Source organism: Panthera uncia, assembly GCF_023721935.1.
Source record: "Panthera uncia isolate 11264 chromosome B2 unlocalized genomic scaffold, Puncia_PCG_1.0 HiC_scaffold_24, whole genome shotgun sequence".
In the NCBI taxonomy this organism is placed as follows: Eukaryota; Metazoa; Chordata; class Mammalia; order Carnivora; family Felidae; genus Panthera; species Panthera uncia.
The window spans coordinates 56,071,060-56,143,148 of record NW_026057580.1 but is presented as its reverse complement, the minus strand read 5'-3'; the positions used below and the strand labels follow the sequence as shown (position 1 = coordinate 56,143,148).

The window sequence follows — 72,089 nt, the reverse complement described above, 5'->3', positions numbered from 1 at the left end:
TGAACTTGAGGTTCGTGGGTTCGAGCCCTGCGTTGGGCTCTGTGCTGACACTTCAGAGCCTGGAGCCTGCTTTGGATTCGGTGTGTCCCTCTCTCTCTGCCCCTCCCCCACTCACTCTCTATCTCTCTCAAAAATAAGTAAACATCAAAAAATTTAAAAAAAAATCCGTGGAAATAATTCCATCATCCCTGGCATCCCTGTTTACCACAGTCACTACTAGAAATTCCGTTCTCCCTGGAGTTTAATACCTCTGTACATAAGATTGGACACTCCTTTGTGTCAGTCTGACACATCCATCTATTAACAAAATATCATAAGCATCTGTCATTTAAGCTGCGCTATTACCTTACTTTGCTTTACTTACAGTGTCTTCGTGGTGTTTCCCATGCACCATGCTAAAAATTCTCATCTCAAGTGCTTTATACCTGCTATTTTGTTGATTTGAAATACTCTTTTTCCACATTGCACAGTCTCAATACCATACTGTATTCACGTGTCTACTCAATTATTACCTCAGATAGAACTTGCTTAGCCATCCTGACTAAAAAAGCTCCCATATCCATTGTTCTGCTTATGATACGATATGACTTGGTAGGTATAAATAAAAGAAATTAAAAGATAATGATTACATATAACAATATATAACATAACTGGAACGAATGGCTACCTTGAAAAATGCATAGAGCCAACGTCTATGTTAAAATACCTTAAAGAAAAATCATAGGCTTAAAGAAGACCATAGAGGTCAGTCTGGAGAGCAGAGAAGGTTGGAGGGTAAGCCTGAGGAGGCAGTGAATATCTATAACATGAAAAATTTTCAATGTCAAGTCCCAGGGAATTCCATTAGACCTTAAGTGACTGTATTGATGTTCTATAAATAGATTAGACTCAATAAAATGAGTCAGCAGAGTCCCTAATAACATAAACCATGAGAATTTGCACATTGCAATTCATTCCTCCTCAGTGCAAATATATAAAACTCTTACGGAAAAAGAAAGAAAAAAGAATAATGGCTGTGCCAAATTTACCTACAACAATGAAGTAAGATAAAATACTCTTCTCATAAGGAAAAAATATTATATGGTGGTGGGAAATTATACAAAAGAGGTTTCAGAACCTAAAGGGAGATTTTCTGATAACCTTATTATAATAATACATTTATCCATCATCCTACCATTGAAAGTTTGCTTATTTTCTGTTTATATTAAAATAATTCTGCAATAAATATAATTTTATAAGTACTTTTTTATACATATGAAGGTAGTTCTGGAAAAGCGATTCCTAAAAGTGAAATTATTGAATCAAAGCATATACAAATTACCCTGTGAAAAGGTTTATATCAATTTAAATCAATATCGGAAAGTATATAATAGTGTATTTCTAATAGATTCTCCTTTAACAACACTGGAATTGTAATTTAATATTTCCCCCAATAATATTTGGGAAAAATGGCATCTTACTGCTATTTTAATTTGCATTTCTTTGATTACTACTAAGGGCAGTTATCTATTCATATATTTGTCATTTGCTCTGTGACTTGTCTGCTCACATTTTTTGCCCATTTTTTCTTTTTGTGTATTTCTTCTTTGGGATTCCTAAGGTCGTTATATATTATGGGCAATGATCTTTTGTCTGTTTTATAAGCTACAATTTTCTTCCATATATTTCTTATCTTTTAACCTTTTTTATACAGTCATTTATCATTGGAATTTTAAATAAACTGTCACCTAATATTTCCCATCTCAGTAACATAAACTTCCACTGTTAACTGAAGCCAAATACCTCAATGCCATTGTTGATTCCTCTTTTAATATTCCATCTCTCACCAGAAACTCTTGTTGGCTTGACCTTTATATCTTTCCCCAAATTAATCTTTTCTTGCTGCCATCACCTCTTCCATCCTTTCTGTAGACATCATCCTTTTCTGTCTAGACTACTGGTATCTCTGCTTATGCTCTTTCCCTCATGCAGTCCATTTTCCACAGCTCAGCCAAGGTGAGACATTTATTTTTGTTACTTTTAACTATAAAACACTAAATAAAATATTATAGAATTCATATTTTCATGTGTACTGTATGTACATTTTATAGAGCAATAATAAATTAAACACACATATATCCACCAACTAGCCTAAGAAATAAAATATTAGCAACATATTTGAAGGCTTCTGTGTGTCCCTCTTGACTACATCACCTTTTGTCCTCCAGAAACAACCGCTATTCTGAATTTTGTGTCAATAATTCTCTCACTTTCTTAAAGGTTTTGCCACATATATATGCACTGCTAAACAATATGTTTCTTATTTGTCTGATATTATACTTGTTTATTTGAAATGATACTGTGAGGTTCTTTAATATTGGTATGTATAGCTGTAAATTATTCTTTAAATTTTTTTAATGTTTATTTATTCTTGAGAGAGAGAGAGAGAGAGCACTTGCAGGGGAGAGGTAGAGAGAGATGGAAACAGTCTGACACTGTGCTCGAACTCAGAAACATGAGATCATGACCCGAGCAGAAGTCGGACGCTTTAACAGACTGAGCCACCCAGGTGTCCCTACAAATTATTCTTTAACTGCTATTTATTATTCCCCTGTAAGAACATGCCACAATCCATCTATACATTGTGTCAATGGACACTTTGCTTTTTTTATTCATTCATTTATCCATCCATCCATCCATCCATCCATTTGTATCTTTTGTTAGAAACAATTATTCCATAAGTATACTTTTACATACCTCTTGATATACATAATAAGAGTTTCTCTAAGGTAGATGACTATGGGGGGAAATATTCAGTCAGTAGACATGTAATCATCAGCTTATATAATTTCTTGAGTATGTCATATTTTCCCTCCTAATTTTCAATGCCATCTCCATTATTTGGCAAACATGTCTGGGTTCTCTACTTGGTTTTTTTGTTTCAGTTGTCTTTTCCTGTGCCAGAAACAATGTATCTTAATTATTATAGCTTCCTAATAGTTTTGAAAACTTGGATATGTGATAAGTATGTCTCCTATTCTGGTTGTTCTTTCTAGGGTCTTGGCTAATCTTGGCTCTTCATTCTTCCACATAAACTTTAGAGTCAGCTTGTCATGTACCATGAAAAAACCCATTTGGTTTTTTTTGTTGTTGTTTAAATGACATTGAATGTTGACTTACTATCCATAAAATGTTATATTTCTCCCTTTAGGCCTTTTAAAATAAGTTTTGTATTATTCTTCACAAAATTTTGTAATCTTTTGGTAGACTTATTCCTAGAACATTGTATTTTCTAATCTTCTTCCTGGTTCATAAAATTTAACTGTCCTTTTACATAATCTTATACTCAGCAAATATTACTGTCTTATTAAATCCAATAATTTGCCTTTTAATATTTTGAGGGTTTTCTACACAGAAAATCATATTACTTACAAATAATGATAGATCTTTATCTCCAAAGTTTGTATCTTTTTTCATAGTTGCACTATGAAACTCTGATAGGGGACCATAGTTTGTAATGATGGGAGACCTAGTTTTAAAGGCAATGTTTTCAATTTTTAATTTTGGAATATGGTAAATATGCTTTTTTTCTAGATAACATCAGAAAAAGGAAGTTTCTTATTTTCCTATTCTCTAAAACTTTATTTTCATCTTACATTATAAACATATTTGAATTTTAATGATGTTTTCCTACATTTATCGAGATGATCATTTATTTTCACCCTTTATTAATATGGCAAAAAATTGACTTCTTACTGTTTTATTGTTGGGATGAAACAAACATGTTAATTATTTTGTAAATATATCTTTGATTTTAAGATTTATTTCTATTTTTTACATCTGGAGTCATGAGAAATTTTGATCTGTAGTAGCTCTTTCTCATACTGTCCTTATTTGCTTTTGGAATTAAGATGATACCTTCTCCTTCTCTTCTCCTCCTCCTTCTCCTCCTCCTTCTCCTCCTTCTCTTCTCCTCCTCCTCCTCCTCTTCCTCCTCCCCCTTCCCCTTCCCCTCACCCCTCCTCCCCCTCCTTCCCCTCCACATTTTTCCCCTCCCCTTCTCCTCCTCCTTCTTTTTGTGCCAATTTCTTGAAATGAGTCCAGGAGTATTCCCTCTAATGAATCAGAGTATTCCCTCTTCTAACTTCATTAGATTTTATGTAAATTAGAATAATCTACTTCTCAAAAAATTGGTAGAACTTGACTATAAAATTAGTCTGATGTTTTCCTTGTGGAGAGATTTTTAATTGATTCAGTTTCTTACTAAGACAATTCTATTTTTGTTTTAAGGCAATATTGTAAATTATATTTAAGGTGAATTTCTTCTTTTCACCTAAATTTTCAAATGTATTGACTTAAAATTTTTCATGGTACTCTTGTTATGTTTTAATGTCTCTTAAATTTGGAATTATGTTTCCTTTTTCAATCTTATTGAATGATTAATTGGTGCTTTTCCTCTTTATGTTTTGGTCAAATTGCAAAAGCTTGGCAAAATTATTAGTTTTACCAAAAGGCAAATTTGGCGTAATTATCCCCCCTAATATAATTAAAACTTTTTCTATATTTGATTTTTTCTAATATGTATTAATTCCACATTTTTTTAAATCTTCAAATATGTTTTGTGCCTCGTTGATCTTCAGCTTTATTTATTTTCCAAAATTAATTGAAAAATAAAATTTTCTTAAGTACTTATTTGGCTATATCCTAATAGGTTAAAAGAAATATTTTCACTATTATATATACAGTTGTAATTTTTTTCTAGCTTCTGTTGCTATTTCTTCTTTCACCCATGAATTATTGAGGACTTTATTTAAAAAAATTTAAATATATCCTTTTTTAACATATTGTTACTGATTTCTAACTTAGTTGCATTTTAGTCCATAACATATATTCTTTATGATACAGATTCTATTAAATGTGCTGAGATTTATTGTTTTGGTCTAATAAATTGTCAGTTTTTGAAAATGTTCCATGTGCTCAGAAAAAAGAATATTCTCCATTTGTTAGTTGTAGTGGTTTTAAATGCCAATTAATTCAAGAGAGGTGATTATGATTTTTAAAAATCTTCTCCAATCTTCTCAATTTCATTTGCCTACTTAATCTGTATATTTGGTATATTTATTGATTTATTCTTCAGGTCTGCAAATTTTTGCTTTATGCACTTTTAGTTTTTATTATTAAGTTCACAAAGATTTTAGAATTTTATCTTCATGTGAATTGAAACTTTATATTATAACTCTATTGTTAATAAAACATTTGCCCTGAAGTGAATTTTTTCTGATACTAATATGGCTCTCCTGGTTTCTGAGGTCAGTATTTTATATATATATATATAAACTTTTTTTATATATATATATAAAATACTGATATAAAAATATCAGTATTTTAAAATATATATTTAAAATATATTTATATTTAAAAAAATATAAAATTTTTTATATATATATATAAAATTTTTTTATATATATATATAAAATACTGACCTCAGAAACCAGGAGAGCCATATTAGTATCAGAAAAAATGTATGTATATGTATATATATGTGTGTATATATATGTGTGTATATATATATATATATATATATATATGTTCTTGCTCCTACATTTTATTTGTCCTTGTTGTTTATATTTATACAATAATACCAATGGCATTATAATTTTTATAATACAGTCAATGCTTGATAACTTTATTGCCTGAGTTGCCATTTTCCTTTGTTCATCATTTTTTTTTAATCCTGGACATTTTTTCTTGATCATTTTCTTTCTTCCTTAAGTAGATGCCTTAGAACCCCTTTTTGTGAACCTGTTATAATAAACTATCTTTTTGGGGGTTTTGAAAATATCTATATTTCAATTTTACTGTTGAAAGATTGTTTACCAAATACAAAATTCTAGTTTGACAATTAGTTTCTCTCATATCTTGAAATAACATTTTTCTAAATTTTGTTGTAGCTATTTGTAACTGGGGGCACCTGAGTGCCTCAGTTGGTTGAGCGTCTGACTTTGGCTCAGGTCATGATCTCAGGGTTCCTGAGTTTGAGCCCCACATCAGGCTCATTGTTGTCAGCCTGTCAGCACAGAGCCCACTTCGGATCCTCTGTCCCTGGCTCTCTGCCTCTCCCCTGCTTGTGCTCTCCCCAAAATAAAGAAATATTTTTAAAAATTGGTAGCTGTTTTTGATACCTTCTCTTTGTCTTTTGTTTTGCATTTTCATTATGACTTAACTTGGTGTGGATTTCTTTGAGATTTCCCTTGCTTAGGTTTCATTCAAGTTTCTGAATTTGCAAATTACACTCTTCCTTCAGTTTTGGAAAATTCTCAATTACTATTTCTTTCTATTATCTCCTTCTGGCATTCCAATAAGTCTTACATTAGACCTCCTCATTCTTCTTTCACATTTTCTATTTGTTTATCTTTTTGTTGCCTGCATTGTAATTTTGTTGGATCTATTTTGCAATTTATTTCCAGTTCTTTGTATTCTGTGTTAACCCATAACATTACTTTTGTTTGTATATTTGTGTCTCATAGTTGTATTTGTTTTGTTTTGTTTTCAAATCTACCTGTCAATTTTGATAGATTTTTGTTCCTTCATCATGCATTTAATCCTCTCCTGTATTTGTTGGTACACATAATTTTTTTTTTTTATATTTAGTACTGGATAATTCTAATGTTTTCTTTCTATTTGGGGCAGATTCTGTAGTATGTGTGCTTTTGTTGTTGATGATGATGATTTTAATATCAGCCTATCTCCTTATATCACTACTAAATTTTTCTTCCGAGTCCACACTTCTCCAATCTTTGTGGCAATTCTTTGGCTACTTCTCCATCTCACTTCCTACAATTTTTACCCTTTGTTGCTACTTCAGCCCCATGGACACTGATTTTCCTCTAACATACTAATCTCATACCAGCCTTGTGGCATTTTTATCTACTCTCTTTTGAATTTGAATGCTTTCCATCCAAATCATGACTTGGTTCCTAAATTAATTCAGACATCTATTCAGCATGCAAATATCACCTCATAGAAGGTTTTCTTATTTATCCAATATAGTATAGCATTCTCTACCATTGTTCTCTTATTCTGCTTTAATTTTCTTTATTGTATTTATCTCCACCTGATGTGTATACATAGATATATAGAGAGTGTAAGTTTTGTTGAGGCAACACTGAATTCCTAGTATGGATTCCTAGCACAAAGTGATCATTCAGTAAGTATTTGTTGAATTAATTAGTTGATACTTTCAACTCTGTTAGTTTTATCTTTTGTGGATTCTTTGTGTCTTACGTGAAGTTTATATAAATAACGTTCTGTATTTTCTCTTATTTATTTTCTAGTTTTATTTAGCTTCCATTTACTGAGTTGTTACTATGAGTTAAACAGGTACATGCACTATGTGTATCTGAAAATTAACCCTGAGATGTGGATTACTATCAATTCTTCACAGATGAGAAATGTAAAGCTCAAGGGAATGAATAAAGTCTCTGAGGTCATGCATAGCCAGTATGAGCTAAAATAAGAATCAGTACCAGTCCAAATTATATTTTTCTCACCCCAAAGCTACACTCTTTACCAAACCAGTGCAGTTTATGTATCATACCCTTGAATTTACTGTAGTGATCAATTCATACAAATGAAAAATTTGGGGGTGCCCGGGTGGCTCAGTTGGTTAAGCATCCAACTCTTGATTTTGGCTCAGGTCATGATCTCAGGGTTTATGGATTTGAGCCCTGTGTTGGGCTCCATGCTGACAGCACAGAACCTGCTTGAGATTCTCTCTCTCCCTCTGTCTCTGCACCTACTCTGCTCTTTCTCTCTCTCTCAAAATAAATAAATAAACTTAAAAATAAGAGAAAAAATGCAAAATCTGGTGAATTCCAAAGGAAGCCTGGAATTGTGTTAATTTAACAAAAAATCAGCTACTGATAGAAGCAACAACATTGATGAATCTAAAATTATGCTAAGTTAAAAAAGACAGACAAAAAAGACTGCATAACAAATGTTTCCATTTGCATGGAATTCTAAAACAAGCAGAACTGTTCTAACAACAGCAGAAAGCACATGGGTGGTTGCCTGAGCCCAGCAGGTGGAGTGGAGATGGGCTGAAAATAGGCCTGAGGAAATGCTCAGGTGAGAGGGAAATGCTCTATATCTTCTTGTGATGGTCACAGAGCTGCCCACATTTTCAAAACTCATAGAAATATACAATTAAAACAGAGATGAGATATGGCACATAAATTATACCTCAACAAAGTTGCTTTAAAAATAAAAATTTAGACCAAATATTCCAGAATTGTGGAACCCTCTTCTTATTAAAGGCAACATTTTATATTATATAAATATCAGACCTTGGAGATCAGCAGGGTGGGAATCAGAAATGCTGATTTCATCGTTGAATGCATATTCAGCAGTTCTCCTAGTTCCTCTGGCTTCTATTGTATTATCCACAAAACAAAAGGGCTGTCTCACAATTTCCAGAGTTCCTGTTGGCTCTGCTATATTTAGAGAGAATTCTGTTAGAAATTACATTGTTTTGTACTCCAAGTGCTTCTGGAGAGTTGTTTGATTCCTGATCTCGATTCCATAATTAATCAAGCAACATTAGTCAGTTCACTGTCCAGAGGCAGGAGCAGATGTAAGAACATGTGGAGGTGCCCATAATCTAGAGTAGGCCACTTGGATTTTACTAGTGTTTTGCATGCTTTTTGTATATAGATATTCAGAGCGTAGAGTGAACTAAATGCATTATGCATTGCACTTATGAAGGCAATAAAAAAATTAGCTATCCTGAGTATAGTTTTAATTATAGTACATATCTCCAAAAGTCATGCAGATATGGTAAATAATTATAAAATGAAAGCAGGTATGTGTCTATAGAATTAGATCCTTAAGGTAAGGAGAGTCTACAAGTCAAGTAATACAGCCTTTGTACACCATCTTGTGCTTGGCAGGGATGAGGGGAGAAGAAATTTATCATCCATGACTTTCAGGAACTTACCATATAGTAAGGAGAGGAGAGAGGTCATGTTTCTAATATGTCATGCTGGAATAGGTATAATAGTAGAGGTAGAAAAAGGCCCTAAGGGAGTATAAGGAGGACAAATGATTCTGAGTAGGACATCTGGGAAACTCTAAAATATCCATTATTTACACTGGACCTGGAAGAATGAGGAAGGCTTTCAAAAGAGACTGTAGGAAGGAGGGAAGGTTGTTTCAGCATAGCACTGATCTTGAGGCTCAGCGGCCTACTGGAGAGGAAACTGATGAGTTTGAAGCAGCTTGGGTCATGATCTCCACACTCCTCTGCTGGGCTGTAAAAGAGCATTGCAAAAACAAGCACAGGATTCCTGACCAGGAATCTTATGTGCGTTTAGGATATGGGTCTTGTGTAAGCATTTTTATTTTAGTTTTAGAATATATTACCCATCTCCTAATTGTAATTTCCTAATTCAATTGTAAGGAGAAATGAATGTATTTCAGCAGCTACACAACTGCCCTACCACACTGGGAGACATTTGCAGCTACATTCATGCTTATTGACACAATTAGTTTGTATGTGTTTAGGTTTTAGTCTGCAGCAATCTGGGAGAAACACCATGCGACTGTCAGTATTCCCTGAGACTGAGGTGATTAGAATGAATCCTTGCCAAGGTGTGCATTGAATTGGAGGTTAGCATGGAGAAAGGGGAACGGGCAAGGATTGATGTTTTTTGTTGTAATTCACATACAAGCATTATTTCAGGTCACTGATAATTTAAATTTCTTAAAAAATGTTTATATTTATTTTTGAGACAGACATAGAGCATGAGAGGGGAGGAGCAGAGAGGAAGGGAGTCACAGAATCTGAAGCAGGCTCCAGGCTCCGAGCTGTCAGCACAGAGTCTGATGCAGGGCTTGAACTCGTCAATTGTGAGATCATGACCTGAACAGAAGTCGGGCGCTCAACTAACTGAACCACCCAGGTGCCCCTGTCACTGATAATTTTAAAAATGATTTTTACTTTTGAGAGATTCCTCTCTCATCCTTTGGCTTCTAAGAGGTGTGTCAGTGGAACTCTGTCACGAAGCAGTTCTTAATCAGCCTTGTAGTTTTAGCTGATGGTCACTGTGTGTGTTTTTCTGAAGCAGCCCACCTCGTTGGCAATCACCAGGCAGCGTAATGTGAAAATATGCTTGCTTTCAGGGGTGGCATGCTCACATGCAACCCTTTGCCCTTTTGCTTCCTGCCTGTGTTCCTGGGTAGTCATATAATTTCCATTTACACATGGGTAAAAGGAGGCTAATCATTCATCCTTCTACACACGGTTGTGAGAGTTAATTGTGCACGTTAATGTGAGCAATCTAACAAACACTTCCTGATTCCTAGCAGGATGTCATTTACTCCCCACAGCAGTGTCCTTCTGGTACCTGTTCCCATAGGTGCTTTGGCTCAGCCATACCTTGCCCCAGTGAAGCCTTGGTCACTGAGCCTTTTTCTCTTCCTTGAAAATGCCCTTTCCCCCCTCCCCCCACCCCAAACTCCTGCAGGTGTTGCAAATACCTATCTTCCTGAAACTCTCCTCTTTCCTCATAGCACTTGTCTCTGTTGGAGACTTCTATTTATTGGTGTGATTATGGGTTCGCAAACTATGAGGATGGGAATCAAGTCTGTCTTCCTCTTCATCGTGTTCCAAGTCTCTACATCTTGCCTGGCATTCAGGCGTATCGGAAAATAGTCGTTGAATTTATAATTGAGTAAAGTGGAAAAACAGCGCCCTCAAATCCTAATATAAGACACTTCCAAACCAGTGTGGAGAATATCAGTACTGCTGCATAGATGGGGTATTGGAATCAGATAAAGCTGAGTTCTGCTCTAACAGTGAATTAACCAGGTTATCTTTAAGCAACTCAACCTTTTAAGCTCAGTTTCTACATCTGGAAAATGAAGGCTAAAATAGTAACCATAGGATTTTTTTTTCTAGTATTAAGTAGGATAATGTAAACGAAACGCCGGCATGGTGTGCCATATAGTATGCATACTATTAAGTGATAGTTTTAGATACAGACAAGAGTAATAGTAATGGTAATAATAATACCATAATTTAAATAATATTCTAGATTGAATATAAAAGACTCATTCTATATTGAAGTTAATGAAACCTGATAATAATCACTAAAATTCAGTACAGGACAATGATACTTTTATCTGACTAATTCAAGAAAATGCAGCCCAAGATACACTTTGAAGAAACCAACAATCAAAATGCTTTAGTAGCTGACACAGTATGATGTCTTAAACATTTTGGGGTAAAGAGTATTTGAAGAACAGAACTAAGTTATTAGCTTATGATGAAAGACACAAGCAAAAACTCCATTTCCCTAAAGATGCCTTTGAGAGGAATGGAAAGGCAAATTGCACATGTATTTGAGAGTTGAAGACAGACCTGCTCATTCCCTATATGACCCTGCTTTTTGAAGGTTTATGAAGCCTCATGTGCTTAGAGAGGATTAATCTACTGGGTGCTTTTGTCTCTCTATTGGAGTCTCTTGGACAAGGAGCCATTGATCAATTTTCTCTTTCTGCCAACTTCTATCATCATTTCTGTCAGGTGGGCTAGACAAAGAAGCCCTTTGAGATAGCTCATGAATAAGCCCATGAGGATTTTTAATAACAGAAAAGCTGTGGACTAGGCAAGATATTACTAGCAGAAGTCACAACTCAAGGTCTACATGGGAAATCCTGGGTCATACTGTGGCTTTGAGTTACTCATACAATAAGGAGAACATGCATGTAACTCGAGTTAGTGACTAACTCCCTAAGGAGAAAGAAAAATACTCATTGCAGAAAATCTGCACTTTGATCCTGCTTGGTATGCATTGTATCTAGAGTCTTCCAATGGTAGATGAGACACTTTAGAATTTGTTGTATACGTTAATTTGATTGCACAGTGATACATTTGTTAGACAAATTACCACAGGTCTAATTAAAAGGCAGTCTTAAAGCCACCTGAATACTGATTATACTACATTTATTCTATTCCAATGTATTTGTGGAGATAAATTAGATGTAATCTCTAAGTAATAAAACTTAAGTGGTGTAAAATTTCAAGGTTGCTAGATCAAATATGATTGGAGAAACAACCACATACGCAATAATGTGAGTCATTGAATGAGGTATTGTGTATTAGTACATAAGCAATGTAGGATAGTTAAGAGACTGTTTAATCTTTGGTTGTTGTGGCTGACTTGTGGGGTCCACACACATCTTCTAGTTCAAGTCCTCAGTTTCTTCATCTGAAAAGGAGTTGTTTGGATTTACTATCCTGGGCTGTTTCCAAAAGCAAATAAGATTAGGAAGTGCTTTGCATTTTCAGTGATACATAATGACAGGATATGAAAGCATTTTTTCTTCTTTCTTTGTTATTATTTTAATGTTTGTTTTTGAAAGAGAGAGAGAGAGAGAGAGTGAGTGAGAGAGCTGGGGAGGGGCAGAGAGAAAGGGACACACAGAATCCAAAGCAGTCTCCAGGCTCTGAGCTGTCAGCACAGAGCCTGACGTGGGCCTGAACCCACGAACCACGTGATCATGACCTGAGCGGAAGTTGGACTCTTAACTGACTGAGTCACCCCGGCACCCCATGAAGGCATTTCTTCTGATGAAACTCTGTCCCCTGGGCCATCCTGAGCCAAGAAAATGTAGTTTTCATATCCTAGAGCAGTTCACGACCCCAGGATGTGTATACATCTGGGTTGTTTATCCAGTCGCCTGCATGTGAAGATAGCTCATAAGTACATGCATTATAATTTGTTACACTATGAATGAACATCTGGCCAAAAAAACATATTTATTAATTCTAGGCTAATGATGTAATTAAACTTAGGTGTTTTTTTATTTGTTTTTATTTTTATTTCATTTTTTTAGAGAGAGAACATCAGTGGAGGAGAGGGGTAGAGGGAGACAGAGAGAGACAATTTTTTTTAAAGTTTATTTATTTTCAGAGAGAGAGAATGCAGGTGAGGGAGGGGCAGAGAGAGAGAGAGAATCCCAAGCAAGCTCTGTATGACCAATGCAGAGCCCGATACAGGGCTTGAACTCACAAATTGCGAACTCTTGACCTGAGCCAAAGTTGGATGCTTAACTAACTGAGCTACTCAGGCATCCCAAAATTAAACTTTTAAAATAAGGGTGCCTGAGTGACTCAGTCGGTTGAGCATCTGACTCTTGGTTTTGGCTTAGGTCACGATCTCACAGTTCCCGTGTTCGAACCCTGTGTGGAGCTCCACCAGTGCAGTGCACTGCAGAGCCTGCTTGGGATTCTCTGTCTCCCTCTTTCTCTGCCTCTCCCCTGTTTGCTCTCTCTCTCTCTCTCTCTCTTAAAACAAACAAGCAAACAAACACATAAACATACAAACAATAAAATAACTCACTATTGGGGCACCTGTTGGCTCAGTCGGGTAAGTGGCTGGCTCTTGGTTTTGGCCTAGGTCATAGTCTAACAGTTTCTGACTTCAAGCCCCACATCAGGCTCTGCACTGTGAGTGCAGTGCTTGGGATTCTCTCTCCCTCTCTCTCTGCCCTTCCACCACTTCTCAAAATAAATCAACTTTAAAAAATAACCCCCTATTTATATATGGGAAAACATAATTTTTTCCAGTTATTCCCAGTCCAGTGATCTTTGAATTATGATATTAACTTTTGTTGTTTTTTGAAGTTAAAAAAACATGATGGACAGAGAAATACCTGTCAGCATTGATAACTATTCCTTCATTCTGATTCATTAATGATATTTATTGCCTTTTTTTTTAATGTTGTGATATCTATAGGTTTTCACTAGGCTCTGAGCACATAGACAAATTTTTAGAATCTTGTACTAGTTTATGAGAGGTGAAATGGAATAAAGGAAACTGGATTAGAAGGTGGGTGGGGAATCTGTTAGGAGTTCTAGTAACAAGATTATTCTAGGGAACTGCCTTCTGTCCTTTGGGAAGTGAGTGTATGCATGTCTGTCTTTCCATCCATGTCCCCCCTACTCCTGTGTGTGTGTGTGTGTGTGTGTGTGTGTGTGTATAACCTAAGGTATTTATAGAAGATTTTCTCATCTTGTCCTACCTATGGTGCCGGGAACCCCGGGTGTATGGAAAACCCCATGCTTACTGATTTTGCCATCTGGTGTTTGTGTAAAAAGTAACTTTCCTTATCTTTTATTAAAGATGTCTTTTTATCCTCATTTCTCTTTCCCACCAGAACCTCCAGGCTAAGTATATGCATGAAAGAAAATTCTCCTTCTGTCTGTGATTAATTTTTTTGTCTCTAGTAAATTCTGCTCCTTGAGTTTCTCTGTAATCCATGGTAAACACCTGCCTCACAATATAATGCTCTTTCTAAAAAATGGGCACTTCTACCTTTTACACATTAAACTTCTCCTTAAAAGAATTATTTCCACTTATCCTCACATTTTTATTATCATCCCTTGTTTGGTTTCAGTAGTCAGGTTTGTTCTTCTAGGATGGACCTGCCTTGGGACACCTATCAGCAAATTCAGTAAATGTGGTTTAATGTAGAGGCCGAGATAAGCTGGCTCTGTGAGTATCTAAGATCCTATTTTATTTATTAAGCTTTCTCAAGTAAGATTAAAATATTTCCTTTTGAAAATATTATCAGTAAAATTATTCAGGGTGCAGGGTTATGCAGTTAGTAACTTGAGAACCCAGTCCTGGGGCTCTAAATTTTCAGTTGCATATGTTAAAATATATTGAACCATCTCCGGAAGGAAGAAGCAAGTCATAAGAACTCTATTTCTGTGCTTGCCATAATAGCCCTACAGCTGTGAATAATCTCTGGGTCATAGTTTCTTCATTAGTAAATTAAATACTGGAACTCAATAATCTCTATATCTCTTCTAGCTCTAAAAGAGGAGATAATTGGATTAATGTTTTGAGTTTATTACTTATTTTTCAGGTTCTATGGAAGATTATTTTAGTTAAGAATTAAATGAATATTTCCTAATTAAATAAGATTATAGCTTTACCCATACTTTTCATATATAATACAAAGATAAGACCTAATGCTAATTAATGACCAGGACATGGAAAATGAATGGATAAATTAATTAGTAGTTTTCATTGAAAAGGCAAATTTATTTTAAAAAATAATTTATGGGGCGCTTGGGTGGCTCAGTCAGTTAAGTGTCTGACTTCGGCTTAGGTCATGATCTTACAGTTTGTGAGTTCGAGCCCTGTGTCAGGCTCTGTGCTGACAGTTCAGAGCCTGGAGCCTGCTTCAGATTCTGTGTCTCCCTCTCTCTCTGCTCCTTCCCCACAATACTCTGTCTCTCTCTCTCTCTCTCAAAAATAAACATTAAAATTAAAAAAAAAAATCATTTAAGGTGTTATTCTTCTCATCACAGTTATATGGAAATTTCAGTTAAACTTGGCTTGAAAGTCAAGAAGGATACAGCAGTCAACATGTAATATGATATTTTAATTTGTTATTTGTTATTGGCTACCATGAATATAACTGATTTTTTTAAGTTTATTTATTTTGAGAGAGAGAGAGAGAGAGGTGAGAGAACAAGCATGAGCAGGAGCAGGGGAGGGACAAAGAGAGGGAGAAAGAGAGAACTCCCAGCAGGCTTCACGCTCAGCATGGAACCTGACTTGGGGCTCCAGTTCATGACGGTGAGATCATGGCCTGAACTGATATCAAGAATTTGACACTTCACTGACTGAGCCACCCAGGCGCCCCAACTGATTTTTTAACTAATGGAAAAAAAAAAAGTCCTTTTTGAAATAGCTTCTGTGCTTTGGCTTATAGCTAACATTTGGCCTTGACAATGGTGTCTATGTCTATAGCATGTTCCATTTTGTGCCTCATATTTGGCCTGATATAAAAGCATGATATAGAAGATGAATAAACACAATAGTAGAAATTAAGAGACAAGTTAGTACTGATTATGCCAACCAGGGCCTATGTAACCTTGAGAAAGTCTCTTCTCTGAACTCTTCAGACTTCTTTGAACTCTTATTTGTAAAATGAAGGAACTGAACCAGGTGGTTGAGAATATTTCTTGGCATTATGAAACAGTGAATATCTATTTCTGTTTTAATCTGACCATTTGGTATTTTATGTTATGTGTTAATTTTCTTCTTTACTTGAATGTTCCATGATAACTTTTGATGCTTACTTTGTGAAATATATTTGGCATCAAAGTATTCTAATAATGAATCAAGATTCTCGTTAGATTTTATGTGTAGAAAAGATTCTATTCTTGACTCTAAATTGAATTAATAGATGCTTTTTAAGTTATTTCTATTCTCAGATTAGGTCTTCAGTTCATTAATAATGATTTGTGAACGGTAGCTTTGTGTCACAGACTAGTAGATGAACACTAATGTTAACGTAAGTTTAGAGTCTATTCATTCCCCTCAGAGGTCAACTTTTTCAAGTACTGGAAACAACTATTTTTATTTAACATTATATTTCTAACAAATGCAAATTTAATAATGTTGATAATCAAAACTTAAACTTCATGACGCAATGAAAACACAATCATATCCGATTTGTTAATCTTAAAAACAGCCCAGTTAGCTCGGATAGGTTTGTTTACCTGGAAATCCACTTTTTTGTCTACAGAAGTGAATGATAGCAATAATAAATATGTTATTATGCCAAACACTATAAACACATAGCCTCATAGCAATTCTGTTAGGTACTAAACATTTCTAAATTTACAAATGGGGAGATTTAAGCAACTTGTCTGAAGTCTGCAAAAACTTCCATAGACTTCTTTCTAATGCATTGTGGAGCAGCACGTTGAGATGAATAACCTAATAGGAAGCTAAAGTGATATGGATATGTGTTTCTGTAATGCAAATTTGGTTACAGGTGATTGGCAAGTATAAAAATGGGCAAGTGGAAATTGTTTCTGAGTGCTTTCTAGTGTGCAAATGTGTTTGAAGCATGCAGAACAAGCATTCATGCAGTTAAAGGGAAAATTTTAGTAATATGCAGAAGTAATGGTTTTCAGAAAACAACTGTTTTCTCCAAAGTTAAGGTATTTAGTGCTGCTGCTGTGAGTGCAGATGAAGAAGCTGGGAAAACATTTCCTTCATTTTGAGATTGAGAGAGAGAGAGAGATGAGAGAGAAATGAAAAAATAAAAAGCTGCATCTTAAGGCTCTTTTTTTTGTCAAACAATATTCTGTTGGAAACATCTACATACAAAGATCTATGGTTCCAAGAAAGATCAATTGACCAAGATGCTGGATGCAAATGTGCAAATTTCTAGGATTTTTAACTGTGCAAGGAATTTCATTGTTATTGCTTTTATTACTTTTTCATAAATCTTAGTATTTTTTGTGCACAGAACAGAAAGCAGCCATCATGGCAGAAACTTCCTCTGTCACAATCTCTTTGTTACATTCATATTCATGGCCACTTAGCTCAGCTGATAAATGTCATGGTAATGAGATTACCCTCTATTTCAGGGCTTCCCACTGTGCTATGGCTGTAGTCTGTACTTCAGATCCCTGATGAAATTAAGAGGAAAAAAATATATAGATGAATTAGTGCAAATTAGTCATCCTCAAAAGAAAACTTTTTCAAAGAATTACTAATTTTACCAAAAGAGAACCTACATTTAGATCAAGTGTGTTGTTTTTCTATTAAAACAAATGTTACAAAATACTAAAAATAAAAAAAAAATGTTTACTTATTTTTGAGAGCGAGACAGAGAGACAGAGAGAGAGAGAGACAGGGCATGAGATGGGAAGGTGCTGAGAGAGAGGGAGACACAGAATTTGAAGCAGGCTCCAGGCTCTGAGCTGTCAGTACAGAGCCCAATGTGGGGCTCGAACTCACGAACTGTAAGATCATGACCTGAGCTGAAGTTGGATGCTTAACCAGCTGAGCCACCCAGGCGCCCTGATATTAAAAATTTTTTAATCACCAATATTGTTCCCATCATAAGAATACTATTTTTATTTTGATGTATTACATCCAGACTTTGTTGTCTTGCTCATTAGTAGATAGACCTTTAAAAATAGTTGCAACAATAACATATAAATAATTTTGACATCTGTGTTTTCACTTGTTGTCATTTACTTTTTTTTTCCAATCACAGCGAATTTCATAACATATCAACATCATGATTTATGAAACCTCTCCTACTCTTTGGTATTTGAATTATTATTTTTTCTTATTATATGTCTTGAAGAAAACATCTTGGTCAAGACAGCTCTTTCTCTATGTGAAATCATTTTCTAAGAACACACAATGATGGTGAAGATTATTGGATAAATATTTCTTTAAAAAGAAAAAGCAAGCACACAAGAAAGAAAGCTATGACAGTTAATATATATATCCATAGTACTTTTCATAATGGGTGAAAAGTTTCAAATTTCACCAGCAGTATGTAAACAGACTTGTCTCATCACAAGCTTTTATTCAATCTTTTTATTTTCAAGATTGGTGAAAGGTACAAAACAATATTTCAATATTGCTTTTGTTTGCATTTCTTTCTAAATGCTGCGCATTTTCTTATGGAGATGGTCTGTTGCTTATTTACTGGGACATGGTTTTTTAAACCTTTTGAAAATAGGCTTTTGAGATATAATGGACATACAACAAACTGCTTAGATTTACAGCCTAAAATTTTGTAAGTTTGACTTATAGCCATCACCACAATCAAGAAAAAGAACATAGATACCCTCTTCAACTTTTTTTTAATGTTTATTTATTTATATTGAGAGAGATAGAGTGAGCTAGTGGGGAGGCAGGGTGAGGTAAAGAGAGAGAGAGAGAGAGAGAGAGAGAGAGAGAGTCCCAAGCAGGCTCTGCTCTGTCAGCACAGGCCCAAAATGGGGCTTGAACTCATGAACTGTGAGATCATGACCTGAGCCAAAACCAAGAGATGCTTAATCGCCTGAGCCATCGAGGGACCCCATACCCTCTTCAACTTCTGAAAGAATTTGTGTAAAATCAGCATTTTTTTCCCTTACATATTTGGCAGAATTTACTAATAAGCCATCGAAGTCTAGAGATTTATTTGTGGAAAGGTATTTATTTATTTATTTATTTTAAATGTTTATTTATTTTTGAGAGAGAGAGACCGAACACAAGCAGGGGAGGGGTAGAGAGAGACAGAAACACAGAAGTGAAACCAGGCTCCAGGCTCTGAGCTGTCCACACAGAGCCCGACGAGGGGCTCAAACTCACCGACCGTGAGATCATGACCTGAGCTGGAGTCGGATGCTTAACCAACTGAGCCACCCAGGTGCCCCAAAGGCTTTTAACTACAAATTCAATTTTTGAAAACAGTTATTAGGTTATTCAGGTTCTTTATTTTTGAAGGAGTTGTGTTTGTTCGTGCCTTTTAAAAACCTGTGCATTTCACACAAGTTGTCAAATTTCCTGGCATATGGTTGTTCATAGTATTCTCTCATTAACCTGTTAGTGCCTGCAGATTCTGTAGTCAGGTTACTTTTCTTATTTATGATGTTGGTAATTTATGTGTTTTTTCCACACTCAATCTAGCCAGAAATTTTTCTATTTTATTAGTCATCTCCAACAACCCAGTTTTGATTTCATTGATTTTTATCTAAATTTTCTTTATAAAATTATCTAAAGTTTTCTATTTTTTATTCCTTTATTTTCTGCTCTTAGTGTTATTATCTACTTTCTTCTGTTTAATTTAGATTTAACTTTTGGTTGGATGTCAGATATTGTATACTTTATCCTGTTGGATAATAGATATTTTTTATTCTTACAAATATTCTTGAGCTTTCTTTTGGATACAGTTACTTAGAAACAGTTATTCTGTCAAGGCTTGCTTTTGAGCTGTGTTAGAATCAGAGCAGCCTTGAATCAAGGGCTAACTTCCCCTACTGAGGCACTACATTGTGAGTACTCTAAATCCTGTGAATTTCTTGCAGGTGCAGGAAAGTTAACTAGTCCCAGCCTCATATTATTTCTAAGGATTGTTCCCTCTAATCCTTCTAGGTTGTTTTTCTCTGGTCTCAGGGTAATTTCCTTACATGAATATTTTGACCCACACTCAGCTGAATATTTATAGGGGTCCCTCTGCAGATCCTTGGATCTCTTGGTCTGTTTGTCTCTGTCTCCCTATCTCTCTGTCTCTCCCTCCACAGTTCTCTCCTATTTGGTACTCTGCTCTCAGACTATCAATTGTCTCTCTGTGTCCTCAACTCAGGGGTCTTTTGTATCCATTCTTGTTGACTTTTTAGAAGTGGTTTTGCTTGCTTTTCATCTATGATTAATCTCCCCATTTGTCTATTTATTTTTGTGTAACAGGTATCATATCAGGAAAATTACTTATAGAAATAATTGACAGCTCAGGATGACTATCTTCCTTTAAAGAAGATTTTAGTGCTTCTGCTGGTCTCTGGGTTTGCTATTTGTCTGCATAACTTGACACTGAGATTTGTGTTTGAAGTTTTCTTGTCTACACAGAAGACCTGGGCTGTAGTCTGGGTTCCTTCTTTTATCTTAATCCTGTGGCTCTTTGGATCCTAACTCAAAGCAGACAGTGGAGTTTAGCCAGATTGCATACTTCACAGGTCCTGGAGGCAGACAGATCTGTCACCCAAGACTTGTAATGAGGCTAAAAATGCACAAAACAAAAAGCAGCTCAGCTTTTGGTGATGACCAGCTTATGATTGGATAATGACCCTGACAAAATGTTCCAAATTGCCATGTTAAAATCTCTGGGTCCCATCCTTTCCAGTGGCATTTTAATTCCTTACCACCTACCTATTTGGTAAATTTAGGAAAATGATTTTTATATTTCATCCATCAGTTTAAAAAAAATTCTTTTAATGTTTATTTAGTTTTGAGAGAGAGAGAACATAAGTGACAGAAGGGCAGAGAGAGAGGGAGACAGAATCTGAAGCAAGCTCCAGGCTCTGAGTTGTCAGCACAGACCCCAATGCCGGGCTCAAACTCAAGAACTGTGAGATCGTGACTGAGTTGAAGTCGGACGTTTATGCGACTGATCCACCCAGGCACCCCATCATCTATCTTTCTGGTTATGTTTATCAGAAGAGTTTTTCTGAAATATTTAGTCCACTGACAATATATTTCCCTTTAAATGTCAATAAGCAGTGTTGCCGCTGTAAAGTCACTGTCTGAAATATTAAATGCAGTATTACTTTAAATCTTTTAAATTCTTATAATACCAAATACAATGGTCAAATAATTATGACGATTAAAAATGTCTCCAGTTATTACCAAACGTCCCCTGGGGAGCAAAACTGCTGCTGGTGAAGAGCCACTGCTGACCGAAATCTGGAGGTGGGGTCGCAGGCTCCACCGGACATGCGTAGAACCATCACGTTGCACTCTCCGCTCCAAGGACTCTGCCCCAGCGTAGGGCTCTAGCCTGGTTTCTGCAAACCCTGAATGTCTCGTTGCTTATTTCTCCCTCACAGACACAAGGCTACAATTAAACAGAATTTTTTTTTTTTCTTCTCTGTACTTCTCCTTCTCATGGGGAGGGCATTCTATTCCCTTTTCTCAGCACGTAGTCCTTTCTAACTTCCTAACACCTGTCGTGTCCAGTTTAAATGCCATTCCTTTTCTGGGGCCTTTCTTCACCTTCTCATGTGCATTTCCCCCCTCACTTTAAATGTGGTTCCTCCCCTGCATGTATGAGTGATCAGATAAATCATGAAAAATATGAGGGAAGAATTTGTGTCTTATCCATCTATTGTCTTCTAGAAACAAAGGACAGGTCCCTGCATCTGGTAGGCACTAAGTAAATGTTTGTTGAATGAATAAATCACTGTTTTGTAAGACGGGATAGTAATTGTCTTCCAGATACTACTTCTAGAAAGGAACTACTTCCTTAGCTTCTGTTTTGGAATCATCATATATTTATCACCAAAGGATTTAACTAAATTATACCCTTCCTAAGTTCCTATTTCTTTGCACATATTAATTCTTGGAACATTATGTCCCATACATGGACTATGTACTAGGTACCATTTTACTTCCATTTATTTGTCTGATAATAAGCTGCTCTCTATCTTTACTGTTGATTATTTTTAAAAATAATTTAAGGACATTGATTGTATGCACACAATTCGATCTTGTCTATCCATGTTGACACCTTAATTTTAGAATTTATAAGAAGAGAATCCTATAACCAATTGAAATTAAACTGAAAATAAATAAACTTAATTTTTGTTCAATTTTCCTTGTGGTTCAATTGTTTCTTGTGTAATGTTTTACTGACCCAGAGTAAAATCAAGTTATAGCAACATTTCCCAAAGAATGTTGTGCCAATGTTTTTAGGTAACCCACGAAAATAAAAAGTTGATAGTTAAATAAACTGTTGAAACTTTATGGTATATCTTGCTCTGGGGAATTCATAATTCACAGCAACATATTAAAAGTAGTAAGAAATCCTATAACAAAAATCAATCAATTATTGTTCCAATCTCATTGAACCTATTGTTTCTAAACCGTAGACTTTAGTGGTTAAACATTGAGGTCCTGGCAGTAGATGGCCTGGCCTCCGATTCCCACTCTACCATTTTCTAACTTTGTGAACTTGGGTGAGTGTCCCAATTTTTTGGCTGGGAAAAAAGGAGGTAATGGTTGAACTGTAGAGTGTTGTAAGGATTAAAGAATACATGTGAAGTGAGTCACTTCATTGTAAAGAATACAATACAGTGAGTCTTGAATAACAAGGACTTGAACTACAGGGGTCCACTTACACATAACATGGGTTTTTAACAATACAATACTGTAAATGTAATTTCTCTTCCTTATGATTTTCTTTTTCTTTTTTTTTTTTAATATTCATTTAGTTTTGAGAGAGAAAAGACAGAGCAAACAGGGAGGGGCAGTGAGAGAGAGAGAGAGAGACAGAGAGACAGAGAATCCCAAGCAGGTTCCACACTGTCAGTGCAGAGCCTGAAGCAGGGCTCAAACTCAGAAACCATGAGAACATGAGTAAGCTGAAACCAAGAGTCAGACACTTACTGAGCCACCCAGGTGCCCCTTCCTTATCATTTTCTTAATGACATTTTTTTTTCTCTAGCTTACTTTATTGTAAGAATATATAGTGTATATATATTGCTTTATCAGTAAGGCTTCTGGTCAACAGTAGTTAAGGTTTAGGGGAGTCAAAAGTTATATTGCATGGATGAAGGGGTCAGTGTTTCTAACCTCCACTTGTTCAAGAATCAACTGTACTTAATATTGCCTGGATTATTTAAAACCCTCAATATACATGTGTTATTATTATTTCATTGATTATTAATCATCATAATTTATTAATAATTATAATCAATAATCACATTATTAAAATTATTGGAAATTCTATATCAGTATAATTAATAGGATTAATATATTTAATACTAATTTATCAACAATTATTTGTTATTGGCATTATTATCAGATAAATCCTGACCACAGGATTTACTTTGGAGTAAGACCTATGAGGGTCACTATGGGATTTGTTAAGAGATTTGGAGGGACTGTTACGGAGTTGTTTTTAATATAGTTGCCTTTCTAGGGAACTACGCTCAGATGGATTAGTTTTTATCTCTGGGCACGCACCTGCCAGTAGGCTGTAGGAAACAGCCAGTAAATTAAGTTTTTTCCCTCCAGGTGCACTGAAGTGCCCTACAATCCTCTCTGCCCAGAGAGAAGAATGAAGCATGAAGCCAAGAGAAAGAAAAGGACCTCCCTGCCTCCTCACATACAACACAGATACGTACACGTACAGATGAGCATACGGCAACACAGATCCCTGCATCATGACATATATGCAGGCGTCCGTTCTCAAAGAAGACACACTCACATCGGAGGAGCATTGCTGAAGTTCCCACGGGCTTTCCCGTTCCTGGTCCTATTCTCAAGAGGTTTGGCCCTGAGTTCGCAGAACCACACTTCAGAATGTTTGCAGTTTTTCTTTTTGGCTTACTTTAGCTCCTCTTGATTTATCTCATTAGCATTTTTTTCCCAGAAATATCTCAATTTCAATTAAAATATCTCACATTTTATTGCAAAAAAAAAAAAAAAACCTTGATAACATCCCCAAATCTCCTATTTCAAAGGTATAAATCAATACATCAATACAAACTTGGGATTTATTTTAACTATATTTGACGAATGGTAGCTTAAAAAGAACTTAGCTTTTATTTAGAGCCTTAGAGACATGATACACATATGCATCGTGTTTAGAAGTTGGAAGTCAAAAAATAGCTTCAATAACAAAACTAAAGATAGTGTGAACAGAGATTATTAATGTGCTTCCTAAATATATTTTAATGAAATGGTGCATTTTGTATTTTGCATTTAAATTTAATTAATAAATACATAATGATATGGCTCATAAGGATCTGGTTAGAGAATTTTAACTGAAACAAATGAAATATTTAGACTGTAAGGCAAATTTTGTGCATTAAGTCACATGAATTGAGGCCAAACTGGAAATAATTTTGCCACCAATTTATAGTGGCTATAAGGAGAGTATCCTTTATAAAACCATCTAGTATTTAGGAATCTACAGCTGATTAATTGCAAAAAGCTATATGAAGTTTTCTGAATAATCTAGCTGAAATACATACTGTCACATAAAATACTATAATCATAAAATACTGTAACATAACAAAATGTGCTGCTAGATTTAATTAATTTATTTTCAATTATTTTTAATATTTATTTATCTCTGAGACAGAGAGACAAAGAGACAGAGAGTGAGTAGGGGAGGAGCAGAAAGAGAGAGACACAGAGTCCAAAGCAAGCTCCAGGCTCTGAGCTGTCAGCAAAGAGCCCAATGCGGGGCTCGAACCCATGAACCATGAGATCATGACTTTAGCTGAAGTTGGAAGCTTAATCGACTGAGCCACTTGTACTGTTACATTTTAGAAGAATAAAGATTTCCACTTTCATAGTTCCTGTTATTAAATTACTATTGAAGGTTTAGGGTGCCAAAACTGGGGGATTTTAAATTTCAGACTTATTGAAAATTATATTGTTGTAGTTTCATTCACTGAAGAATCTAAATATTGATTCTACAGTTTTCAAAACACTGGGTAAGAGGTATCTTAGCATTTTTATTTCTAGATCTAACTGAAGATATAATCTGAAGATTGACCATATTAGAAAACAGATTTGGATAGCCACCTTATAAACTATAAAGATTTTTAGAATTTAAAAATAGAAACACAGTTCTTAAAGGCTGAATTAAGAAGTCAACACTAACCTGTATCTGTATACTTGTAGTCATACACATGGAAAAGACAGTTTTTACATTAAAATAATCATTGTTATATGGATGCTGTTTAGTTTTTTCTACTCCTGAAGTGAGGAAAACAGTTACTTTTATATTATCTCTTTGCTTAATTTGAAGGTAAATATTAAAAACAAATGGATCTCTTAAATTATGTTTAATGAGGAGAATAAAAATTATGTCAATTTTATAATGGAAAAATTTGGTAAATATTGTAGATTATTTTGCTTTTTAAAAAAGTGTTTATATTTGAGAGAGAGTGCAAGCAGGAGAGGGGTAGAGAGAATGGGAGACAGAGAATCTGAAGTAGGCTCTGTGCTGACAGCAGAGAGCCCTATACAGGGCTCCAACCCATGAATTGTGAGACCACAGCATGACCTGAAGTCGGATGCTTAACCGACTAGGCCACTCAGGCACCCCGATTATTTTGCTTTTGATAAACACTTTTCTGCATATCTCTTACATGGCTATTTGAGTAAAAAGTTATCTCCAGCAGGAATGCCTGGGTGGCTCAGTTTGTTAAGAGTCCAACTTCGGCTCAGGTGGTGATCTCATGGTTCGAGGGTTTGAGCCCCGCATCAGGTTCTGTGCTGTCAGCTCAGAGCCTGGAGCTTGCTTCGGATTCTGTGTCTCCTCTCTCTGCTCCTTCCCCCATCTCTCTCTCTCTTAAAAATAAATAAACATTAAAAAAATAAAAAAAAATTATCTCCAGAAGAGTTAATTCTTCTCCAGGAGTAAACAGTTAAAAACATTTCATTTCTTTGAGAAAGAGCTCATCTGAAGAGACTAGGTGACAATGTAGTTCTCCAAATCACATCAATATTTGTCTATAGCTTTACTGGAATAAATGTTTGCCCTATAAATGAATTTACAAGTCAAAAAATAAATTACTTGACTAGATTGCTAAACTAGGAGATTTTAGGAAATATAGAGTTTCTGCCTTTCTTTTCTTGTATAGGATCATCTAGAGCATCATCTCTGTAACCTCAGAGACTTATCAAAATTGAAGCAGGTCTCTTAAGGTGCTGCCAAAGACTCTATGGTGGTCTCACCTTTGGTGGTCTCACCTTTGGTGGTGTCACCTTTGGTGGATCCATTCTGACCACTGAGTTTCTGAGTTCTTCCTTTGGTCCAGTCTTCCTTCTCCCAGGTCCCTGATGCCATGCAGCTCCAGACTCCATATAGTACAAGTCTGGTCTTTCACAAGACTTCTCTCAGGTTAAGGGAACCCCAACCATCTGTCCTTCACTCTCTTCTTCCAGACATCTGCTCCGGACTTCTGTGCTTTCCTATTTGAGTACTCTCTTTCACATATAGAGAAGTATTCACGCCTTCCTCTGCCCTCTTCTAATTATTTGTCTGTTCCTGGACTATCATTTCTTGTCTGTTGCCCCAACCTGTGGAAATCACATAGTGCTTTAGTTACTGGAATGAACTTTCTTCTATCATCTAAAACTTGGGTCTGCTAATTACCTGCCCTGCTTCAGTTGGTGGAACTATTTCTACATCTCAGTTTCTCTCAGTTTTCCCTGTCTCACTACAGTGAATAAGATCATATCTGAAAGACATTTGAGGCTGGAGATTATTGGGGTGACTGGAAGAAAAGGGCTTAAAGGATCAAGAATTTTGCTTAATCGAACTTGTTGTCAATGTGCTTTGTACTGAATGCAGGATTAAGTGTATTTTTTTCTTTCAAAGTTCACAAATCTGAAGATGGAAGATGAGCTTTCAATTTTTTTCATCATTGCATATAACTTGCTAGGGAAATAGTTTTACTAGGTAATTTAATAAGGGAATCGGATGGATTGAGGTGTTTTGTCAAGTAACTAATGGAACTATTAAGATTTTAGTTAGTCGTAATTAGATCATCCAGACTAGAAATCCTGAAGCAGATCAAATGTTCTGACTATACAACTTACTAAATATCCTCTACAGAGAACTTCTGATTTCCAAGATGGGCATGGAATGTGAATCTGGAGCCACTTGTTTTCTTGGATGAAGGCTAGACAAAGGTGCATCACAATCCCATAGCAAAGGTATGTATCGAGAAGGGCTCATCAGACTCAAATATCTTATGATTTTGAACCCAGGTTGCACTACAGCAAAATGTAGCTGGCCTTAAAGCAACGTTTTTCAGAGTATTACTTCAACCACTGCTTTTAGTGATGTAAATTAGCATTATAGAAAAACAGAGTTTCTATGATGAAATATATTTTAGAACTGCTGAGTTAAATAAAAGTAAGCAAACTTCTTTATTGAAGGGCATCCCGAGCACTTTAATATATGAAAGTGCTCTGTGAATCTTCAAAAAAGGAATATTTTGTGAAGTATTCTGCAAATGTTTTAGATCATGTACCCAAATTTTATTCAACGAAAACTACAAAAAACAAATGTTTGACGCTAGTCTAATTTGGGACATAGATTTAGGGAACCCATTTGATGCAGTGTTCAGATGCAGAGTGATCATTAGCAAACATCATCATTTACTAAAATAAATAACATATGTTGAAAAATGTAACGAATAGCCAAATGGTCACGCAAATATTTCCTTGTGCTCCTAAGCTCTTAAACCCTAAAAATAGTATTTTGTACTTGAAGTAATTATAATTTGCATAATTAAAATCCTGAGTTTTAGGTCTGGCTACTGATTTGGGGCTTAATATTTTTTATTATGGCAGAATCTGGCAATCCCAGAGGGAGGCTTAACCTTGAAAAATAATCTTTTTGCTCTTTTTTATGAAACTGTGTGTTGTAGGAACTGATGGCCCTGCCAGTTTCTGGGACTTGGATTTGTTTTCTTGTTGACTGATGGCTACATACCCATTGTTAAAGGTGTTCCAAAAATTTTTTAAAGTCCTCTTTAGGTGTGATGAAGGGTAAAAAGACTAGAAAGGCAAAATTGAATTTTCTAGCCAGAAAGAATTTTTCAGTTTCCCCCAAGTCAGTTCTATCCTCAAGGAAGCTTGTCAGACTGCTTAAAATATAATACGGTCTGAGTTACCACTACGACCAGCTTGTTTTAGACATGGAGTTCCCAAAGCAGTGTCTGCTCTACAAGGATTTTTGTTTCTTTGTTTCAGAGTACCTGGCTACTGAGAGTAAGTTACCAAATACTCAATATTCTTCCTATCTCTAGGATGCCTCCAGTCATGTTCTCTGACTTTTCTCCGTGATGAAAACCACTTTCTCTGCCTACCCCACAACAGAGGAGTAATTTGGAGATACTCATGTAATCATCACATGATCTTATAAGTAAGATGTTGTTATTATTCCTGTCTTCCATGAGAGGAAACGGAGGTGAAGAGAAAGAACTGACCTTCCAAGGCCACACAGTTGGTAGTGAGAAAGCTGTGTTGAACGTGAGCAGTCCTTGTCCAGAGCCCAGACACTTCAAGCCACTACATCACACCCCTCTTGTCAGCTAAAGGGAGATCCTAATCATTCCAATGCATTGCAGTGGACCATGACGGTGCATAAGATACTATGACACTTGCTTGCTTCCATTTTTTCATGATCTAGAGTTTGAGAAAGGTGCATTGTGGCTTTACTCACACTGTACATCTCCTTATAAATTTTCACTGACTTTATGTCACACTGCAGTATGAATCATTTGAAACCAACCAGCCTAGTCTATATTTGTCAGTGTAACTGTCAAGCACTCTATATTCTGGGCTTTTATTTCAACACTCGAATGTTTTATCTAATGTTATTCTTCATGGACATACCACTATAATCAGTCATGTTTGTTTATTTATTTATTTATTTATTTATTTAAATATATGAAATTTATTGTCAAATTGGTTTCCATACAACACCCAGTGTTCATCCCAACAGGTGCCCTCCTCAATACCCATCACCCACCCTCCCTCCCTCCCATCCCCCATCAGCCCTCAGTCAGGCATGTTTATTTAACTTATCCTGCTTCCAAGGCTTTGTTCATATTTCCATTATAAGGAATATCCACACATCTTTTCAGATTGTCTAAATTATTTCTTCAAGGACTGTTTCACAACTCACTTCTTCCATAAAAATGCTGACCACTTTGCCTGCTCTCTCGAAACTTGTCTTTGAAACTTCTGAAATATATTTTAAATACGAAATATATTTTGCATCACAGTGGATGTGACCTTTGAGTGTAATCTTAAGGATGCTAAGAGTTCATTGGCCAGAAAAACAGCCTGGTCTCTGGATGGTGTGGGAAGAAGAGCAAACATGACAGAGCATTCCAAGGGAAAAGCTTAGAAAAATTGGTAAAAGCCAAATATTAAAAAAAGTATGAAACTTCCTACCAATTGAGGAATATGTCCTGAAAACAATGAGAAATCAAGGAAAGATCCTAAAAAGTGCATAACTTTTTGAAAAAATGACTGGCTAATCAACACTATAGCTGAATTCTGTCTTCCTATCGCCTTTTATTTGTTTTTCTCATAGTGGCAGTGTGGAGAGATGATTTTCAAGCCTTCAAGAAATTATTGCTTTAAGCCAGGTAGGAAATGTTGAAGACCACAGTGCAATGAATGGGGCAAGAGCAGTGGACTAGAAGAAAGAAGACGTATGTAAGAGATAGTTCATGATCAAGTAAATGTGGGGAAAAGGAAGAGAAAGAATCAAGAATCACTTCTAAATTTTTGATTTGGACAACATAATTTGTAATAGTACCATTAAGTGAGTGAAAGATTAAGAGGGGAAGTGGGTGTTAAAATCCTTTCATTGAGGGCTATCGAAGGCCATGGGTCTGTAGGAAGGGAGATGACAACAGACAACTGGAAGTCAGAGGCATATGGCTGAAGAGAGAAGTTCAAAATGGATACATAACTTGTGATGATAGGCTGTTCGTAATTGTTGATTCCATATACTTGAATAAAAACAACCAGGGGATATGCAAGGTGAGGCCTTCCAAGCTTGGATCAAGGCAGAACAAAGTGTTGGATAGATTCTCCTGTTTCCCACACAGAAACCCAAATCAATGGATCCAAGTTCAGCCCCAAATCCACTGAAACAATGCAAAATTAAGGAAACAAGCCAGTGTACAATAGTTTATGTGTGTACACTGACTGTCATTTTTTGATTTAGTATTTGTAATAAATGTATAATCTGTCAAATATATTGTTTTTAAGTTTTAATTCAATATATACAGGGGATCCAGATTTGCATGTGAGTCAAAATGAATCTTCTCGAGTGAATGATTTTGAATGGAAGCATCATAAATAACCAGCACTAACTATGCACATTTAAATTGAATTCTTTTATTTTAAATATTCACAGTACAGGAATTCATTAAGCCTGAATAGAACATCATTATTTACACATCCAAGGAATAACTCCAGTGGTAAATCAGTGAAGTACTTACGTTGAATATAGGAAATATGATTGAAGAAAGAGAATTCTTCTTACACATACAGGCTCAAACCCTTTATACATTTATTTCTGCCTTGGGATCTTAGCATGGATCATTGAAGTCACTATTAATTGCTGAACATAATTTCAAAAAATTATAACAATAGCAATCATACCATATATTTATATAAACCCAGAAAGATATCAATGGGCCAGAATCCACATTACGATGGCATTTTTAAGGGAAGGAAATTTCAAATGACATCTCCAGTTTAATTTGTGGAAAACACAAGTTCTTCAACTAGCTGAATATACAGATTTCCTATGGCATTTTGCTTTGCATGGCTTATTAAAATATTTGCTTAGCTGCCATAACATGTTATGTTATTTACAAGTTGAATCAATGAAGGGAACAATGTGTAGCAAACTAAGAGCCCAGAGCAATGTTCGTTGAATGCCATACACATATGACATCGTGGTCAGTGAAGTTGGCCTCCACACTGCCAGCACTGACTACTCAACATTTGGATTAATGATTTTCTCCAGGCTATAGCAAGGATCAGTTGCCTGAGTTTCAGCTTTTCTTACTGTTATAGTAACTTCACTGAAGCTGTTCAAATTGAACTTGAACGAACCAAACTTGTGTAAATAAATAAATAAATAAACGTATAAATAGGATCCCCACTGTTTTAATCACATGGCAACAAAATTACCTTCCAATAGTATAAATGCTTATATTGGTGTTTTAAGTCACCTAGTGCTATGTTCTAGTCTTACTATATTATGATGAATAACTAATTTCATTTGGGAAGTGGTCATTGGTCCACATATATTATCTGTTTGGAATTAAGCCCTTTCAAAAGCACAAGTATATTTTCTGAAAAAGAACACAAAACAGAAACAAAAACATAAACAAAACTTCACTGAATGGAGTAATTTTTGTTCCCAAAGACTACTGCAAATGATCAGCATGTGGAGGCTTGGTGTTATTCAGCAAAATTCGTATTTTCTATAGAATCTCTATTTTTTTTTCTTAAAACCCAAGTTACTGAGAAAAAGATTTTTTCCCCTCTTCTGCCAAGCACACTGATTGGCTGTTCACACTGCCTGGATGTTCTACATCATTGCCCAACTTGATGTTGTACAGACCTGGCCTCAAGTGTTTAGCATTCCCACACCTCCCACCATACCCCCCGACCACCCCTGGCAGTAGTACTGATTTTGGCAGTGTAAAAAAACAAACGACACACTATTCTTGATTGTAGAAAAAGCTGCCAGAATATTGTGTTCATAGTATGGAACTGATTGAGATATTTTTCACATCTTCATGCTTTTATAATAGTAAATTGCTATGCAGTAAATTGTGTCATTTGCCAACAAATGATTTTATTTGTTGTATTTTATTGCCAACGAGAGACTCCAAGAAGAAAATTGGGGAGGGGGGGATTTTACCCCATTATGCTGCCAAGTTAGAAAAAAAGCAAAGCAGCATTGTCTATTGGCTCATTAGCACTAACATTTTCACTTTACTCAAGTTTAAAAAGAATTTTTGAAAGGATGTGAATCATGCACACAGATTGAGATGAAGCCAATGTATGAGCTGGCAGTGTAAATGCCTCTCTAAAGTTGCATGATTCCCTAATGGCATGCATTTTTTCACCTAATATAACACAACCTTAATATCTTCGTATAATTCCTAACACATTTTATTTCAAACATGCACTGGCTACTAAAATAAGATTTTAAAGAAAAGCTGATGTTTGATATAAAATAATCATGTCTTTTCAAGTGTGGAAAAATACTCTACAAAAAAATAAGTAGAAAAGTGGTTTCTGATCAATGTGTGATTTTATCTATAAAAATTCAGATGACTAATTAGTGTGCTTACAACAACCCTATGGGGTCTGCATTGCAATAATACACATACAGAAAGTTAATAGCGTTAAACAACTATTAGCACAATGCAATTAAATCCTTATCAGAAATAACATGAACCTATAAACTGTACATTTGGCATTTAGGTTTCAGAATATTTTTAAGAGTCCACTTAAATATGACAATACAATAGTGCAAAATCACATTACATTAAGAAAACATACAATTATCACCCAAATGGTTTATGGATTACTGACCCTTACAATTCACATATTGGCTAGAATTGGCACATTTTATTTCACCATGATAGTTTTGACCTTCTTTACTTGAGTGTACATTGTTTTATTCAAAGTTACACTTGAACTACACAGAAGAAGTATAGGCATATGTGTGTGTGTATGTGTGTTCTTGAGGAAATGAGAGAAGAGAAAGTATGTAAAGTCCCCACTCTTTATTTGCAAAACTCCACTACATTTTTTTTTTAAGCAACCATTTAATTAGAGTTCCTAAGGAAATTGCCTGGTAACTATTTTCTCTTCTTTCTTATGGCTCCCAGAGCAGTGACATGGCCACATGGAAGAGAGCAAGGAGGAAAGAAGGAAAATTCTAGAAGAGTATATGGCAGCCCATGCTCCGTGCCAGGCTAACTAAACAAGAATGTCTAATCAAGAAATCAAGATTTATGAAGTGACTGTAATGTAAAGTCTACCACACTGTTGACACATGAGATGTCAGTGACCTCCCCCCGCCTCTCCCGCAAAAGCTAGTGGATTGTGCGATGGATTGTGCCACCTGGAGCTTGGGTTCGAATCCTTGGTTTACTAGTCTTTTCTTCCTTTCTGCAGCTTTGTGAACTTGAATCTACATTGAGACTTGTTAACTCTTTACTTTTTCCCTTTAAAAACCTCTATTAGGTTTTTAGATTGTTTTTAGGTTGTTTTAGATTCGGAATAAACCGCATTATTCCAATGATTAATCTCAATAATTTCTCTCAAATTATTGCATTCCCGCCAGCAAACATTACTTTTTACCTTCATCTCACATATGATTTATGAAAATGTTATTTTTATTTTGTCACAATTACTCCATTAACCCTGTCTCCTACCAAATCCAATCTTAAGTTAAAAAAAAAGAAAAAATAAAAAAGAGGGAGGGGAAAAGGTCCACGTGAATAAATATACTGATTTTGAAGGCTGCCATCATGCTGATAGCTCAAGAGATTTAAATTTTTATTTAAGAGTAATAAAGATGTCATTGTTTTCACTACTTTTTTCTATCTCCATTTCCAATGATATATAGCCTGTTCATCTTCCAGCACAAGAGCTCTCATTGTTTTGAATGTAAAGCATCTATGAGCTAAATGATGTTTTTTTCCCCCCCGTAAATCAACTCCTGCTCTCAAGTATGATAGTCTTTGTCCTTTGATTCATTATTTTTAAATAATATATAAGATATTCAAGATAGGTCATCTATTATCTAAAAAGGAGACAGCTCCTGCCTTTACATAGAATGAGATATTCTTGGTCTGTTTAAGGCTCTTAAAGAAGAAAGCCAGTATTTGGAAGGCCTGATCTCATTACAGTCCCTGGAGACACATATCCCATCCCAGATGATAGTAAGCTCTCTTCTGGCAATCTGGCTTTGGACGAGGAAGACATCTTCAGGATTGTTTCATCTGAGGGACTGAAGGTGGCTAATGAGGCCAGTCCAAGATGGGGGATGCACTGTTGTAATTCTGGCATGTATTTCTTGCACAATGAATAGTGTGGGGTTATCTGGGTACCGTATCTGTGGAGACTGATTTTCTATCTCCTGCACCTTCATTAATCAAAATGGAATGCAGCCTCGTGTGTAAGAGTCAGCGTAGTTAACATACTTCTCCGAAAAAAAAAATCACTCTGAAAACTTCTCAGATAAAATGTATATTTGTTTCTCCTAATGAAATTCCAGCAAGCTCTAATTTAACATTCTTTATGTATACAAGAAATTCAATAATTTGGTTGCCAGATAACTCAGAAAAGTAATTTTTGAAATTTTCTAATGTGTCTGAAATAAATGTTTCTAATGTTCTTTAAAGTGAGATGATTATGAACTACTTAAAACTACTATTTTGAATGTTATTCATTTTTTTCACACATACATATAAAAAATTCCTTAAGTTTACTTTTTTGTTTTATTACAGTATAACTTAGAAATTGTGCAAATGAACAGCTGAGATTAGTCATGTCAAAATTTTATTATGCAATTAGCAATTAGAGTAGTCTTACAGTCTGGCTAGGAATTATTTTTATTTCTGCACCACTAAACAAATACATTCCTGTTTATTGAATTTATACTCTAACATTTTTAAAGTAACTTTTAGAATTTTTTTTAACTTTAGGAAAAGTAGATGAGGACCTGATTCTGTTTCTAACTTATGTCATTAACTGGCTCTGTGGCCAAGCTGATGTGGAGGAACTCAGGTTGTTGAATATTTCTGGGCCTCTTTCCTTACCAGCCAATCACCTCTGAGAATCTTCCTGCTACTCCATTCTGTGACATGAGCTATGCCAACTAATAATAAGCTAAATTAACTGTTAACTTACGGATTGTTCATAACAGTGAGGGGAAATTAAGCCTGCTGGAGATCCAATTATTTTAAGAAATGGAGCATGTGTGTACTGATGCAAATAATGCCTGTGTGCTACCAAGGCCAGCTCCCCACACCCCTTCCAGTACTTAGCAATTACAGAAGATGTGAATGCATGCTTCCACACTGTATTTATTTGTTTCTCTTATCCTGAAGGTTGTTCCTTCGGCTTACTTAAATTTGCAGCAATTCTTATAAACTGTCTGCTTAATTAACATCTTCAGTTTGGGAACTGAAATTGTGGAGACAGTTTGGAGTTCCCCACAATGATCTTTTATTATAATAAATGATACTCATTGAACATATTTTCTCTTCACTTAAGTGTTATTTCATTTGTCCTCACAAAAATGTGCATCAGGAATATGCTACCTCCACTTTACAGATGCAAAATCTGAGGCTTACAGGAGCCTCATAATTTGTAGACAGTTAGTTGTATACAGTTAGTGCCTGTATACAGGCAGAGCTGGGATTCAGTTGTAAATCTGGGTCATCAAAAATCCATGTGCTACAGATAGCTCATTGTTATATGCCAGTTGCAAATTACTTTTCTACCCATCAAACAAAGACTTTGGGACACTGAAAATAAATTCTCTTAAACATATACAGCTCCTTAGCAGATCAAAGAAGAATAAAATTTTATGGTTGTAAAGGATCCTAGTAATTGGGCAGTCCAATTTTTCATGTTACAAATTCAAACATGCATTTAGAACCTAAAAAGAGAAAGAGAGATATGCTCTCCAGGTACATATACTTTGCTTTTCCTAATAATTTCTCCAGGACAAGAATTGAGCAGGTCTTTTGTGCAGACTGATGGTTTCCAGAGATGGCCCCACATGAGTATCATCTACGGAGCATTTACAATTGTTTGTTTCTGGGTCCCATTTCCAACCGATCAGATCAGATCTCTGGAGATCTGGCATCCACAATTTTAAATCCTCTCCAGGTGATCCACATGTGCATCTAGGCTTGAGAAATACTGCTATGAATGAACCACTCACAACTTAGAAGAAGATTTGGAGACTGTAGATAACCTGTCCCAAGTCAAGGGATTAGTCAATACCATGCTCATGTATGAAATGATTAGGCATATAGAATGTCTTGGCTCTTGAAGTTGAGAAAACACTTCACTGACATACTCGGGAAAATTCTAGGTGAATTTAAAAAGGACGCTAACATTCCAGGTGAATTTTAAAAAGACATTAGCTTGTATCGGTTAAGCAAAAGAATACATTCCGTTTTACAGGTGGCTAACACACAGGCCTCAAACCTGACAGCAGCATATCAGAACTATCTGGGGATATTATTTTTTAAATTTTTTTTAACGTTTATTTATTTTTGAGACAGAGAGAGACAGAGCATGAACAGGGGAGGGTCAGAGAGAGAGGGAGACACAGAATCTGAAACAGGCTCCAGGCTCTGAGCGGTCAGCACAGAGCCTGATGCGGGGCTCGAACTCACGGACTGTGAGATTGTGACCTGAGCCGAAGTCGGCCGCTTAACTGACTGAGCCACCCAGGCGCCCCTCTGGGGATATTTTGAAAATACAGATTCCAGCTCCCATCTCAGACCAGATAATAAGAAACTGTATATTATTTATAGTTTTCAAAATGATTCTTAAGCAACTGATCCAAGAAGTTCCAGTGACATAGATGTGTTGAGAAATGCTGACAGCTGACTGGCTTAGGATGGCTTATAAACTATAGCATGGAGCAGAATAACTTAGGAAAAGGATCAAAAGCATGCTATTTTTTTTAACTTATTTAAAGAGATTCCAATTACATGAGCAAGATCAAGGAATCAGTATTGTTCATAAATAACCTCTGGTGATTCTAGGTCTGTTGACCCAGGAACCAGACTTTTCAGTAACACTGAAAAGGCAGCTGGCATTGGAGAGGTTCTTTTTAAATTATTTTTTTTACAATATTTTCAAAGTAGATCAAATGGAAAATATATAGTAACTATGAGTTAAGAGTAACTAAATTGTTTAGATATAGTCAATCTGGCTTCCTCAAATATCCGCTCCCTGTTTTATTGTCATCTGGGGATTTGCAATGTGCCTTCCTCTGCCTCCCTGAAATTTTTGCATTGATAAAAAGTTTTAGATTATTGTAATAAGAATGTGGGTGATATAGAAATATCTATAATATTTTAAAATAATGCTCGTTAAATGGTTGCTTTTCTATGGGCAGTTAAGGTCTTAGTGGGTAGTGAGTACATGAATTGCAAAAGATGAGGTAGAGAATGAAGGGGAAGTTAGTTAAAGGAAGAAGTTTAGTTAATTGAGCACTTTCTGTATTCCAAGCATTGGATTAAGTTTTTCCATACATTAGTTTAGATAATCAATTTTATACTTTAAATGCCTATTTAGAGAAATAAGAGGGAAATCCGTTTGAAACATTTACTTCCAAAAAATTATATGGTCGTTGGAATTTCATTTGCAAACATATGCATATATCAGTTTAGATCTTAGATGAGAGAATAACTGTGCCAGAAGGAACTTGGCAAACAACAAGGTCCAGAAAAGTTAGGTGGCTTTCTCAGAACTATAGTTTGTTGAACCTATAACCCAGTGTAGCATTGTTCATATTTCTGGTTTAGTAGGCTCTCTCTCATTTTTGTTCTGTTACCTGCTGTGTATAATGTTTATGAATATGGATGCATTCAACATGAATTACTCAGAGGGAGACCACTTTGGATAGTAGTTGAGCTTGCCCATTTGCAAAATGCTACAGAATCTTTAGATGAGAGACAACCTGAAAAGAATATCATCTGAATTGACTGATGTTTGCAATACAAATGAGTGCAGTTAGGGAGGAAGGAAACCGGATTTCTCTCCGTGCATAGTTTGGTAATAAATACATGCCCTTCACAGTGCTTGCATTTACATTCTCCTCAAATACCAGGTGTCTTTCCTATTAGAAACAGTTGGCATTAACATTTGAATATAATGTTAACATGTTTCCAATCCTTTTAAATCTTTCTTGAGATGTTACTTCTTTTGGGGTGCTAGAATGCAATAAGATTGGAAGAACATAAAGCCTTCCTTTGCATCCAAGCAGTAAACTGAACAATGAAATAAATATCATATACAACCTCTAACTGATGTCAATAAGCTGGAACAGTTATCACACATAAAAAAATTCTGCATGATCCCCAAAACAATTTCCTTATTCATTGAACAAATATTTGCCTCCTTTGTTTTAGGCACTGTGCTTATCTTTTAGATCCTGAAGTTTGCATATCTAACAGTTTGGTTGGAATTAATTCATTAAGAAGTTCCTCTAAATGAGGTCAGAGTTCAAGGGAACTCAAAGATATGGTTAAGCACAAAGTCATAATGAAAGGACCCAAATCTTGTTTTGGTAATATTACTTCATGCAAAGACATTTTCTAGGTGATTACCTTAAGACTCATGGAATCTAGTTTGAAAATAGGCATGCAAAAATATATTAATAGTATAGTTTCCTATTCTTTCCATATTTAACCTCCAACTGGAGGCAAGAATGTAAAGCCGCAGCAAATAATTCTTAAATATTCTGTCACTTCACACCTCAAGTGTTCTAAGCTTTCTAAGGCCTCACAACAGAAAACATTTCTGCACATTCTAGGATTATCAGGACTTATGTAGTACATGCACAAATTTTAGCTGATATTGGTTTCCCACTAGGATAACTTTTTTTTTCCTGTTGCTGTTTCATATTGTAAAATTTATGGCTGTCATAGAATATGACTGTCATGTCTTTTTTCAGAGTATAATACTGCTGGGTATGAAGAATTCATTATACATTCTTACTGCAAATACCTATAATGATTACTATTTATATACTCTTACCAGTAAGTCTTACAATAATTAACATTTAAATATTCAGACCATTGAAAGTAACAGATTTTTGATATTTTGGAATAAAACTTTTTAAATGGTTTATTCTCTTTTTATATCCACAGTTTATCCTCTGGCATAATTATTTGTTTCTATAACCAATGGCAAGTTAATTTTGTTGAATCAATATCTTTCACCATGAGATATCCTTTAAAAGAGTTACAATCCACAGGATTTATTTAAAAAGTGTCTGAGAACCATATACCATCGTGAGGGTTGCATTTCACTTAACATGTGGTGAAAGCCCATTTCCTTCTGTCCAAGCACAACTCCTAAAATATTTAAGACAGAAAGAATGTTAACAAGTTTGATATCTTATTTACTGTGTACTTTTTCAAAAGTCAAAGTGCTTCCACATAGAGTGTACCATTCCACAGGCCCTAATTATACCAATAAGGCATTCACATTTTTAGGAGTTGCAACATACTTCTTTTGTTAGGTGAGAATTCGAAGAAAAGAATATAGAATTAAAAGATACAGCACCTTTGCATTCCAATCTTGGCCATGGCAGTAGCTGCGTGTGTGTGTGTGTGTGTGTGTGTGTGTGATATGTGTGTGTGAACATGTTTCTTTCATAAATATTATCTCTGGATCTGATTTACTCATAAGTAGAATAAAGGAATTGGTGTGTAAATATTGCTACAATGCCATCTAGCCCTAAAACCTATGGATAAATGGGCCCATAACGGATGGGGTAAGCTGACTCGTTCATTTTGGCACTTCAAATTCAGAAAAGTTAAACTTCTGAGAGTCGGTAACAGGTTTTCAATAGACAGATGTGCCAGTTAGTCATTTGGTGTTATTACCTTGGCTTGGGTCACATTATCAACAGGTGATCATAGACAGTCTACAAAAGAGACCAAATTCATAGTTGACAAGAGAGGCGATGCGTTCAGGTTTATCAGTTCTTTGAAATCATGAGCACCCACCATAACAAAGATGGGTTGTCATGACGATGAATGCATTTCTGCTTTTGAAGAAGCAGATGCTTGCTAAACTTGTTAGCCAGGCATCCTGTTTTGATCCCTATGTTTTTTACAGGCCCAAAAGATGACAAAGTAAGTGTAAATATATGAATTAGACTGTTTTAACATGATGAAATAAATGTGGGTGGAGATCTGTTCTTATGTAAGAGGGCATCCACACAAACATACTATTTCTTGATGCAGTGTGGTTAGAAGAAATAATATGGAGGGAAGCAAAACTGGATCAAATGAGTAAACAAAGTTTGCAGCTCAGAAATACGTCAAATCCCTAAGCAACTGGGGAAATTTGCTACCTCATTTTCATTAAATCAGCAGTGACTCAAATCAACTCCATTGAGAGTAGTACGTGCATAAACATAGGCTCAAAGAAAGCTTCTGTGTATCCCTCCACTGAATTGTAAGCTCCTATAGGGCATCCTATTGCTCATCTTTATCTCTGGTTAGGGTGTTGCCTGACACAAAAGACCTGTTCAACATGGGTAAGAAATGAACTTGAGGATCAAACATTTCTCCATCTAATGCAGGAATCTTCCTCTGTTCCAATCCTTCTAGTGTTCCAGAGAGCCCATTCCTACACAAGGGAGTCTGGAGTACTTACTGAACTGAAGTTTGCATCTATCTGACTTTCATTTGATGTAGAAGATTGTGGATTTGTGTTCAACTGCTAATGTTGACATGTAGCAGGACAATTAGAATTAGATCCAAATGGATGTCATCAGAACATCCCGATTCTTTTGTTGGGTTTTTGGCTTGAATGGAATAGAGTCATTAAAGAGTCTTTTGGGAAATGCTTTCCTTAACATCCCATCTTTTCTCACCTACTAATAATTTCTGCTTATATCCAGTCCTTAACCTTACAGAGGAAAAATGCTGTATAGCAACCGGAGGTTCAGGGATGAATTTTTCCAAAAACTTAGAGTAATGACAAATTTATTTTTGTTCTGTAAAGCCCTCATAGCCATGGTCATGTATGCTGTATACGAATAATTACTAAAATGAAATATAAAACATCATCTCCAGTTAATATTTCTAGGCTAGAACTGTTACTCCATGGAAACAAACAAAAATTTCCCATGACTTTCAATGACATTCATTGATTCATTCAATAAATATGCATTGAGATCTTACTCCGTGTTAGCATTGTGTTTTCTATAGATCCCCCCTTTTATTATGTCTAACATCTTACATTTACAACTTAATGATAATTTTATTTAAGTTATTTTAAATGATAGGACAAACCTCTGAAATGTTTTGTCTATGTGACTGTCTGTATGGCAAATAGAAACTTTTAAACATTGGGGCTAGGGAACAAATATGGTAAATTGATATGTTATCAAAATTGTACATAAATGTACCATGTAAATATGATTTTTATCTATACACATCCTTTTCCTTTGTTATTTGGGGAAATTGTTTGCTTTATTATAATAATGAGTGTTAGGACTGGGAAGAGAACTGTCTTAGATATTCTTAAGTGTTGTCAGGATTATTTCCCAGGTTCTAAAAGTCCCCCCAAATTGGATATGTAAAAATACTTGAATAATTTAACTTAAGATCATGAGAACAGGTAGCTGCATTTGCAAGACAGCTTAATGAAAATAAATGAGAAGTCTACTAGTTTCCTGAATAAAACAGTTCTGCTTCACTCTCTTTCTTATTCATTATATGAATAATTTTTCCTTCACAAAAAATGTGGTAAACAGGTAAAAAATAGATCAAATAGAGGCAGTTATACACTTTGTTCACTTCAAAGTCAAAGAGGTTAGATCTCCATTACCAATGCTTTTCCTTTGTTACATTATGCAAAGTTGGAACTAGAAATTATGATATTTAGTGAAAATATTTCATATTTTAAGTGTGCATCTTCATTTCCCAAAAAGATTAAACAGCTGACCAATGTAGAAACAACAATCATATCACAAACTTACATTACAAACAACTACCAAAATGTGGAAAACAATGTTTACAAATGGTAGCAAAGAATAAATTAACTTTCAGTGCACATAATTAGGTATATACAGGATAATTTAAAACCAAAGGGAGTGATTGCTAATGCTGAGCTCTCAAAAATCTCCATCAAAATATACATGTTACCCAAGAGAGAGTGATAAAAATAAATTGTGACACAAAAGCAGAATGTTGTCTCTCTTCTTATCCTCAAAACTTGGATGATAGCTCATCAAAATAATTTCTCCAAGTGTGCAAATGATGGAAAACTTTAATTCCAAAACCATTTCTCTAAATTACCCACAGATTTATATTCTTGATGCCTTTTCACATGATCACAAGCCAAGCATGCATGTGATTCCCAAAATCGTGGAAGGTTTACTGTGAAATCCTTCCTCCAGTTAAAGTAACTAAGGTATAACTTATTGTTTTTGTCAACTTCTTTCAGATATTTTGCGAGCTCACTGGGAGAGTTATAATCTTCCACATGAATGAATGAATCTGCTGGAATATAATTCTCATAATTTTCCCTAGACGGCCCCAAAACAACAGGGACAGAGCCGGCTAGAAAAGCATTGTAGAGCTTTTCTGTGATGTAATCTTTGTGGATTGAGTTTTCAAAAGACAGATAAAATTTGCAAGTAGATATGGTAGGAATCAAATTTTTATCATTCACATACTCTCCAAATGCTTGCCCGTATGTATGGATTTCAATGCTTTTGCTCAGCTCATTGTAATACTTGACCCTCGCATGCTCAGGATTCCAGTTACTTACAACCCAGCACACTAACTTCTCTTTGCTTGGCACTTCAAACACGAAGGGGTTTGTGCTCACCGTCAAGAAGCCATAAGGCACTTGGATATCTGAGTCACGGCGGTAAGTCAGAGTCAAGTTGAACAGGTGCTCAATGCCACTCTTCTGGGGCGTGTGGGTTGGTGATTCCAAATTCATCCAAATCCATTTCTGGAAGGGTGGCCTAGCCTGCTGAGGCAAGTTAGTCAGATCCCAACTGATGTCTCGGTGATGGATCAGAACTGCATGAGATTTGTTGTATAGGGAACGGTCTGTGGTAAGATGGCATCCTTGGATGTTGAACATTGTTTGGCAAGATGTAAGGTCAAAGGTCTGCCCAAATGGCCACACCCAAATCAGGATAGTAGTTTCATTAAAATAATCAGTTTTGGTGGAGAAGAAGTTTTTCATTTTCAGCACTGAGCTGGCTGACTCCATTGGACTGAAGATCCAGCTGTTGGTGGGCTTGATGTAAATGAGCAGACATGCCATGAAACAACCCAGGATAATGCAGACAATTAAAAATGGACGGAGAATTCCTTTGGATGCTGATGTCATAATTTTTTCTGTGAAACAGAAGAGAAAGATAGGGAGGGGTAGTGACAAAATGTTAACCATAATTGGAGATCAACAAGTGGTACATCTCAGAATACACTTAATCACAAAATCCATTGCCTTTTCCTTTTTCAGTGTTATTAAACCACTGAGAGAATTAGAGCTTTTGTTACGCCAAGAAACTGCTTTTAAAAGGAAGTTTCCCCTGAACTCTAAAAATAATAAATCAGAATTTGTTATAAAAGTACCAGCATGGGGCGCCTGGGTGGCTCAGTCGGTTGAGCGTCCGACTTCGGCTCAGGTTGCGATCTCACGGTTAGTGAGTTCGAGCCCCGCGTCGGGCTCTGGGCTGATGGCTCAGAGTCTGGAGCCTGCTTCTGATTCTGTGTCTCCCTCTCTCTCTGCCCCTCCCCCATTCATGCTCTGTCTCTCTCTGTCTCAAAAATAAATAAACTTTAAAAAAATAAAATAAAATAAAATAAAAGTACCAGCATATCTTCAAGCTGAGTTACATCTTTCTCAATGCCATCCTTCCCTGTTATATTTTTATTTGCGTCTACACAAATGACATAACAAAGACTGTTACCACTGAAGGTATGACTAAAATCTTTAGTACTTTGACACCACATCAGATTTGTGAACATTCCCTAGTTAATATAATCACTTATTCACTAGTGTGCTTTTAGAGATTGTGATACAACTTTGTAGTTCAGATGGAATTCTTGGCATGTTATCTTCACCGTCCGAAGTGAGTCACAAGTCATCCTGTAAAAAATAGCAACTTTTGGTTTGATATCCGCTTTTTTACTTTGTTTCATTTTGTCTTTTATTTAAGTACACTGACAACAAAAATTTGATAAATTAAAACTTCTTGTTTAACTTTAAACATTTACTTTTTCTTACCATTTTTCCTGTTTACTTTTAGTAATCTGTTAGTACACCCAGGATCTAATAGGCATTCTCACTTACATGGTATTGGGTCATTAAAACAAGCTTTTTTTTTTTTTTTTTTTTTTTTTTTTTTAGCATTAAAATGTCATTAGTTAATAAAGATAAATGGATTCTCAAAATATATTCTACGGAGAACAGCATTGATCTTGTGAATCATAGTAGATTGAAACTAAAAAGATGAATCAAAGCTTTTTAAAAACTTTTTTAAATACAAGAATCTTCAAGGTGTTTTCTCTTTGACATTCACGTCTTATGAATATGAACACAAAGATAAGATATGTAATATGTTTACAAAACTGTCTTTTGATCAAATTCTTACTGATCCTCGGAAGCTCATTATTCTTCTCACCAAAATAATGTGGCCTAACGATTTCAGATTCACTAAAATATTTTGAAATCTTGATCAAAACTAGTGTAGAAACATTAGATGTGGCCTTGTGTGCATGCCTGGCACCAGGGCAGCTGGGAGCCTCTCCTGGGGAGGGGGAGGGGGAGGGACAGGTTTTGATTCCCACCATGGCTATCACACAGTTTCAGTTATTTAAAGTTTGCACTTGCCCGACAACACTATTTTCATTCCTAAAGAGATTAATATGTGGATCTGGCAGTGGACGGAAGTTAAGTGGAGACCAAATAACTTTGCCAACTGCAGTTGACTATTCGTCGGTTCCTAAACAGACAGACGTTGAGGAGTGGACGTCCTGGGATGAAGATACACCCACAAGTGTAGATTGAAGGAGGGAATGGGGATGTGATGACACAACAAAATACTGTGGAACAACTGGAACCTGACTATTTTCAAGACATGACACCAACTATAAGGAAAACGCAGAATCATTACTAAGAAGAGAGAACCATTACATTTTGGCCTCCCAGATGGTAGCACAGATTTCTCTAGTAGATTAACAGCTGCACAATATGTGCCTTTTATTCGTCAGTCTCCTGAATTAGGCAACTTGGATACCTGGCAGGAAAATACCAACGCATGGGAAGGAGAAGAAGATGCAGCCTGGCAAGCGGAAGAAGTTCTAAGGCAGCACAAGATGGCAGACAGAGAAAATAAAGGAAGAAAATGGAAAAGGAGGCACAGTGGCTGATGAAGAAGGAACAACACAAAATTGGTGCGAAGCTTTCATAACAAGTACTCTTCACATGTCATAGTGCCAGGAGGAGAAATATGAGCTCCCCAACTCAAGCAACATTTCGAGGGATTTAAGAGTATTTTCAAGAGTACAAAAACACAGTGTTTGATTTTAATGCATTCATCAGACCATCTATGACACTAGGATTCTCTCAGAGTACCTCGAGATCTCAGTGATTGAGACTCAAAGGAAAGAAAAAGACCCCTTTCTTCAACATGCTCCAAGTGTAAGGCAATTGTTTGCTGTAGAGAAAATATTACAAATGGAATACACCAGTATCTCTTCTAGCTAGTGTTTCTAAGTAAATGGGTGTAGGGGTGCCTGGATGGCTCAGTGGGTTAAGTGGCCGACTTTGGCTCAGGTCATGATCTCGCGTTTCATGAATTTGAGCCCCATATTGGGCTCCATGCTGACAGCTCAGAGCCTGGAGCCTGCTTTAGATTCTGTGTCTATCGCTCTCTCCCCCTTCCCCACTCGCATTCTGTCTGTCTGTCTCTCTCTCCAAAATAAATAAACATTAAAAAATTTTAAATAAATGGGTGTAAATAGTTTTATGGTAGGAAAGAAGTCTGTGATGCTTTCCTTTGCTATGCGTAATGATAAAATAAATAATTTTAAATATTCTTTTGTTTCCATGGTTATCTGACTTAAATCAGACAAACTGGAGGGCTTTCTTTATTTTTGTTGGCAGAAGCTGGTATTGGTATACATTTCCTCTAATTTGAACTGGAATTGTTTATGTTTAATATGACATTAATGGATTTGATGACTTTGGTTTTTAAGAAAATGACACTAAATGCAATAATTCTATTTATCATATTTTATACATCACTGTTTTCCTTTAGGTGGTATTGTAATGCTGTACATAGTTGTAATTTATATTGTAGGTATAAATTAAAAATCAGCAAAGTGACAAATTTGATTTGTATTATTAGAACTTGCGAGGTTTTTTAAAAAAATTTTTAATGTTTATTTATTTTCAAGAGAGAGACAGAGTGAAAGCAGGGTAGGGGCAGAGAGACAGGGAGACACAGACTCTGCAGCAGGCTCCAGGCTCTGAGCTGTCAGCACAGAGCCCTACACTGGGCTCAAACTCACGGACGGTGACATCATGAGCTGAGATGAAGTCGGATGCTTAATCAATGAGCCACCCAGGTGCCCCTAACTTGTGAGTTTTAAAAACTAGTATTGGGTGATGGGCATTGAGAAGAGCACTTGTTGGGATGAGCACTGAATGTTGTATGTAAGCCAATTTGACAATAAATTATATTAAAAAAAATAAAAAAAATAAAAACTAGTATTAGTAGTTTTTCCCTTTTGTCATAGATTTTAAGATGTTACAGTGTTTTAAATAGCTTAGTCCCTCCCACACAAAACTCATTGATTTACAAATGCAGAAAGCCTTCTGTTCCAATATTTCAAAGCTTTTAGATGATTTCTGTATCAATTTTATATATCTGTCATAATGCAGTTTACCATGTTGTTGGCTAAGATAATATTATTGATTCATTAAATTTTCAACTGAGATAAGAATAATATTTTTATTTTTGGGTGTTGACTGGCTTCAAAATTGTTTCAAGGAAAAAGATATATACTGTGTTCACAGGAAAGAAATAGATTTGATAGTTTAAAATCCTATTATTTTTTCTCCACAATTAAAATACATCCAGACTGATTTTCTATGGCTTTAGAATTTGTTAAGGAGTTTTACTTTCATAAAAGTTGTCCAAAATTAACATTCTGTGGGTTTTTTTAAATGTTACAGGTACTCTAAACTATAGCTCAAATGTTTGAATTAAAATATTTCATAAAATCACAGACTATACAGTGAGATCACCCTAAGTCCTTATCCTAAACTCCCAGACTAAATGTGATTGAAAAACCAGTTGAAATTTAACTTTGGTAAAAAGCTGCTTTTTGCAGTCCGAAGCCACACTGTCAGTCATCATGTTTATTAGAGTTTCTGCCAAAATACTCCCAATTAAATAGAATAGACATGAATTTTTAGTAATAAATGTGTCTCTTCCCTTATTTATATTTATTTATTTTTAGTCATGGGAATGCTACATGATTTCTCTAAATTTGGGGTTCATTAAAGGGTAACCTCTCCTTTAGTACAATAAATTTTACTGCTTTTCCCAAATAGTTGACAAGTATTGAAGTCTGCTTTGGTTATGCCTTTCATGGGTGTGGGATTTTACTTTTTTGTTTGTTCTTGATTTTTGTTTAATTAGAAGTAAAAATTGGTTAGGAATTATAGTTTGTTTGATTAATTAGAGGCTTTTCTTATGGAAAGAATAAGTAACAATACTGGGGGAAAAAAAGAAACACTAGATGTTTCCTTCCAGAAAAAAAGGGAGAAATTGTTCTTTATTTAATTACCTAAATTTATGTGAACATTTAAAAAAATCACATTTTTTTATACAGCTTTTTTTGAAAGCATATGACATTTGATATGTAGTAAAGCTTGATTTTGTTCATCCAAAGATTCTGGATATTATACTTTGGAGCACTCCTAGGACAAATTTTGGAATCAAAGACTGAGACTTACCTCAAAGTTAGCTATCCAGTCAATAACAAAAGGAAAATAAGTGTCTACCAACTATGTCCAGAAACTATTTTTAAATGTTTATTTTTATGTATTATTTTTGTCATTTAAAAATTTGTTGCTTTAGGTATATTTCTTACAAATAGCATATACTTGGATTTGTTTTTTGTTTGGTTTCATTTTTGAGGTATAATTAACATATAATATTATATTAATTCCAGGTGTAGAACATAATAATATACAGTTGACCCTTAAATCACACAGGTTTGAATTGCACAAGTTCACTTCTATGCAGATTTTTTTATAGTACTGTAAGTGCATTTTTCTCTTCCTTGTGATTTTCTTAATAATATTTTTTTCCCTCTAACTTACTTTATTGTAAAAATACAGTATATAATACATATAACATACAAAATATGTGTTAGTCAACTATGTTATCAATAAGGCTTATAGTCAACTGCAGGCTATTAATAGTTAAGCTTTTGGGGAGTCAAAAATTATATGTGGATTTTCAACACCCGTAACTCCTGCATTGTTCAAGGTCAACTGTACAATGAAATGAGCACCACAAATATCCCACATATATATACCTTTTTTTTTTGTGTTGAGAACTTTTAAGATCTACTCTTTTAGCAACTTTCAAATATATGATACAGTATTATTTTCTATAGTCACCATGCTATACCTTGCATCCCCAGGAAATCTGTACCTTTTTTTTAAAATTTAAATTCAAGTTACAGTGTTGTCATGGCTTCAGGAATAGAACCCAGTAATTCATCTCTTACATTTGACACCCAGTGCTCATCCCAACAAGTTCCCTCCACAATGCCTGTCACCACCCATTTAACCCATTCCCCCACCAACTTACCCTCCAGCAACCCTCAGTTTGTCCTCTGTATTTAAAAGTCTCCTATGGTTTGCCTCCCTCTGTATTATCTTATTTTTCCTTCCCTTGTGTTTCTCAAATTCCACATGAGTGAAAACATATGATATCTGTCTTTTCTCTGACTGACTTATAAATGTTTTATTTATTTGGTGAGAAAGAGCATGAGTGGGGGAAGGGCAGAGAGAGGGAAAGAGAGAGAATCCCAAGCAGGCTCCAAGCTCAACATGGAGCCCAATGCAGGGCTCAGTTTCAGGACTGAGAACATGACTTGAGCCAAAATCAAGAGTTGGATGCTCAATGGACTGAACTACCCAGGTGCCCCCAGAAACTATTAATTAACTCCTGAGTTAAAGAGATAACCAGAAAGGAATATGAATGAAATCTCAACTCTTTATAACTAAATGACATGGTACTACATGTCAAATTTTGTGGAATGTACTTAAAATACTACTTTAAAGGAAATTACCAGGTTTGCACAGTTTTGGGGAAATTAATAAATTGGTCAACTGAATAAAGTGGACAAAGAAAAATGATCCAAAGCTAAATAAATAAGAAGTAATAAATTAAGATAAGGATTGAAATTAAAATCGAGAGCAGAAATTTGAGGTGATTACTAACATCACATTAACTATGTGAAGTGATGAATGTTAAGTAAACTTATTGTAGTAATAGTTTTGCAATATCTACATATATCAAATTATTATGTTGTATACCTTAAACTCATAAAGCGTTGTATGTCAATTATAACTCAATAAAACTGGAAAAAATACTAAGATGAACCCCAGGCAAGAATAATTAAGAAAAAAGAAATTCAATTTATTTTATATTTTTTAAGAAGTTCATTTTAAATATCAAAAAGAATAAATGATTCTTGATGTAACATAAAAAAATAAGAAATGACTATATTGAGTAATTTTACATTCATGAATTTGAAAAACTGATGAAATGAATGGTTATATATCTACACAAATAGAAAAATGAGAAAAATGCCAATTTTAATAAGAAATTCTTATTAAACAAATAGCAGTTAGAAAGTGGAATTGATAAGTGGTAACTGAAAACAAACAGCAGACCTAGATGATGTGTAGGAGTGATATCAACATTTCAATGACTAGAGAATACTACTGTCATTTATTAAAAAAAAAATCTAATAAACAGAAAAATAAGCAAAGAAGCTTAACTCATTATATGAAGACAATTATTACCCTATTACCAAAAGAAAATATAAAAAGTTAAAAAAAGTATTTCATTTATGAACACAGATGTAAAAATACAAACATTTTGCAATAAAGATTATTAAAAATATGACACAATTCAAGAATAGGTTTTTGTAGGTTCATGTACATTTGATCCCACTTAATAAATTTAAATATTTGGACAATCTTTGGTTTTTTCCTAGATCTTGGGATCTACAGACTGAGAAAATTTACTGGAAGAAGGATCTCCTCTTTAATGGAGTAATACTAACCTTTAATATCCATGATTGGACTCAGCAATTAGGTTTTTTTCCTCCTATGGCACCAATGTTTAATGGTGTTTAGAAATGTTCTCATTGAAAGTTTCCTTAAATGCTTTCTGAATCGAAATGCATTGGCAAAAACTGCATAAGTGATATCAATTCATTATGATCAGGTTACAACTTTAATAGTCTCCATTTAATAAATGCTCACTCTCAGTTAGGCCTTGTGCCAAGCACTTTGCACACAACATTTCCTTTAATCTTCATAGAATCTCTAGCAAGAAGGTCTTTTATCACTTCTTCACAGATGAGAAAACTGAGGGCCAGAGATATAACTAACTAGCTTACCCATTGCGTTCTGCTCTTTCTTGCCTTCCACAATCTTCTTTGAATAATACAAACATCAGTAGTCTGTTGAGATGCACTTAGCACCTCAAGTTTCATTGTCTTGATTTCTCTGGCCTCTATCTTTTACTCCATAATTGAGGAGTACTTATCTATGCATTAAATTTAGAGCAATTTCCCTTAACAAGAAACCTGACACTTATATGAAACTTTTTAGTGTCAAAGATTGATCTTAGCACTGACGTTAACATACATACATAAACACACTTATCCTCACTGTAATCCCATTTTATTGATAAAGAGACTGAGTCCTCTAATGGTTAAGAAACTTGCTCAGGGTCACCCAGTTCATACGTGGCAGAGCACACTGTCAAACAACCCAGGCCATCTGGTTCCTGTTGGGGCATGATCACTATATTTTATGTTTACTGATTCTTCAGGTTGCAGCCAGAGAATGTAATTATCTTGACAATACCAGAAAGTAAACTCTATGAAAGACTTTGTTTCATAGAAAGTAAACTCTATGAAAGACTAAGTGCTGTATATGTTGCATGAACAAATGGGTGGATTTCTGAGTCCCTACTATGTGCAAGATAAAATTCTTAGTAACTAGATAAACAAAAATGAACCAAGTGTGACTGAAGAAATATATACTTAGTTGCTGTCTTTGTGGGTTTAACAAGTAAACTTTTAGAGAATAATTACCATTACAGTTACATACAGGTATTTTACCACTAAATGAGCAAAATCTCCCAGTTTTGCTTCTCTTCATCACGTGTCAAAGTTGGCATCTATCTAGTACTCTTTAATTCCCATGACTCTTTTCTTGGCCAAATGAGGAAAAAAAATTGGTCACTAGGCAGAAACAATGTTCCTTTCACTGTGTGCCTTTCTGTGTTCTGCTTCCTGGACGTTTTGTATTGAGGTTCTTCTTGTTAACTCTCTGCATACCTCTCACCTCAGCTTCTCATTGCTGTCGGGGTCAATTACTGAATAGTAGGGGCAGTTATTTAGTGACCCCTGCTTTGTACAGAAACTGTCAGAAAAGTTTGCCTCTTGGAACCACCATACTGACATCTCCTTGACAGGAACCTTTTCACCTACTCCTCATAACTAAAATTCAGTTGGATCCTAACACATCTTGAATTGCTAATCAATACAACCTATTTTTAAAGCACCCACAGCAGTGTTACTTTTGCTCTCACCTGAGATACCAACACATTTATAGCATTAAGCAAATTATAACAATAAATCATGTAGTTAAAACTTTTCAATTATTTTTAATAGTCTCCAGTACTATTGAAGAATATAATTTAAAGGCATTGGCATTAAAAATTAACACAATCTTTGGTAAAAGTACAACTTGATGGGCCTTGGTGTGCCTATGATTCTGTTTTCCATCATGAAACTACCTTCATTCACATTTGTAGGAATGCTCTACTGAGTGATAAAGAATGGAAGAGAGCTTGGAATAGAAAAGGTTCAAGTTTGATTCTCAAGTCATAAATATACTTCAAGGTATTGGGAGAGAAATGTGAACCAAAGAGAACAGGAGCCTTCTTCAAGAAATAGTGGTTCCTTTTTTTGGGTGTGTGTGTGTGTGTGTGTGTTGAATCCTTATTTCAAATGGAAAGAAACAAGTGTATATTTAAAATCGAATTCAATACCTGCCTAAAACTTAAAAGAACAGTTGGGTTTGTCACTTGCCACTTGGGATTTATTCCTACATTGCAGCCACCCCCTAATTCTTCAACCCACCTCTGGCTCATGCTTGCAGGCATGTGGGGTTGGAAGAGAATTTCCCTCATGCCCTTAGGAGTTCTTGAGTCAATATGTTTGACAATCACGTATTCCCTATTTGTTGTGTGGGTGCATAATTAAATGATTCCTGATACAGTAAAACTTTTCATCCTTGGCAAAAATGTGTAAAGGAACAGAACTTTGGACCCACTTAAGGATCTTCAGATCAAGCCAGATCAGCCCCAAAGACAAGAAATGAATCATTAAAAAATTCAGTGGATAAAGTTAGAAATAGTTAAAGGAAAAAAATTGACTGTCACCCATTGTGACTTATTCCCTGTTAAATAAAATAAAATTTGCAAAGTGCTTCTGATAATGCCTGGACCAGGAAAAGCACTATGTAAGTGTTTGCTATTATATTATTACTCTTTGTTATAGTCAAGAATCCGAGCTTTTACCATAGCTGAAATTCTTTTGGAATTATAGATCCCTTCTTATTTCTATGTAAATTATTACCACTTCTTTTCTTTTCTTTTCTTTTCTTTTCTTTTCTTTTCTTTTCTTTCTTTTCTTTTTTAAAGTTTATTTATTTATTTTGAAAGAAAGGGTGAGAGAAAGAATCCCAAGCAGGCTCTTGCTGTCAGACGTGGGACTCAAACTCATGAATTGTGAGATCATGACCTGAGCCAAAACCAAGAGTCTGATGCCCAATCTACTGAGCCACCCAGGATCCCCAAATTATTACCATTTCTAACCACACACACACACACACACACACACACATGCACACACACATACACATGCAGAATTTCCTCTAAGTTCAAAACATAACTCATTATTAATAACATCTGGATAAATATGTAATATAAAAATTTTATAAACAGGGTCTTTCACTTGTTCATGGTATCACCCTTTATACAAAAGATTACTCTATAAGCATATTATAATTAAAGGATTCTATAGCAGATATATGAAAATGAAAATAATTACTGCTATTTTAAAATTTCTTGTGAGTTTCTTTTAACATGATTTGAGAAGCTGTACAAGTATAGGCAGAGTTATTTTCCTGTTTACATTTTCTCACTCTCTGGATCGCCTCCCTTCTTCTGATAAAATGCCCCTATTTCCTACTGGGATATTACCTCTCCTCTCCTGTGTGCAATCTTTGGGACTACAGAGAGTGATATTTCCCCCTTTCCTAGCCAATGTTGAGCAGAGGATCCAGATCATTCAAACTCTTTTTCTGGGACTTTGAAACTTGAAAGGAAGGGTCAGGAGGGAAAAATCTTGGGGCTGATTAATCACAGTGGGATTTCCTTATAAGACAATTAAGTAAAGTCTACTAATTGCCTCCAAGTTGCTGCTTGGGGTGCCGCCTTCCTGGGCTTCCTTCTTCTGGCATTCCTTTAGCTCTAAGAGCTACTCCATAAACTTGCAATCATTTCCTCTTTGTGTATGTTTATTATAATTGTTTTCAGTGCTTGAAACAAATCCAAACAAACAACTGCAACAAAACCAAAGCAAGCAAGCAAGCCAACAAAACCCCAACTAATTATCTTCTCTCCTCTTTTTTTAATTCCTGCAGGACATGAAGTATATTACTTAATTCTTTCAAAATATGTCCATAATTATTTGGATTAAAAAAAACATATATAAATTCTTAAAACATCAAATATATCTCTTCACTTTAAGTTAAGCCATAGACCCCACACAGATTAAAGTATTGTGGTATCTAATTGGGCTATTACTGACCTGTTTGGTCAGGCTCAAAGAACAATTTGTTCTCCACATAATCATCATGGGGTTTAGTGTCCTGATACTCATATGGATTCTGCAAAAGTCTTCTGAATACTACACTGAATGTTTATCATTTAAATTTCACGGTTTTATTTTTGGGAGTTGTCTTCGTTATTGTTTTATTTTGCTTTCATTGCTTCCTATGACTTTTAGGCTAAGATCCTTTACAAGAATAAAAATATGCCTCATACTTTCTATACTATATACCAGATTATATTCTGCCTCGAAGCACTGTAAAACTTTATATATTCATCACTTCACTTTCAAAGATTCCCTTGACACTTCACATTCCGCTGAACCTTTCTCATGGGCATTCCTGCTCTGAGTTCCCACAATTTCCCCCATTAGAATCTGAGCCAAATGCCTCCTGTCTTTGGGAGAGATGCCATTTACTTTTTGGCAAGAAGACACAGGTTGATGATCTCTGGAATGCTATCAAATTTGTGTTTGTGAACCTTTCTCAAAGACCTTTGGATATTATCTCTGCTATTTCCATGGGTGAGCCTCTTTTATTTCCTCCAAACACTGGAAAAGCTACCACCAAAATATGCCAGATTTTGGTCCCAATGCTTCTACTGAATATTCCTCAGAATGCACTCTAGCACATACTAGGATTCCCTGACTTATTTCTGCAGTGTTTTCATCTTTAGGGATATTACTCCAAAATGCTCAGAAATGTCTTTCTTTTCGCCCCCTTTCATTTCTGTTTTACACATTTGTTTGGCCAACTGCCATTTTTCTGGCATTGCAAATTTCTTCATCTTGAGTGGTTTCTACATTCACTCTCTTTGAAATTTCTTTCCATTCAGGGATGAACCTTTTTTAGTTTGATCTTTTATCTGCTCTCTTCTCTTTCTACTTGTAATCACTAGTTCTCAGTCACTGTCTTTATTCATCTTAGAAGCTCTATTTACCTGCTTTTGCTGCAGCTAAAGCAATCAGATCTGACACTGAGCCCAAGCATCACTTGGCTCATGTGGTACCTTCCCAGAGGGAATACCATAGACAGGGCCAACGGTGTTTGCTGGCATTTTCCCAGAACATGCTTTCTGGTGTTCCTTGGGGCCAATGGTCTTTTATAATTTGGCTGGCAGCACCAGTGCTATGATTATTGTCAGGTTTTAGCCCCAAACAGCCAGCCAGTGAAGGTCAAGAGAGCCTTTACAAAAATCCCAAACTCTCATTTTGGGCTGATATATTACTATGCGTTCCCAACTCTGAAGATGAGACTTTTTTCCTTATAGATGACAAAGTAGAGTGATTAACCCAGTAGATTTTTCCTTACATCTCCCTGTCTTTTAAATGTATACCCTACCCAGTACCAATGATGTCTCCTAATTATTCCTTAGATTAGTTGACTTCTTTCTAATTCCCTAGGTCCAAAATCTATCACCTCCTGTTTAGACTGCTGACATTGCTTTTCAGCAGTACATCTGGCACTCAATTTTGATCAGTTCAATTTATTCACAATGCAGTAGAGCAATGTTTGTGAAAGTGTGGTCCCCAGACCAGGTGCAACAGCATCAACATCACCTGGGATCTTGTAGGGAAGGCAATTCTCCCACCCGACCCCAGATATAAGGAATCAGAAACTGGGGTGAGGTCCAGCAATCCATTCTAAAAAGCCCTCTAAGTGATTTCTAAAATACACTAAGGTTTGAGAATCCCTGAGTCGAGTCATCTTTTCAAACCACAGATCACATTGTTTCAGGTCCTTCAATGAATTACAATTACTTTTAAGATAAAGCAAAAGTGTCTAACTGTAGCTTAAACAGTCCTGGGTGATGGGAAACCTGCCTCTGTTCCAACTCGGGCTCCCTTCTGCACTCCCTCCATGGCCACGGTTGGCCCTCGTGCACAGATGGGGACACTCGCTGCACCAGCTCCTCCCTCTCCCTGGAAAAGCTTCTCTTCTCTCTTTGTTGATTTCCTCCTTTTCACTTTTCATCCCTCAGCTCCCCTGGCAGTTTTTTGTTGAAGGATTCCTGAGGACCTCCCAATACCGATCCCCACAGTAAACCAAAGGCCAAGTACATGTCTCATCGTCCCATGTGTCACTTTTGCAAAGCACTGACCACAATAGCAGGTATACCTGTATTTGTGTACTTGATTGGTGTTATTGCCTCTGTTTGACTGTAACTAGGCTCATACAACAGACAATGGGTGTTTTTCTTCAGGATTCAATCTCTAGTGCCTAGTCAAACCCGATATACCTTTGCTTTCAACCAATGTTTTTTGAGTGACCAAATAGTTAACAATTACTGAACACTTGTAATGTTCCAGGCACCAGGCTAAGACATTCATATAGATTTTTATCACTTTATTTTCAGGAAAATCATATTTGTTTTTCTTCATTAAAAAAATACGTATCAGGGTGCCTCAGTGGCTCAGTCAGTTGAGCATCTGACTTTGGCTCAGGTCATGATCTCACAGTCTGTGAATTCGAGCTCTGCATTGGGTTCTGTGCACAGCTCAGAGCCTAGAGCCTGCTTTGGATTCTGTGTCTCCTTCTCTTTGTGCCCCTCCCCTGCCCGTGCTCTGTCTCTCCCTCTCTCAAAATAAATAAATATTAAATTTTTTTTAAGAAAATAAAAAAATACATATCACTTTCTATATGCCAAGCATGGTTCTAAGCACTTAACAAATATTAATTCTTTCAGATCCATAATGACAAGATAAAATACACACTATAATTATATTCATTTTATAGACCAGGAAGCTGATGCACCTCTATTTGTCTCCTATCACACAGTAGATAATAAATCAAGATATGGACTTTAGTGGCTTGACTCCAAAACTCTAAAAACACATGTTGAAAATTGAGAATTCCAGCTTATAATTGAAAAGAATTCTATGAATTATGGGATTTAAAATTAATTTTATCACATGTATTTCTCTGAAGTCATTGTTCATTAGAACAAACTAGATTACCAACACTTCATTTCTACTCTTATTCTGGAAAACAATGGCCAGAAACAGAAAACCAGAAGTCTTAGATAGTTCTCCTCCTGTCCCCAAGAGAATGCAGAAGGGTGAATTGGATCAAGGGAGGAGTCTAACTTTGTTTTATTATTAGTCTAGTTATAAAACAATTCCAGGGAAACAAAGAATTATTGACACATTTGTAATTGATAATCCAAGGCTTCTCTGATAGTGTATTCCTCATAGCTGCAATCTCTTTCAAGTGAATTCCTTATGTGCTGCTTTGATTAGTCAGCTTTGAAAATTAACTAACCTCAAAGAGCCAGGTGGCCAAAAACAATAAAGGTAGAGAATCTTTCAATACAAATTCAAATAATTTAATAAAATTCAATAAAAATTAAAAAAATATTCCAATAAAAATTTCACTTATATCCTATAGTTTGTGCACACAATGTCATTGTTTAATATACTTTAAAGGATTTACAAGCATTTATTTTAACCATCCATTATTTAAAATGGAATAAAGAATTCCTTTTCTGTAAGAATTTACAAATTCCCTGTATCCCACCAGACTACTGCATTAGGTCATGTGCTTTTAATGACCATATTATGATTGTTTGACTTTCATCAGTCTTACTACCAATAATCTCTTCAAGGTGTCTCTCAGTTGTGTAAAAAACTGGGAGGGAGTTTCATATGGAGCCAAACCTGTCTGGCCTCAGTAGTCCCCTTCTGCCCTGGGTTTGTCCTTCTTGCTCATTTGGCTACCACTAGTCTAAGAATCCAATTGATGCAACCTCACTTCTTTTTTACTTACATTTTTGAAATGTTTATTCATATTTGAGAGAGACAGAGGGAGAGCATGAGCAGGGGAGGGGCAGAAAGACAGAGACAGAATCTGAAGCAGGCTCCAGGCTCCAAGCTGCAAACTATCAGCATAGAGGCCATTGCGGGGCTCAAACTCATGAGCAGCACGATCATGATCTGAGCTGAAGGCAGAAGCTCAACCGACTCAGTCACCCAGGTACCCCAATGCAGCTTCACTTCTACTCCTACCATAATATGTGTGAGCCTAGAATCTCAAACCCAACTGTCCCCTGTCCTCTAACTCTCTGAGTGTCAGGGTATCTGGGTTCCTGTTGCACTTGGAAGACTGGCTATCTGAATCAAAATCTGTCACTGTCTCCAGCAGCTTTGACTATGTTGACACACTCACACAGTCTCTCTCAGAACATTTCCCTTAATTTCTGGTCCTCTGTCTGCTACCAAAAGAGGCTTTAGTCCAGTTTGCAAGGCAAGGAAATAAAACGGGAAACAAACTGCTTTATGTTCCTTGGCTCTTTCCTACACGCTTTCTCCAACATAAAATTCTCGCTTTTTCAGTTACAAAAACAAAAATGAAAACAAAAACAACACACCATCGTGCACACCAAAGGATGTTAACAGATACTAATAAGAAGGTTGCCATAACAAAAGAACCTATCTACCTATAGAGGTAAACACTATATTAGATGGGGCATTGCCATGACAACAGTTTCTGGATCAGACCAAATTTTACAGGCTGATCATCTTTTGAACTCATGTGAAACTAATTAGCACCAGCTTTACTGGGATTAAATAACACATCACTGTAGTTAATAAGGAGCTTCTGAAACTTCAAGTTAAATCTATAATAAGAGAATAGGCCAGTAAGAACTAAAATAGAAAGGATAAACCACGAAGAAATTAACAGCTTAAGAAACAACACAATAAAAGTGTGGCTAAAGAGGTCTGTAGGAAAGAATCAGGTTTAATCAACCTGCAACGGAGTAATCTGAAAATGAACTGATTAAGATACTCAACAAAGATGATATTATTAGAAGAAAGATAGGAGGAATTTAGAAGTAAAAAATTGCAAGAGTGAAAGACCCTTAAATTTGAGATACAAGTACTCCCATCCTTGGAGGTGGGGGGAGGTTTTTTACTATATCACTATATCATATAGTGATATATATCATATAGTATATAGTATATATACTATATCACTGTATCACTGGCCTCACTTATTCCATAGCCTGAATAAGTCTCCTCAAGGGTTAACTAACATTCCTATTCTAATTTCATTCCAATTAAATAATCTTTTGAATATTCAGTTTACCAAGCTGTTGAATACTCAGAAGAAAGCACCATACTCCATAAACATAATAGAGAAAAAGAAAAGGAAATACATCAACAGAGAACACCCTTCTCTCCTCCCACCACATTGGAAAAGGCAACTGTTCTCTCATCCAAGGCTGATTCTTCCTCATTATCTGGAACCTAAATAAGTCAAGTGACCTCATTCCATTCATTATCTCTGATTTTTTTGTAATGTTCAATTTCTCTATCTTAATGTTTTTTTGCCATTAGAATTTAAATATAATCACAGTTCTTTTGTCTTCTACTAAAGAACCTGCACCCTCTCAAACACTGCTCAGCTATCTCTACAAATGGATGCATCATTCATATACCTATCTAAGCCTAAGCCTCCAACTGGAAGTCATTATTCATTCCTTCAACTCTGTTATCCAACATCCAGTCAATTATTGCACCTAATCATTGCAAATGTGCTAGTTATGAAATCTCATTCGCTTTCTCCATCTACTGTTACTTCACTGTTTGGGCCTGCTTCACTTATTTCCCGGATTATTGTAATGAACCACCAACTGTTGTCACTGATACTGCTTTTGTTTTCCTCCAATTCATAGTAAACACTGACTTTTTTTTCTTTTTCTTTTCTTTTTTTAAAATTTCTCTCTTTTGAAAAAGTTTTATTGAACAGGGTGGTTCAGTAGGTTCAGTGTCTGACTTCAGCTCAGGTCATGATCTCACAGTTTGTGGGTTCCAGCCCCGCACTGGGCTCTGTGCTGACAGCTCAGAACCTGGATCTTGCTTCTGATCTGTGTCTCCCTCTCTCTCTGCCCCTCCTCTGCTCACACTCTATCTCTTTCTCTCTCTCTCAAAAATAAATAAACATTAAAAAAAAAAAAAGAAAAAGTTTTACTGTCAAAGCAATGTTGGAGAGGAAGCTGTTAAAGCAGCTAGCCTGTGATCCCTCCTGATTACCAAGAAGATGTTCCTGGGGATTGGGTGGTTAAGAAGGCAGGTGACCTGGTTCAATGTCTTTGTAAACATGATAACTTGACCTCCAAGCCAACAGACTAATCATATTTGCTGGAAGGGAGAACTCTTATCTATGAAATACTTTGAAGAAGATGTTCTTGGTTTAGGATTGCTTATTGTAAATGAATCTAAACTTGGATGGATTTATGAGGCATGGTTCCCTGGAGAGTGTCAAATAAGCTATAAGACTTTTACATATAAAATAGATATTTTAAAATTTAAATACTCCCTACTGTGTGAGCTGCCACTGGGGACTTCTATTATTTTGGACCAGAGACCAGGTATGATGCAAAAAGGAGGGTTTATGGAAATTAGTAGGATATTTCAGACTTCTCCCTGGCTTATTTATGACTGCATCCTTAAAATATTGGTAAAGTTTGACACTAGGAACAATCTCTAATAGAAATGAGTTTCACATAACAGTCTGATTCTTTGCATTAACTTAATGTTTGCTATACAATTTTGAAAATACACAAACATGATAAACAGAAGCAGTCTATAAAAGCAACTCACAGAAATAATATTTTGTGTGTCTTTCTTTCTAGTCTTTATTGTAAAGATCTATTTAGTTAATTATTCACCTATCTAGTTTCAATTATCAAGTGTATGCTATGTTTTCAAACAATAGGGAGAACTAATAGATTTAAATAATTTTTCTCCTGCATTTTTTTTCTTTTACTTAACTTTAAGTTGTGAGAATTTGCTTGTATCACCAAGAAAAAACTTGATTTTTAATGGCTGGATAACCTTTCACCATATGAATATACTGTTAAATTACTCACCAGTCACTTACTGTTGGTCATAAATACTATTTTTGCTTTTTTCATAATAAAAATATTATAATATGCAACTTATACAGTAAATCTATGACTATATTTCTGATTATCTCCTTAGGATTGGTTTTAAGACGGGAAAACTGTATAAAAGAGCATGAACAATTTCAAAGCTACACATCCTTTAAAAATATATAAGAGCACATATCTTTCCTTAAAAAAGTAAAGAGCTCCCCTAGTCAGAATTTAGACATACTAAGTATTATCTTTTGAGGTATGTGTGCATATTTTGCATTTGATAAGGAATATATAATTTGTTAAGTTTTCATTTAATTCACTTTTCTCTGATGACTATGATGTAAGATCATACTTGTTGACTATTTATACTTTTTGAAAATGGATTGTGAATTTGTCTATTTTCCAAATTACTTTTACCATGCAACTTGTTAAATTGGAAGAACTTTTATGATACATACCAATGACAGTATCTTTTAAATTTCATATTTCAAAGTTTTTGGTAAGTGGTACTTTGATTTTCTTTTGGCATTATTAATGATACAAGGTTATTAAATTTCCTCCAGTTTTGTGCACTCAAATTAAATTGTATGCACTTCAGTATATATCTCTTTCTACCTTTGCTTCTTTTTGTATTTATACTTAGAAAGTATTTCATAACTAAAGCTCATTCAAATCAATATATTATTCTAGGTTCTGATTGCAGTTGGTTTTGTATTACACTCTATAATTATTTGGGGATTATCTTCATACTTGATACATGGTAAGGAACAACTGAATATATTTTTCAAATACCCAGCCAATTATTCCCAACAATATTTATCGCATAACCTTTCCTTTGCACATTCTTTTACAATGGTTTATTTCTCAAACAATTTCAGGTCAGGTATGAGTTTATTTCAAGGGTAGCTATTCCATCCCATTCATCTGTCTGTTGATTGTTGTGTTATAGCATGTTTTAAATTGTTTGTATTTGTTTCCCCCCTTATAATTATTTTCTTCAATTGTATATCACTTATTCTTCCAGATAACATTAGAATTATTTTTGTCAAGTCCATCCTTAAAAAAATCTGATTAGTACTTTGAAGAAATATTTCATTATGTTTACTTACAGTATTGGAAACAATGGCACACCAAAGTATTTATTCTTCTAAATGAAAGTGTACTACTATGTCATTGTATTAAAGTTGTTCATATCCCAGAGTAAAAGTTGGTTGTGTCTCACACACTTATTTTTTTCTGAGGCATTTCATGTTTTATTGTCCCTTGCTATTTTGTGTAGAGTATCTTTTCCCCCCTCACATGGGCTGATTATTTCAACAAAAAGCCATATTCCTCTTCCTGAATGAATGAACTCACTATTCAGTTACCTGTGTGTATATGATAATAGGACTGATTATCTAAGTATAATGACCATATCTTTTTTTTTGGGCATGAAAAGTGGAGAAACAAATCCTGAATGTTTTCCCTTTGGGATCTGAGCCACAGGCAGATCTTCTCATCATCTATTTGTCTTTTTCTAATTTAAAAGTACCTAATTATAAAGGTGGCAACTGATTTACTCACGATGTGTTCATCTGACTCAAACTTGTTTTTCAATTTGATGCTATGTGAATTAAGTGCAAGGCTGTAGCTTTAAAAGATATGAAAAAAAGGACCATTAACTGGCTTCTGGACTACGTGGGGCACATGGCACATTGTTCTGTGACTGAAAACACCTGCTCTGGACACCGAGTGCCTAGTTTTCAATCCAGGATCTACCTGTGGCTCTCTATGAAACTTTTGGGCAACATTTTCAATCTTTCCCAGTGTCTTAGTTATTCATCTAAAAAATCAGAATACCTACCTGCCAGATTTGTGCATGTAAGATTAATTGATACATGTAAATCACCTGGAACAGGCCCTGGTGTATAGCAAGCATTCGATAATCAGGGGCTGTGATATTTGCTACACATACATGCATATGGCTCCAGAAGTATACTTCTTCACTGCTGAATATGAAATGGCCACCTGTAGCAGTAGCAGTAATGAACTTTGCATTTCCTCTGAGAGACAGAATTGTAAGAGATTTTGCCTGGAGTAATCTAGTCACTTAACCACTGAGCAAGTGGTCACCTCTCAGAAAAAACAAAGTGGTATTTTGCAGCATGAATGTGTCACTACTTGTCATTGGCCAAAATGCAAAAGGCAATTTGCTCCATTTTAATTTGATTTTGTTCCATCTTTTAGAGTAATTACTGGACAATTATTTTGTCATAAGCTGTATGCTCAATAGGCAAATCTGGCTTCATGAGATTAAGAAACTCATTTTCTGTGATGTGCTTTGCCCCTCTTCGACCTTCAATTTGTGAAAACATTTTTTTTCAGGTGTTCCCTATGGGAGTGAGTGATTTTTTGTCATTTTCATTTTCTTAATTTTCATTGTTCTTGTGTATTAAAATTCCATTTTTTTCTACAGTTAGCAAAATAACTAACCCAAAATTTTGTACACAATAAATGCTTGTTAATTAAAGTTCTTATGTTTATATGACACAGTGTTATAAATGGATGTTACAATGAATATATTTAAGCTCCCTTAAAGAACTCACAAGCCAAAAAAACTAGTAGCAAAATAACAACCCTATCGAATAATGAATACTTGACAATATATTATCTTAATAAGAAAGACTTTCTCTGCTCCCATAGTCGCTATGCATCTCTCTAACATGGCATTTCTATTATAATGAGATTAAGGGTGGTTTGCCTGTGTTCCTCTCCTGTTAGACCCTAAGTTCCACAATATAGTATTTAAACATGATTCTATGAATTTCTAAAAATAGATGTTAATGTGAAACAAAATAGGAACAGTTCAAAAACCGAGTCATCTGTTTTGAGAAGCAAGGAGAAGGGAGATTGATGCTCCTTCATTGTTTATTATATTAAATAATTAACATACTGATAGGGCTAGGAAACTCTTAGATATTATAGTTCATATTCCTTCCATTTATATTTCAGTTAAATAATAAATTGAATAAGGAATTGAGACTCATAAACAATTATTTCTAAAAATGATGACATTATTCAAGGCCTAGAGTTAGAGGCTCCTTAATTAATGATTGTCAGGTGGTTGACAATGGAAATATTTGCAAGACATACACTGACTAATGATGAAGAGATTTGTGAGCATTTGTGTTGAAGGCAATAGAAAATAATTAAGGAACAATTTTAAGCTGGGAGGCAACTTTGTGATAATCTAATCTGACAGTCTCATTTCATAGCTTGATAGAGTTACGAAATAGATACGTAGAGGTTAAATTATCACTAATAGTACATATTTAGTGACACAGGAACTTCAAACCACAAATTTTGACTTGTGGTTCAAGACTGTCCATAAGGCAATGTCTCTTCTCTTCATGATATGGGGAAGTTGTGATAGTAAGAATTCAAAATGAAAAATGGTCCAAAATCAAATCATCAAGTGGATTAAAATTAAAATAACTCAAATAGAAATGAAAATTAAAAAGAGAAGTCTTGGGGTGTCTGGGTGGCTCCGTTGGCTGAGCATCTGACTCTTGATTTTAGCTCAGGTCATGATCTCACAGTTCGTGAGTTTGAGCCCCACATCGGGCTCTGTGCTGACAGTGTGGAACCTGCTTGGGATTCTCTCTCTCTCTCTGTCTCTCTATCTCTTCTCTGCTCACGCTGTCTCTGTCTCTCTCTCAATATAAATAAATAAACTTAAAAAATTTTTAAAAAGAAAAAAGAAAAGAGAAGCCTTGGATGTTGAATGGAACCAACAGCTTGTCTCAGCCATCCTGGTACACGTTCTTTTACTGCCTTCTTCAGGCCTCTGCCATTGTGTCCCAGCTGTCTGAACCCAGGGAGGTTGAGCAGCAAGGGGACCCAAGCCAAATGGCAGTGTAGGAGGACACAGAAGTTTGTTGTTAAGTCTGATACTATTTTAGTCCCTTTAAAAATGGGAGGATCCCTCACCCTGCTCCCACATTGTAAGCAGACAAAGGCTCCCGATCAAGAATTGCTCCTACTCTGGGTAAAGATTTCTGTATAAATGTTATTGGTGGGTATGGTTCTAAGAGAAGAGTAATAATTAAGGAAATAACTAGTATTATTGAGCATTCATGATGTGCCAGATTCTATGCGGAGGACTTTATTATACACTGTCCATAAGATAAGAATAATTTTAATGCTTACTTTATAGGATTGTTTTGAAAATTAAAGGAGATAATCCAAGTGTTTAGAAACTGCCTGCCACACAGACAGGACTTGATGAAAAAGCAGTTAGTATCATCATCTCATTTACTTCCAATGATTTTATGCAAAGGGTGAGAATTCTTGAATTTGTTAAAATGGTCCGAACTGGTATTTGGTGGATTTAGGGCCAGAGTTCAGACCCTCGCTCTTTGCAATGAGCTTCCTGCATCTCCCAGGAATGGCGGTGGAATGAGAACTGGGTGTGGGACCGGAGACGCAGGTGGACCTTCTGTTCACTTGTGCAGTAGCTGCACAAGCTTTACAATGTTCTCTGAACCTTAGTTTTTTCATCTCTAAACCAGAATAACAACATCTACCTAAATGGGTTGTTGTGAAGAAACATCAGGGAATATATAATAGACTAATAGTTTGAAAACGACGTACACATTTTCTTGTCTGAACTTTCTCAGTGCATGACCTTTGTCATAGGCTGGCCCGTCTACCTATCTTGGGGCAAAATGGAATAACTTACTTAGGATATATTGGAGAAGAAATAAAAAGGGAAAGGAGAATGTGATTGTCAGCTTCTGACATGTAGTACACGGTGCAAGTCCAGTTACTATTTGGAGAGATTTTCAAATGCCTTTATTCCCTTTTAACATCCCTTTTCGGGATGTTTTCTAGGTTTAAGTTTGAGGGGAGGCCTCTGAACTCTGGCTTAAGTAGGGAGTGCCAGATAATTAAGTGTAATATTAAACACAGAGGAAAGCAGGGAGACCTCTTAAAAACCACAAGAGCCATCCAAGTCAGCATGGCCAAGTGTAGTAAGACACTTCAGATTTTGAGGGAGTTTCCCCAAGCTGCCCTTGGCTCACATATGGAGTGGGTAGATGAAACTGTGGCTGGGAGAATTGCCAGAGGGGAATGTCATGATACAGTGAGGTGGCTCTGTGGAGCTGCAAGGTGGACTGCTTGGCCTGAGACTGCATGGCAGCCTTGCCAGACCCCTGCAAGGTCACGGCACCAAAGAAGCTGGGGGGAACCCAGGGCAGCCAGGCACCACCACTAAATGTCCTTACTGGGAAGCCCCAGATCCCAGTTATGCTACCCTCAAATTTAAACCAGAAGAGCAAGTCAGAAGCAGGTAGACAAGAGGCATGGCTCGGTGATTGGAAGATGCCACACTGGAAGATGCTTCCCTCTTTCTCTTGGGCTTTATCAGAGATTTTGAGAAAAGCAGGTGTAAGGAGAGAATACCTGAGAAAGAAAGAAAGAAAGAAAGAAAGAAAGAAAGAAAGAACCAAAAGGGACTGTTTCAGTCAAGGGTTAGCAAATCATATACCCAGTGGCCACATCTAGCCAAAGCTTGCTTTTGTAAATAAAATTTTACAGACATACCAATCCATTTATGCATCGTCTATAGCCACTTTTGTGCTACAATGACGGAGTTGAGTAGCAGCAACAGAGACCCTATGGCTCACAAAGCCTAAAATACTTACATCTGGCCTGCTCCAGAAAGTTTGCAACTTCCTGCTCTAAAGCATCAGGTAGAACTTGTTTTAGAACCTAGCGTGCATTTATGTATTTACATTTCTTAACATTTGATGGCTTAGGTAGAAAGCCAGAGCAGTTTTAAGGAACAAACTGTGCATTTTTCTCTTTACTCCTTGTTAAATCTACATGAAATGGCATGCCCCAGACATCTGTATGTAAAGAACTATCACTGCTAGCCACAGAACTGGTACAATGTTTGATGACTGAATGTATATTAATTTTTCTCTGCTTCTTTCAGAGTGACCATATTTCTTATATATTTTTTAGCAGGCAACATAATCTTGGGAATGTATTTAGTTGAGACAGAAGATGGGAATGGGGCAGAGAAGAAATGAAAATACAGTTCCTCACCTTTACTTAATAAAGGCAGAGCTGAATGTACTAGCTGGCAAGGTGAAAAGGCCATGGTCTCAGAGAGGCACCATTTTTTCTTGTTGATGAGCTCCAAGATTTATCTCTTAAACTATAGCCTTAGGGAAGTGGGAGCCAAAATAGCAAGCCTTCAGCTTTAAATAGTTCCTGAAAGAAAAAGTCTTGAGATGTTGAGACACTTTCTCAAAGTCCAGTTTTAAGAAGAGAGTCCTGCAATCTAGTTAACTCCTAATTGTTAAGGCATGGCAACACAACTGATGTGTCAACTGAAGTATTTGCTCTTTTAATTTTTGTTTTATGTGTGTTCATTTTTGGAAGACAGAGAGAGACAGAGCACAAGCAGGGGTGGGGCAGAGAGAGAAGGGGACACAGAATCTGAAGCACGCTCCAGGCTTTTAGCTGTCAGCATAGAGCCTGACGCGGGGCTCGAACTCACGAACTGCGAGGTCATGGCCTGAGCCGAAGTCGGACGCTCAACCAACTGAGCCACCCAGGTGCCCCTCCACTGAAGTATTTAGTATAAGATCCTGAAATATTTGAGTCAACTATCCTTCTGGGAGCGCTGAACACTTTAAACCCTTATAAGGAAGGAAAGGGAGGAAGGGAGGAAGAGAGGGAGAAAGAAAGAAAGAACAAAAGAAAGAGAGAGAGAGAGAGAGAGAGAGAAAGAGAGAGAAAGAAAGAAAAAGAAAGAAAGAAAGAAAGAAAGAAAGAAAAATAGAGCATGTGTCTAAAATGGTTTGTATTCAGTTTCAGGGAGCTTTTATTTGGGATGTTTTCTAGATAATTTGTTCAGGACGTCAGAACTGGGCATGAATGAAAGTCCTTGGGTTTCCTATTATTCACAAATCATTTTCTGTGAATTCTTCTTAACTTCCCCATTCATTTCCATCTTTTTCAACCTCTTTAATCTAGCTGTGCTTCCCATGTTTACTTTATCATGTTCCTCCCTGGTTTCAAATAAAGGCATAATGATAAAAGGGGGAAGAGTAAGATTATAATGTGTATATCTTGTTATTGTGGTAGCAGTGACCTTTTTTTATTTGGGGATCCTTGTGTCTATTTCATGCTGGGAGAAAAACCCTGGCAGATAACTATCTTGTTTAACCTCTGACTCCCAAGTAATTTTATACCGAACTGGTGAAAGATAACTGTTCTTTTTCAATAGCCTTCCCCAGTGGATAAGTTTTTTTAGGTGTAATTTACATCTTTCTTGTTGTAATTTGCAACCATTTAATTTGATTCTGTCTCCATGTAGATGAAAAACATCTGGTCAACCTTTTTACAGAACTTTTTATATTCTTGAAACCAGTTATTAACAATCCTCTGCTACTCTTTCTTTAATAATAATCTAAGTTTCTCTAACATCTCTACATAATAATGTGCTGCTCTTTATCTTCAGAGCTGTGATTGTTAGGAGACTAATTTGAGTTGTTTCTTGGTGTGCTGAAGAGTTTGTATTAATCCAATCACATCTCTTTTACTTCAATCCCTAATGTGTTGCTTGCTCACCATTAAAGTGGGGCAAGTGGTGGTCTATGACTTCAAAAGCAAGTGAGAGATTTACTGGGCCATAGGATTTCATATTTTCTGTCTCAACCAGTGGAGGCAATCCCTCATTTCAGAAGTCCTAATAAAGTCTTCTTGTGTTCTCCTTGATTCACAGAATAAAATCCCACTTTTCTCTTTAGAAAAACTAAACAACAATCCAAACAAATAAATTATTAACTACTTTGTTATGCAAATTATTTCTTAAAAGACACTTTTAATGACAACAATGCGGCAATCACATTTATTTAAAAACTTAAAACTCTTAGCAATGCCATAAAATGATAGCTCTCATTAAATGGTATTAAAGAAAACAAAAGAAAATCTGTAAGATTTACATGGTAAATTATCATCTTGTAAATATAAAAGACCAGGTGTTCCATCTTGACAAATTCACAACTTAACAAGACAGATACAAAAGTATTTTATCACATAAAATATTCATCAATTTTTTTTCTTTTGTTTTCATTGAATAGATTTTAAATGAAGCAAGAACATAGTCAAGGAAACCTCTAGTGAACACAAAGACTTTGAGAGAAGGACAGCCCAAATCCCATCTCACACTAAGAGAGGCAAGATTATATGTGGTTATATGTGGTTGACTAATCAATTCATTCAATACATATGATCTGTTACCTCATTATGAGTGTTGTTCAAGTTGCTACTGATAAAATAGCTAAAGAAGATAGGCAAATTCTATTCTCTCATGCAGTTAACTTTTTAGTGGGGGATGGCAGACAATAGAATAGACAAGTAAATAAGACAGTTAAGGCAAGTTGTTTGAGGAAAATAAAATACAGTACTACAGAGTGACTAGTGCCTACGTAAATCAAATGATACATATTTAAGGGGAGACTTGAATGGCAAGCGGGAGCCAGCTCCTCAATGATCTGGAGAAAAAGCAGCATAGAGAAACTAAAGGAAATAGAAAAATGTCATTGTGGCTGGACAGAATGCTGTGTGATTTGTGAAACTGTGCATGTATTATTCCTCACAATGAATGAATTTCCTGCCCCTCTCCATCAATCTAAATTCAAATATCCCATTTTCTATAAGTCTTCTTCCAATTCCATAAAACCCTCTATTTTGACTCCAGCTCTTACATTTCTTTTTAATTTTTCAGTGGTACTAGGAAACTTCACATCAATGATAGAGTATGTAAATGTTTGTGCAAGGCTCTTGTATCTTTACAGAGCACAGAGTTATTTTCTCAATAATGAGAATTGTGTCCCTTTATTTATTTTGTCTTCTATAGTGACAATCCTATGGACAAATGATACTGCCAAAATAAGAATCTTGAGCCTTGTTGGGGGCGCCTGGGTGGCTCAGTTGGTAGAGCATCCAAGTCTTGATTTTGGCTCAGGTTAAATGTAAAGAGCCAAAATCTCTTTACATGATCTCAGGGTTGTGGGATTGAGTCCAGCATTGGCTGGGTGTGGAGCCTGCTTAAGATTCTCTCTTGCCCTCTCCCTCAGCCCCTCCCTTGCTCACATTCACACACGTGCTTTTTCTCTCTCAAAATATAAAAATAAAAAATAAATACAGAATGTTGAGGCTTGTTGAAGACTTGCCAGTTGACAATGGAATTGTGATTTTTCCCTTAATTTTCTACCTCTTAAAAGTTTTTATGAAAAGAAAAGAGGAATGCTTCCGGAGTAATAACCACAGTACCTTGCTTAATATTGACAAAAGTATGTTAAATAAAAACAAAGTAATTGAAGCTTCCTCAGATTGGGCACATTTAGCAATGTATTTTAGAGAATTAATCCTTGCTTTAAGAAGTTAAGTCTGATTTTTAACTGCTAGTTGTCAGTTCTTAGCTTGAAACTTCCAATGACTTTCCAGTTTTGTTTTGTTTTTTCCCAGTAACATATGTTGTCTCTTTATTGTTGACTTTGGTAGCAATCTCTAAACACTGATACTACTATGCAGAAACCCACACTGTTGAGACTCTAATTTTCAAGAAAGAGGGCAAAAGATGACAGGGGTTGAAGAGTTAATAAACTGAACATGTCTAGGGATAGCTGGGTGGCTCAGTCAGTTAATCGGCCAACTCTTGATTTTGGCTCAGGTCATAATCTCATGGTTCATGGATTCAAGCCCAGCATCAAGCCCTTGCTTAGGATCCTTTCTCTTTCTCTGCCCCTCCAATGTGCTCTCTCAATCTCTCTCTCTCAAAAATAAACATTAAAAAATAAATTGAACATGTCTCAGTGATGTAGTGTTGTTTCCCAAATATAGAAACCAAATAATGATTTCAAATTGTTTTCAGACCCACACACAATCAGGAACAAACATTTTGGCAGTAAAAAAAATACACATAAAAATGCATATGATGGTAAATGGCAGAGTTCCCAAGAAAACATTAAAGGAAATCGTTCATTTCAGTTAGCTCACACTGATGACTTGAGGAGATATTTTCTTCCTTTAGAATTGTCAAATGATATTCAACCCAAAATGGTCCTAAGTATTAGAAAAGTTCTTTATTCTGCTAGGTGTTTCAGGGAAGGATCTCATGATGGAATTTCAGGTTCCTTGCTTAATTTAAGGGTTGAGCTGAATGGAGGAAAACCAAGAATAGGCATCCCTTGAGTTGACGAGAGCCCTTGAGTAAGGTAGAGGGCAAAATTTTGCTGCATGGACCGTCTTTAAGCCTGCTATTTAGATATTTAAAGTATTTAGTGTTAAAGATATTCCTATTTTGTTTTTATCTGGATCCAGAAATATAAGGGTCACGCAACTGAGATAAAATCACATTGAGATACAGGGAATGGCAACAAGAATGAGCCCTAAATGTGGAACTTAAAAGGGTCTAGACACCATGAAAGAAGATGGGTGTCTCAGACCACTCTAGTACCCCACCTCACCAAGCTCTGAGTCCTGCCACACACTCCTGCCTCTGCTGCAGTCGGTGACCATCTCCATGCAGCCCTTCACCAGCACTGGCAGATGCAACCCACTAGTTCCTTTCCTTGGGTAGCATACCAACCACTTATTGCCTAAAAACTTCTCTGACACATTGAATGTGGAATATTCTTAGGAACCTGTAAAGTTTCAGAAGTGCTGGGCAGTTAATATCTGAGGAGTAAGCTTTGTCCAAATGGGGATAGGAACTGATGGACAAATGCTTTTGTCTCACATCCCCTGGCAAACAGCTCTGACACATTTCATAAGACTCTTCAGAATGTGCCATGGGCTTGAGTGCCAGTCATCTGTTTGGTGGCCAACTTGATAATGCATCCTGAGATAAAGCTTCTATACCTTTCACCTGTCACTTGTCCTGTTCTTTGCTTCTGTTTCTTAGGATTGAGATGTTCCTCAAAATTATTGGTAGTCAATTCGTTGTCTCAGAGTCTACTTTCAGAAGGACTGAAACTAAATGGGGATTTAGGGAAAGAAAGAAGGAAAAAAGCAGGATGAGTGGAGCGAACCATGTATTGTCCCCCAAACAGTAGTCTGTTAATTGATCTATATGCTAAATGAAGGCC

General features: G+C 35.8%; 1 protein-coding gene and 1 pseudogene across 1 annotated transcript; one reads left to right on the top strand and one right to left on the bottom strand.

The window, feature by feature from the left end:
- Positions 1-42,140: 42,140 nt before the first annotated feature.
- On the bottom strand, positions 42,141-68,638 carry FUT9 (fucosyltransferase 9). Its single transcript, XM_049653174.1, has 2 exons — positions 68,566-68,638; positions 42,141-43,228 (listed from the first exon to the last, which is right to left on the bottom strand). Exons 1-2 carry the CDS (start codon positions 68,636-68,638, stop codon positions 42,141-42,143), a joined length of 1,161 nt encoding a protein of 386 aa, XP_049509131.1.
- Positions 44,673-45,306, top strand: LOC125938124 (receptor-binding cancer antigen expressed on SiSo cells-like; annotated as a pseudogene).
- Positions 68,639-72,089: the final 3,451 nt, after the last annotated feature.

Coding starts and splice junctions, on each gene's coding strand:
- FUT9 (XM_049653174.1), bottom strand. CDS start 68,638: ATGAAATCCTATGGCCCAGTAAATCTCTCACTTGCTTTTGAAGTCATA. Junction 43,229..68,565: donor CCACTTGCCCCACTTTAATG/GTGAGCAAGCAA, acceptor TCTGTTTCACAG/AAAAAATTATGACATCAGCA.